Source organism: Rosa chinensis, chromosome 2, assembly GCF_002994745.2.
Source record: "Rosa chinensis cultivar Old Blush chromosome 2, RchiOBHm-V2, whole genome shotgun sequence".
NCBI lineage: Eukaryota > Viridiplantae > Streptophyta > Magnoliopsida > Rosales > Rosaceae > Rosa > Rosa chinensis.
The window spans coordinates 62,648,508-62,717,963 of record NC_037089.1 but is presented as its reverse complement, the minus strand read 5'-3'; the positions used below and the strand labels follow the sequence as shown (position 1 = coordinate 62,717,963).

Sequence of the window (69,456 nt, the reverse complement as noted above, 5' to 3'; positions counted from 1 at the left end):
TCTTAATAGAATCTGATTCAGTTTATTTCTTTCTTGGTAGCAGATGAAGGTGGAATATCATCATCTATCGGATATTTCTGCAGAGAGCAATTAAAAGAATAATTTAGATAGGTTAATAAGATGATTTGAAATCAATGCTCTAGCTTAAGCACCAAATATAGGCCAGTTAATGTACCCCATGAATATGAATGTTTAAGAATAATTACTTTAACATCTGTCAAGTCCACATGAAGCTCCTCTAAGAAACTAATGAATTCCATGAAATTCTCTTCTGTTGGGCAATAATGACCGCTATAGGACCATACAGCCTGAACAGAATGTAAGTAAGAGGTTCTAAAATGTATGGCAAGAAAACTATTGATCTAACGTTGAAACTTGTCTATTGAGAAACACACCTCAAGAAGCCCATTAAGAGCAACCAGTCTTCCGGCTGCAATGGTGGCACCTCCAGCTAGAAAACTAGAGTGCTGGAAAAGGCGTTTCTTCTTCTCCCCTACGTACATGTTCCTTGATGTGCTGAGTACAAAGATCCATTTAGAACCTTCAGGAGTATTCACAAGGTTCCCACTTTGTTTGTACATAAGCTTCCCACTTTCCACAATCACTTCATAAGCATCCCTCTCTTTCTGTAAGAAAATTATATATACAGAAAACACACCATTAACCAAAATCACCCAATAAGCTTCACCTTTGTTTCATACTATATTTGAATACTTACTGGTCCAAGGTATTTAATGCATTGATGATGCAGTTCAGTTCTTGGGCACTTGTCGAGATTCACTTCTTTGCCATCTCCAACATCCAGCCTTCATTTTGGTTGGAGCAACAAAAGATCACAAAAGAAGCCACAACAAAAAACTCAAAAATGAGAAATTGGTTTCTGCAAAAATTCTACCAGTAGAAGAAAGGTTGAAAGCTCCCACTATTAAACCACACATCATAATACAAGTACAGATTCTGTCCATAACGATGGCGTGGATCAATCTGTACAGCAGAAACAGAAGGAGACCAAGTTTATTCATGTAACGATAAAGCTCCCACACTCATTGCGATACAAAGAAAATAATTATATATGCAAGTAATGGAATTTGCTTAGTTCAGTTAAATAGTCAACTAAAAGTGCCAGCAACTTATTACAGGTTCCCAAATGCTGTATTGACATGAAAAAATATAAATGAAAAATCCATGCTAGATACAGTAGTATATATTGTCAACCTGACCCGAGATCATTCAGAAACTTTATTCAACTACGTTAAATGAAGTAATGAGGAAAATATGAGGAAAATATGAAAATATGAAGTAATGTCTTATATATATATAAGATAAATATATACTTACTTGATTAATCAATTTGCATATTGGGGCAATCAAATGGCATTGTAGGACGGTAGACATCATCATCTGGTGAAAAAACAACAGTCGACGGCCTTTGAGACGTGTCACGAGCAAACTGAGACATTGTTTGCATGACATCTTCTTGTGTATCCACTGATATTCCGCATTGTTTAAACATCTCTCCCATTTTTTGGAGTGCCATCTCTACGCATCTTACTTCAAGCAATTGTTCCATCCGTTTTGTTTGGTCAGCCATTTTGCTTTGTAGTTCCTCCATCATGTGTGCTTCTCTCTCTTGTGCCTTTTTCGCTTGCTCTTCCAATTGCTCTCGCAACTGTTTCACTTCTCTTGATACTCCTCGCTCTTCAACATGGATTCCAGGGACTTCATCCCAAGTAACCCCTGCTCCAACACCTCTCACTCTGTTCCCCTTCTCCTTACCAAGAACTTCAGCATACATTTCTTCACGGATTTCTGGAGCAGTGATGTCAACATTCATGCTTAGCCTCTTTTGTTCAGCCTCTTCAAAATCCGCCTACAACAAATGTAATGGATAGACCATAAGGAAATGAGACACGAAATATCTACAAGTATAATAAAACTAAAGATAAATTAGCTTACAATTGCCTTTGCAGATGCTGCATCGATTGGTTCTTGGGACCCTTTCCTTTGATGAGTTAATTTAAATAACTCCCACCTATCTGGCTCTTTACCATGGGAAATTTCCTGTGCAATAGATTGTATATATATATTCAAAATATGGACTAGATATACAAGAAGGTGGGCAGGTAAGAGAGAGAAGAAACAAAGATACAAAGAGTTGAAAACAAATGTTATTGTATCTTGTGTCATAGAAGTTTTAAAATTACTACTTAGATTAATCCCAAAAGAGTAAAGCTAGATATCTCAAAAGTGCAGTAAGTATTGATTTTGATTTCAGTGACAAGATTTAAGTTAAAGTTTTGAATCAGTGGCACAATCCCTAGAGCCTGCAAGTCAAGCTTTAAAGCTTCACACGGTGTATCAACGTTTTCTTCAAGTCTTATTTGGGTGATCAGTACTCTTTTAGCCATTTGCAGGTTGGATTGAGCTCCTCTGCAATAACTATGTGAATTTCATAAAATCATAATCCTCTAACTAATCCTATGGTTTTTTCCCCCTCCAATTTGGTAGATAACAGAGTTTGACATTGGTTTGAGAAGGAAAAACCCAAAACATGAAACAAGCTGCTGTGGCAGCGATCTGACAGTTAGAATATTTCAATTATGAAGTTCATAACTTCACAGATATAATCAATGCAGAGGAGCTCGATCCTTTCAGGCTACCTGATAATATCCTTTCAGATATAATCAATTAGGACATGCTCTAGCAAAAGATCACTTAAACTAAAGATTTTACCAACAGAAACAAAGAAAAAGAAATTATTACTGTCCATATATAGTCTTTGATATAGCTCTGTCCAGTGTTGAATAGACTTAAAGTTGTTCTAACATAACATTTAAGGTATGCACTGAAGTTTCACTTACATATTCATGAGCGACATTTGCATATGTTCGAGTCCCTGTTGATTGGTTCATCTTCTTTTGAGACCGATTTCTTTTGTTGATGCTTGCTATTCTCTGTGTTCCAACATATGAACACCAGTAAGTAATATTAAATCTAGCCTACATGAAGAAGAAGAAATAATTGCTTTTTACCTGATGCTTCTTCTTGTCCATGTTTGCAACAGAAATTTTCCATTGACGCTCATTTACACGATCATCATTAGGCTTTTGAAACCTACGTGGTGTGTTCATGAATGGTTTATACCATTTTTTGCGCAACTCAGACTTCCATTGCTTCCACCGTTCATTTAACTTGCTCTTCACCCTTTTCTTGATTTTACCTTCCAAACTTGCAACCCAAGGATTAGACCAATCAATAGTTTCCTGCACAGATTGTTTACACGCATCAACAATATAATGGAAAGTCACATATAAGACAATGTTAACAAAGGATTGAAACATTCAACATATACCTTAACACGATTCCAAGCCCTTTCAAGATTGTCACTAGCATTGAAATTCCGGTAGTCAGGTGTACTAATTGGAAAAAGTGTAAAGTCTTTTGCCAAAATACCCAAGAATCTTGAGAATCTTGCCACCTTCAATCGTGGACCCTTAGGAAGTCCAAAACGATTCCACAAGAGCTTTTCCCGACCCTCCATTGCCCAATTCTTCTGGTTTGGACCACGGTGCTTCTTTATTCCCCCAGTCGCCTCTGACGAAACATTGATGTCATCTTGCTGATGAAACATGCCACCAACATCTTGTGTCTCGCTGTCGTCGTCTTGTTGAATATTAAAGTCGCCACCAACATCTTGTGTCTCACTATCGTCATATCCATTTTGTTCGTAATCCTCTTCATCCTCATATAGGTGACTCATCTGTCAAAACCACAAAAATCAATAAAAACAATCATACCCATTCTCCAAACGAATAGTAATTAACAGAGATAAGCAAACCTCCTCCAACTGAGACCAGAGAGATGAGAGAGATGGAGAATTGATTGTTAAACCTGATAGGGAATTGACCTCCACTTCTACAGACGTGGTTGTTTTATATGCGTATCATAGCAGAACCACGTCTTATCCATTTGAAAGTTTGAAGGGATTTTAATACACAATTGGAGGCAACACAATCTTTTGTCCCGCTCAATTTCTCTTTTCCATTGTTTCCCTTTTGATTTCAGGCATTTTGCTCCCGCTCTCACTCTATTTTGTCCCGCTCTCTACACCCGTGAAGGTCCCCCAATTGAAAACGTGAAGCTGTGGTGGTTTTCTAATTGACTGCAAACTCTAAACAGCCTCTTTATATAATTCAATTTAGTTGATTTCTGAATAAAATAAAAGGAATATAGTTTCTACCTCATCAGGTTCTTTTTTTCCGCTCTGCTTGAAAAAGCACAAAAGATTCTTCCATAGCCTTCTTCCCCATTAAGGTCACAACCAAGTTCCCCAATGTTGCAAGAGCGTTCTCAGAGATTTCTTTATCGGAGGACAATTTCAAAAGTGTGTCCACTACGCCATTGGAATCTAAATCTCCTGCATTGTCCAACATGGTGGATAGGTTGTGAAGTGCACCCCACTGTTTGGTTTCGACATTGCTCGAATCTGACTCTAGAATGCCAACTAGAAAAGGGACAATTTCAGATGAGGGCAGAGGAAATGGGGTATTTGCAAGTGAAGATAACAACATGAGCAGTTCTGCAAATTGATGCCTTGTTGCCTTGTTGGCTCAACCATGAGAGCCTTGTTCCTGAAATATATCACTAATACGATATATTGATCAAATTTAATGATGAAGAACAATCTATAAACAAATAATTAAACAAATTGAGAATGTAATACCTTCATTCCCCAATACTCTTCCATTGCCTCAAAATCCATAACAATACAGATCATAATCAAATTGAATCCAAACCAGATCATAACAAATAATAGGACCTGATACCGATACAATATTACAAATCTGTAAATCCCCAACCTTTAACAAAACCCAGGTAGGGGTATGAGAAACACGATGTATCATGCACCATATACCCAGTTGTAAAATGCAAACAAAAACAGAGGTTTGTACCTCAATCAATTCGTTGTAGTACTGCGTTCTTCCTCTTTAACTCACAAAAGCTCCAGACCTGCTCATCATGTCCAAGGAAGCTATACACTGTCTCTCTCCGACCGATCTCAAATAGAAGCGATTTTACCGTCTCTCTCCCTCCAGCACCCTTACTGTCTCTGTGTGGAGCAAACACGTAGAGCTCCATCAAAACCACACGGCAGCACTTGATGAAAACAGGTAGAGGGGATAATTACGTAAATAGCAGGCCTGAGCTTCTTTTATTTTTTTTTCTTTTGTATGCTTTGGAATACAAGAACAGGGCCACCATAATCACGTAGATCAAATAATGCATATTAAATGGCCAATGAAATCATTGCACACGAACAATTCAAAAGCTTTAAAAGTCCAAAGCTGATCATGAACCATTTCTGCATGCTTAATAATCAACAGAACCTTATATACATAACTCAATAACCAAAATGGTAAAGACCTGTACCTCTAATCAGTCAATTATTTAAAAAGAGGTTACCAATTACGAAGGTTGCTAGATAACACCCTTTAAACAGTACCAAAGTTGCAACAAAATAATTACCAAAAAAAAAATTTGTTAAAAAAAAAAAACAACTACTTCAATTTCATTCTATAACATCATTCACTAGAACACCGTCCATGTCTGTTCTTGCTATTCCGTCATCGTTAATCCCTACAATCAAATTTTGGGCATCATAAGGCTCCGGTTCTATGTCTGTGCCCATATCAAATAAATCTCTGGGTCGGGTTCGGATCACTGTGTGCCAATTCGGTTCAGTTGGGTCTTGAACATAGAAAAATTGCACTGATTGTGATGCAAGAATGAGAGTGTCCGGTTTAGGAAGTAGATGATCAAAATTTACCAAAATGAAGCCATACTCATCCATTTTGACGGCTCTATTGCGAACTCTATTATCTGCCCAATCACAATCGAATAATAAGACTTTCCGACCATGGTGATAATCTAGCTCAATGATGTCTGTTAGTACACCATAGTAGTCTTTTACACCATCTCTTGGTCTACGATCTCCCGCAGTAGCATAGCTACTCACCCCAGCTTTAACAAACACACCGCAATTTTGAGTATTTGATTGAGCATCAATAGATTTAACAAAAAAGCGAAACCCATTCATGATGTACTTGTTGAATCGCCTTGCCTTTTTATCTGGTCCTATAGCCAAGGCTCGAATGTCTGGGTCGACAAATTCTTTTCGTTGTACTCTTTTCTCAATCTGTATTATTAAAATATGATGCTTCATTTGTATATATGACACAAGTGTTATAGAAATATATGCTTTATATGGGAAAAAAAAATCTTACCAATTCCTGAAAATATATCGAAAATGTATTATTTGCTTGTCTTTCAGCCTCCATCAAAGTTGTGCGTCTATTCTTAGTCCGCTGTGTGTTTGCCACATGGTTGCTAACAATGTCAACAATGATTGGTTAGTGATACATGAATTATGTTTAATCAATGGTAGCACAATAATGAACAATTATTATTAAATAACTTACTCTAGATGTTGCTTAATCTCTGGGCAATTTATCAACACATGTGTATGTGCGCGTTCCCACTCAAGGTCAGTTAGTGTAAACTCGTGTCCTGGTTCTATAGATCGTCCCATCCCGACAAATAATGGTAATCCTTCACGAGGAACAATTCCAGGGTCATCAGCATTACGACCAATTCTTGTTCTTTTTGACTCAACTCCATCTGACAGATACATTGTGCAAAATGATAGACATTCTTCAATTATATAACCCTCTGCGATGCTTGCCTCAGGCCGACTCCTATTGCGTACATACTTTTTTAAGTCATGTAAGTATCTGGCTCAAAAGAAAATAGGAAAAAGAAAAAAGAAAAAAAAAAGGTTAATTCTTGGCTATGATATCATTCATAGATTCACTCCTTATGGTGAAATTAATTGTAGCTCAATCATAAACAAAATATATATGATATATATAGGGTAGCTATAAATATATATATATATATATATATATATTCACAAGCGTTAGTAAAGTAACTATAAAGTAAATTGAATGGCATGTTAACAGTCAAATTGTTTATGTAATTAAATGCTAGTGCCGATACACATATATATCATGTTGTCAATATATCTATATAACTATAACATACGTCGACAACTAAATTTCTTTTTCCATATATAAATCAGAAATTAAAACGTATAAATGTTTCTAAAAAAAAAAAGCTATTTGACGTCAAAAAATTTATTTGACATACCTTTCGATTGGGTACATCCATCGAAATTGCACAGGTCCTGCAATTGCTGCCTCGTCTGCTAAGTGTATTAGAAGGTGTACCATGACATCAAAAAAAGATGGTGGCATTATCATCTCTAATTTGCAAAGTGTTTCAGCAATCCGATTTGACAAAGCGCGAAAATGGTCTACGGTGCCAACTTTGGTACATAATTGTCTGAAAAAAGCACTGAGTTCCAATAATACCTTGGTTATGTCCGGTTTTAGTGAACGACGGATGGCCACTGGAAGTAGATACTGCATAATTATGTGACAATCATGACTTTTAAGACCAACCAATTTTCTTTCATCAACTCTTACACATCTACGAATGTTTGATGAAAATCCATCAGACACCCTAACCGGCTCAAGTACTTTGCACATTAGTGTCTTCTCGTCTTTGGATAAAGTGTATTTCGCCGGGGGTAGCCATGTTCGGTCACCACGTGCCTCAGGATGGAGCGAATGCTTAACACCCATTAAGACCATGTCAAGGCGTGCCTTTAAGCTATCTTTATTTTTTCCATCAATTCCAAGCAAAGTCCCAATGACACTCTCTGTAACATTCTTCTCAACATGCATGACATCGATATTGTGACGCAATAATAAGTCCTTCCAATAAGGTAGTTGAAAAAAAATACTTTGCTTCCTCCACGGTCCTGTGTATTTTGTGTTATCATTATTTTGAACTCGTTTCCTTTTACGACTAGAGCTTGTTTCCTTTCCCTTTCCAAACTGGAACTCCAATGCACTTAACGCCCTCAAACAATCTAAACCTGTCATTGGTTTAGGGGGTTTACGATGCTCAGTTGATCCATTGAAGTTATTATACCAGGTGCGAAAAATATGGTTATCTGGCAGCCACTTTCGATGTCCCATGTAGATTTCTTTCTTACCGTGATGCAACCTAAAAGAATCAGTCTCTTCACCACAAGTTGGGCAAGCTTTAGATTCTTTTGTGCTATATCCAGACAACATGGCATATGCTGGGAAGTCATTTATAGTCCACAATAATGCAGCTCTCATCTGAAAAACCTCTTTTTTGAACGCATCATACGTAGGAACCCATTCTATCCATAGAATTTTCAATTCATCTATCAAAGGTTGCAGGTACACATCTATGTCATTCCCTGGACTTTTAGGGCCTGGAATGAGCAACGATAACATCATGTATGACTTTTTCATGCATAACCAAGGAGGGAGATTGTAAACAGTAACGATAACAGGCCAAGTACTGTGGGACAAGCTCATCATACCGAAAGGATTGAATCCGTCACTGGCTAGACCCAAACGAACATTTCGACCATCAGAGCCAAAATTATTGTCAATTTTGTCTAATTCTTCCCAAGCAAGAGAATCGGCTGGATGACGTAGAACCCCATCTCGTGGTCTCTTTTCAGAATGCCAAACCATAAATTCAGAGGTGTGGCGAGACATGTACAACCTTTGAAGCCTTGGCCCTAATGGAAAGTAACGCAAAACCTTGGCTGGTACCTTCTTTGTAGGGGAGGTATTCTCTTTGTACCGACTTGTACCACATACATGACAAACTGTGTTTGAAGCATATTCCTTCCAATATAACATGCAATCGTTTGGACATGCATCGATTTTCTGGTATGTCAGCCCGAGACTTTTGATGAACTTTTTTGTTAAATAGAAAGAAGCAGGAAGAGTTTCCCCTGGGGGCAAATAAGCCTTTAACAATTCAAGCAACTGTGTGAACGATACATCACTCCAACTGTTCAATGCTTTTATTTGATACAGCTTTATCAAAAAATCAAACATCTTTTTTCCTGCACCAGGGTATAATTCAGCGTCAGCTTTTTCTAAAAGCTGGTAAAATCTTTGTGCATCAGGGGTAGGGCCGTTAGGCAAGGATGGACCTTCAGTAGTCTCTGCTGGTTCTAGTAAATCATCTTCACCTTCGTACATACCAAATACATCGTGCAACATATCTTGCACATCAGAATCTGGTTGATGTGATGACGGTCCCGACAAATTAAAATCTGGTTGATATGATGAAGGCCCTGCCATATTATGATCAACTGCAGCTGGTAAATGCTCACCATGCTCAGTCCAGGGGATGTTAACATATTTTGGATCCATGCCATCCACCCAAAGATGCTGCTCAACAACAGCAGGCAGTCTATTGTAGCCATTATGACACCTTTTACATGGACACTTGATTGTACCTTCAAAAGAAGCATGCTCTAAGGCATAATTAAGGAATGCATGCAATCCAGCATTATATTCATCAGTGTGCTTATCTAAAAATATCCATTCCTTGTCCATATTGTTGATCAAAGATTTGTTATCAAGCTGCATAGAAAAACAAAAGGAATGAGTATTTAGTTTTTGGTGAAAATAAAAATTGATTTCTAAAGTCATAAATGATACTAAAAAAAATCGATGAACAGATGTCAATAATAATTGGAATAAAAATTGATACCTTTTGTTGATCGATGCTATCTCTTTTTCAACTGAAAATTTGTTTGATTAAATTTTGTTTCCTGAACCTCAATTCATAGCACCTCAACATCAATGTGATTGAGTGGTTTGCATTGGATGTGCACAACGTGCACAGTTATTAAACATGGAAGTGCTCCCGTGCACAATTAGTATTGGATTTGGAAAGTTATCAATGCATAATTAACATTGGATATGGAAAAGGGTGCACAATTTGCATTGGATATGGAAACTGAAATTGTAGCTATTGGTTACCATATTGGATACAAAAACAAGGAAACGTGGCTAATAAAAACTAAATATGATTATCCGTATGTTAGAGAAAAATATGGAATCTTATTTGTAAGTCAATTCAATTGAAACTTTTTTTTTTTAACTCATTCTCAATTTGCACCTAATATATTAGAAATAATTGATATGCTGCAAATTAAAATGGATAATTATGTCGGCGAATTAAACCTGGTTAATAATTATACTTGAAATACCACCAATTTTTGCTAAACGTATGACAATTTAATGGATACATATTGCATAATTTATTTTGCAATTATGCCCATTAACTTATAATACTAAAACTCTAATAACATATTAAATCTAAAAACATAAGAAAATAATGAAACATATATTTTTTGCAATACGATTGAATATGGAAGTGCACCAATGCACAATTAGAATTGGATTTGGAAAGTCAATGCGTAACTAACATTGGATACGGTAAAAGGTGTACAATTAGCATTGGATATGGAAATTGAAATTGTAGCTATTAGTTACCATATTGGATACGAAAACAAGGAACGTGGCTAATAAAAATTAAATACGATTATATGTATGTAAGAGAAGAATTTGGGATCTTATTTGTATTTTGACTTTTAACCACTACATTTAAAACTTTTTTTTTTTTGAAAACTTATTCTCAATCTACACCTAATATATTAGAAATAATAGATATACGGCAAACTAAAACTCATAATTATGATGGCAAAGTAATCTGGTTAATAATTATATTTAAACAACCATCAATTTTTATTAAATGTTTGACAATTTAATGGATACAGATATGCATAGTTTATTTTGCAATTATGCCCATTAACTAATTATACAAAAACTCTAATAACATTTTAAATATAAAAACACAAGAAAATAATGACACATATACTTTTTGCAATACGGATTGCAAGGAAAGATGATTAATTTGTAAATTTGAAAAAATTAAATACAATAAATAATTAGATATTATTACTTCACACTCTTAACCGTATCTATATCAGATACTTATCTGAATATTTAATATAATATATTAATTTAGTATTTTATTTAGCAATGAATACGGATTTTTGTCTTTAATAAATGTATTAACTTACTTTTATTGATTATATTTTTTATTTTGTCACTGTTATCTGTACCCATAAAACAAAGAATACTAAAAATATAAAAGGGTGTCATTTGCTTTACTCAAATGATACACTTAGAAAAGTGTATCCAAAATGGGTGGCCGCTAGAGATTTTGCTAGTAGTGGTTTTAAAACTCTTCGTGTTTTAAACTCTGGATTTGAAGTCTTGAAAGGTTTATATACAGGGAGGATTGGTCAGACGGTCAGACCGTTACAGTTAAAAGACTATTGAACAGGTATACTTCTCTCTCCGGAACGAATTCGTAAGTGCTCTCTAGGTGTGAAAGGGAGGATCAGTCAATCATAGTACCTTCACAATACTTTTCAAGAATATGTTCACTCACTTCATTGCTTTTATTGTTCTACTGCAGAGAAAATTGTCATTTTATTTCAAAGAGTACTTGAAAGGATATTGTTAAGGAGATGTCCAAGAAAAGAAGAAACCACATACAAAAGGAGAAGCAAATTATATATGACAAAGTCATACCAAACAAACAAAGATTGTCAATACCACGCTCAATCATCTATTTGATTTATTTTATGTTCAGAAATGCATCTGTTTAATATGTCTTTGTTTCTACTATACGTTTGATTTTGGGTTTTTATCAGAGGTGGGGTCTGAACTATGTCTGACCGGACTGAATGGTACCTGGACTTTTAAAATGATCAATTAGGTACCTGAACTTCCAAAACCACATCATTAAGGTACTTCCGTCTATATTCCGTTAATCCTCCGTTAATTGCAGGGATAAATCAGACATTTCACCCAAATTGACCACTAAAATGACTGTTATAACCTCATCTGACATTTTGTCTATTTCCCTCCTTTCTATCTTAATTTCCCTCCAAAAAAATTGACTCTTCCCCCAACACTATTCATGTAAAACTTTTCATCAAATTTTACCTCCAATTATTGTCTTTCGATAAATAATAATCAACATCTCAACATCAAGTTTTCTTGAATAATTTTTATTGTTCTTCAAAAATTGGCCTAACATAATGAAATACCAAATTATTCAAGTTTTACCTCCAATTATTGTCTTTCGATAATAAAATTAGCCTAACATAATGAAATACCAAAATTAGCCTAACATAATAAAACTTTTCATCAAATTTTACCTCCAATTATTGTCTTTCGATAAATAATAATCAACATCTCAACATCAAGTTTTCTTGAATAATTTTTATTGTTTTATTGTCCAATTGGTCCCAAACCCTAATAAAAATTATTCAAGAAAACTTGATGTTGAGATGTTGATTATTATTTATCGAAAGACAATAATTGGAGGTAAAATTTGATGAAAAGTTTTATTATGTTAGGCTAATTTTGGTATTTCATTATGTTAGGCTAATTTTATTATCGAAAGACAATAATTGGAGGTAAAACTTGAATAATTTGGTATTTCATTATGTTAGGCTAATTTTTGAAGAACAATAAAAATTATTCAAGAAAACTTGATGTTGAGATGTTGATTATTATTTATCGAAAGACAATAATTGGAGGTAAAATTTGATGAAAAGTTTTACATGAATAGTGTTGGGGGAAGAGTCAATTTTTTTGGAGGGAAATTAAGATAGAAAGGAGGGAAATGGACAAAATGTCAGATGAGGTTATAACAGTCATTTTAGTGGTCAATTTGGGTGAAATGTCTGATTTATCCCTGCAATTAACGGAGGATTAACGGAATATAGACGGAAGTACCTTAATGATGTGGTTTTGGAAGTTCAGGTACCTATTTGATCATTTTAAAAGTCCAGGTACCATTCAGTCCGGTCAGACATAGTTCAGATCCCACCTATGATAAAAACCCTTTGATTTTTACTCATGACCTTCTTGACATTTGCCTTGACCTTCGCAGTGTCAAAGGACGTGCCGTAAAATACAAGGGCACCCACAAAGCTGCAAAATTAACCTTCAGGGATGTTATTTTTTCTATGTCCTTTCTCGTAGCATTGGTTGGACTACTCTCATCAGGCATGAGCCAAGAGTCGTAACTAGGATAATCATATAGCTAGGTTAATTTGGTGCAGTTCTGCTTTCTATACCAAGCCTATCAAAGAGATGGAGATCTTCATATTTGACCGGAACTTTAACGTTCCTTGGTGGGAGCATCAGAACTTCTCCCTTAAGAGGATTGAATAAGAAGCATGGACCTCCATACTTGATATCTCTAAAGCAAACCAAGTTATAGAAAACAAATTGTACATCGTAGTTAGATAGGTTCATGTTGCATGAGATGCTTGGCATACTTGTATCTTTTCTTTCAATGAGGTGCCATCATATTCCAACGAGTGGAACCCCTGCATTAAGCATCTGGATTCCGGGTATGATTTAGCAAGAAGCATAAGTTGAGATACTTCGGCCAATCGGCCGCAGCGTTGGTAGCAGAATTATCTGAACGCCATATGTGCTTTGTAACATAGGACTGAGTGTCGACTATGTTCTTCAATATCCTGAAGAGAAATGAGACCATTGCGGATGCAAGTTCGTCGGCAAAACTGTTTTTTAATTTTTATTTTTAGACCATTGCCAATGTAAGTTTGTTACTGTATAAAGGGATAACGGTATTTAATTATTTACTTGGGGCTGTAGAATGATCGGTCTCTCTCTCTCTCTCAGACACACGCCAACCCATTTGCATGTCTTCTTTTACGAACAAACAAAACTTGTACCCCCTTTTATTTTCCTTCATGATAACTGTTCCATTATTCAAAGACACCCACATAAACACTTACAGAAAGAAGGATGTAATATACCAATGATTACTGAAGTTGCTGTTAAGATTTCTCCATTAGTCTATTCAAACATTCTTTCCAATCTGAAACCTTGTCATCTCCATTCACCACCTATATAATATCACACAATACAGTAAACATTGTTTAATTGCGTTACCCTCTTATCAAGAAAATCATAAAAGGGAATATGTAGAGAGGAGTAGAGGACAGAGATAAAATAAATTAAAACAGGTTTTTCACTGGTAAAGACATCATCCTATTTTCTTATATCACCTTTCACTTAGTATTGTTCCATTTTTAGATTTTTCCCTCAATTACTAGTTTTGGAGTATCAACTTGTTGTTAGTAACATCTTTCCACTGCAATGACTCCATATTTGTCGTGTGCTTGCCTAAGTCATAACTATGAACATCCTAACGACAGCTAAAACATTAACAGATGTGGTAACTTCATCCAGAATTTCTTCAAAAAAGAGAAACCCAGATACTACTTTGTTTATTTCTATAAGTGTATGTTTACCTCAAATATGAATCTTTCCTTGGGGACTGCATCAACTGCTTCCACACAAATAAAGGCCGCATCCTCTTTGCTAAGAGTTCCTTTTGCTGCAGTTCCCTGTCATAAACAACGCAAAGTGAGTTTATTACTCGCCTATAGAAATCAGCAATCAGCCAAACAGAACGAGTTCACAGTATCTACTAGCTGTTACCCATTCCAACCTTTCATCCTAATGAACTGTTATATCTCTATTACTATTTATCATGGAAATCTTTTATCATCAATTACCTACCAGGCTAGGAAGAAATCATACAACTTATAATAAGCGAGTTTTTACAAGGGTTTAGGATTTAAAAATTCAGTTTACTGGAATTTCAGAATAAAAGTGAGGAGGGGTTTATGTCAATTATGGGGTCTTTCCAGTACTATGTTTTGTTCGTCTTTTCCTGCTTGGATTTGTGTTTTATCAACTGTCTTTTGTTTTCTGCAGATTCTTGTGCAAGTCTGCTGTATCAGCAGCTACTTGTCTGTGGACTGTTTCTCTTTCATTTGAAAAAAGGGCCATTGCAATACACCTAGAATCTCCAACTCCCAATGTACTTTTGTATCATATGAGCGAACTTTACATATTGATCTATTCAGACATTGTCTATGATTGCTTACAATTGCTAAAAAATCCAGGCCTCCTTCACAAAATGTGAATACCACATATTTTTCTCCCATGTGTATTAGACTATAGGAATATGAAGGAATAATAACAGTGAGCAGACTGATTTGAATATAGCAAAGCGCATGAAGAAATTATGCATAACTGACCCACATATGACATATGTTTAGTTCCATAATGGCTCCATGAAAAGAAGGAGAAAACTTTGGTGCCAACTAACCTTTTCAAAGCTAAAGCCCTGAGTTCCACCTGGAGAATTTTGTAACGAGCCAGCCCTGATGATGGTGTAAGGGATTCCTGAGGCCATCAGTATTGACTCATCTTCTTCGGCTAATTTTCTTGCATTGCTTTTCATGAGAGCTTGAATGCCACCGGCACCTTTGTAAACAGACAACTGCTACCTTATTAATCACAGTAAAAACATTTCCTTTTTTACAGTGGTGATGTTATTTCTAACATTGAGAGAGAGAGGTACCTGAGATAAGAGAATGACATGGTTTACCCCTTTCAAGCTCCCAACAGTAGATAAGAAACCTTCCTGACAAAGAAAAAACATTTAAATGACATTTTCAACGTTTCAGTTTCAAAAGAGGTATCATGTCAAAAAGATCTCGACAACTAAGAAGCCAAATATGGCTTTGCAACAGTATATAGAGATAATATTAGGCTTTTAGAATTTGAAAGGTATGGTGATATAAAGTTGGTGAATTGGGATCTATGAATTATGTACGGAGCATGCTTTAAGTGATGATATAGGAAGACAAAATTAAGTCAGTAAGTTCCAGGTGTAGATATGCATACATTTGGGCATATTACTGTGGAAACTCCTCTCAGCACTCTCCTTAGGAATGGCTTGTCCCTTGAATCTCCAGTCAATGACTATGTAAACAAAATCCAAAACCATGTAATCAGTATTTAAAGTACAATGACAAGAAACATGAACAAAGCAAGCGACATGAACAATAGAATATCCTTTCCATCTCAAAAGGGGTAAATTTACAGGAACTAATTCCCACCTACCTCAACATAAGTTCCAAATGCTTCAAGTGCAGCCCGCTTATCCTTCACCAATGCTTTTACTCTAGCTCTTTTGACAATCAATGACAATATTACCATCTACATTGGCTAGATATGACAGGGCTCAGAATCCATATTCTAAAATCAAGGGTAGTGTAACTGTAAGCACTGATCTTGAAGCATGTATATGATAAGTCCTTGACTAATATAACTCTAGATTTGTTGATTCAAATATATTACACCTAAACACATAAAAATGATTGTGCTCTAATGTTCAGGATCACTATAACATATTAGCTGTTTTCATTGGGCTGTGTACTTATGACAGTTTGAACTTAACTCACCACTTATACCTCTGTTTTCTATATCCCCATGTAGTATCTATGTAGATTCTGATCGATGTACATCAGAAAAATTAACAATGCCAGAAAACGCACCTGCCCCATCTCGCTATCTCCGTCAGTTACCAAAACAGCATCCCTGGTTTCATCTCCTTCTGCATAAGAACATGTCACAATTCTTTCGGAACCGAATGCATCATGAACATAGTTACATAAACATGCACAGATATCTAAACAAGCCATAACACCCACCTGATAATTCGTCCTCATCTTCAGCAACAGACCCATCCTTAGGTAAAAGTTCAGGTGCCCCATACCATTTCCTCAACTTAGGACCCCCTTCACACAATCAAACACAATGACTCAGAACAAAACAGCAAGTATGCACATAAAGCAACCAAATAATACCAATTTGGGTCCAGTAAGAACCTTATATTAGAGTAAGAATGATGAAAAAATAAAGATTTTTACCCTCAATGTAATCAAGAATTTGGTCTGTGAAACTAACTTTCTTCTTGGCAGCACAAACAAAAAGGCCACACCTTTGGGTGCTTAAAGATTGAGAATACAAAGCTCTGCATTGCTCTTGAGAATGGAAATTGAGTGGAGTTAGTAGAGAGAGAGTTGATGATGAACAAGGAAGTACACCCGCCATTGGTTTTTTCTTCCCATTGTCTCTCACATCCAACCGTTTTCTACTTTTCAAGTTGCCGCTAATGCTACAAGGGAGGATAAACGACATGCCGTTACAAGATTAAGTTTTTTTAATTTTTTTTTTATTTCTAAGAACCATCCGACCATGACATAGTCTCCTTTTTATAAGTGAGAGATTGTGAGTTCGACTCACAAAACACTAATTGTGGTATTTAAATTGTTTATCTGATAAAAAAAAAAAACCATAGATATTAAAAGAATACTTTGAATTTTCGAGCAAATTCCTAAGAGGCCGTGACCACTTACCCAATTTTAGTCTAAAAATTGCCCATTTGCTCCACTAACAATTTTTTAACCCCATTTACCCGATCTAACATATATGGACAGTATTGCCCTCATACTCTCTCTCTCTCTATCTCTCTCGACTCCCCTCAGTCACGGTCCAATCCTTCTCCTTCTCCTCTTCTCCCTTCAGGCCACCCTCTCCCACGCCACCACAGCCTACCCTTCCATTCCTGGCACCACCCCCGTCGACGTCTCCTCCAGCGCCACCGCCACCAACTTGATCCCCCCTCGCAGCGAAGTCCACGGAAACGGCCGAATCTTCGACATCAGCCACCGCTATAGCAGAAACCGGCGATAGGGACTCATTCGCCCCTGATCTCCTCCCCAACATGCCGGCGTTTGACTCCGTCGATGGCGTCAGCCAATTCCTCTGGCTCCCCAACAGCATGAAGAATGGCTCCATTGCTAACAACTCTGAGCTGAAGCTCCCCACCCACACAAGGACCCACGTCTTCGATCACTACTTCAACGTCGATACTCTCGACTTGGATGTCCGCCATCAGAGACGATCTCAACCGTCATGGTCCCCCAAGCCAGCCCCAAAATCGGGGCACTGCATCTGGACTCCGATCCCTTTACACAACCTTCTCGACCACTCTTGCATCGGCCTCACACTGCAGAGGGTGCCCATAGCACTTTTTTTCTTTTTTTTGAGTTCCGAGAATGGGGAAGGAAGAAAAAAAAAAGTGAACTTGTACAATTGAACATATAAATTGATCAATTGTGTCTGTACTATATGCATTTCACTTGAGGGCAATAATATGATTATTGGAGGGTAATAATATGATTATTGGAGCAATAATATGTTTATTAGGAGGCAATGATACGATTATCGGGAGACAATAATATGATTATTAGGAGGCAATAATACGATTATTGGAGGCAATAATATGATTATTGGAGGGCAATAATATGGTTATTGGGTATTATTACAGGGCAATAATATGGTTACTGGGTATTATTAGGGGGCAATAAATTCAAAAGCCGGAATTTGGTCACTAGTTCGGTAGCCGGATTCAAGATTCAGGTGAACGGTGGTTGGATTCAGGTCACTGGTCGCCGGAGTCAGTCACCGGAGTTGGCAGCCGGCCACTAATCACCGAAGTCCGGCAAGGTCTTCGATGACTTCTCTCTCTAAGTGAGAAAGAAAGAGAGGGCAAAAAAGTCCCAAAAATCAATAAAAAAGAATTAATTGGGTATTACGGAAATAACCTCTTATAGTGTTTTGGGTAAATGAGGTTAAAAAACTGTTAGTGGAGTAAGTGAGCAATTTTTAAGCTGAAATTGGGTAAATGATCATTTTCTCAATTCCTAATTGGTGTATGCAGAAGAAGATACCTTCAAATGAACATGTCCCCTAACTCATACAATGTACAAGTCAACATTTGCAATGCATTATGCACCTAAAAATTAAACTAATTGATATCTGGTTCATACAATTTATCATACCATCTTACAAAAATCAAGTTATACTAATCTTAAGAATCGCTAATAAATGGCTTGTTGACGTACACCAAAGAGAAAAAAAAAAAAACAAATGTCGATCTTGGAGGTACATGCCGGTTAAAACTCGCAATCCACACAAAAATCCAACTCAGTAATTTTTATAGTTTCAACATACAATCTCACAAAACCAAACTCTAGCTACCAGTCCCAACTCCCAAGCGAGACCTAATACTATAGGGCTAGGGCTGGCCATTTTAGTATTAAGATTCTAATAAGGTCTTGATAGTCATTAGCCACTCACTGCTGTCCTATATATATCACTCTCTAGGTCACCCAAAAACAGCAACAAACCCAACTCTTTTCTCCAGTCTCAGCGGCGCAGGCCAAAACAAGAACAACTATGGCGGCTGAGATGAGCAAAAAGCGAAATGTCCTACCACCGATGAAACACGCACTAAGGTTAATTTCTTTGATTCTTTTGCTTTTCATTTTTGAACAAAAATTTTTGGGATCTGATTCATTTTGTGATACAGTTTGTTGCTGATGGAGTCTTCTCTAGTTGCTGACGAGAGAGGCTAGCATCGGATGGCTGCTCGGTTGAGGTTATGCCGGTGCCGACCTGGATCATCGTTAGGGCCACTCGGACTCGGTAAAGTTTGACCCTTTGTTAAATGTTGAGCTTTTCAGTTTAAAAGGTATTGGATTTAATCCTTATGCCTCTGCTTGAAAAAGGGAAGAAACTTATTTCATGTTTATCTGCCTGTTTAGATTTTGTGAAATAATTAATATAATCTTGTGTTCTTGATCGTTTGGTAAGAACTGTATAATGACCTTATGATTAAATGAACTATAAAAAGAAACAAAGAAATGCTTCCTTACATGGACTATAAGCTCTCTAATAAATATACAGTTAGATTTAGCATTCAGTTACACTTCCCCTTACCTACAATAATGGGCCAAGAGGATCCTCAAGAATGCTGACATTGTATGTTTGGAGTTTTTTAGTTTTTTTTGAACTGATTAATAGTTCTTAAAGTTCGGGAACTCCTACATTTTATAATGTCTTATCCACAACGTTGCCCCTCACTTTCTAAGGAGCTCGTGCACTCTTCACCAGTTGATGTTTTTACATCTCTATGTCTATTCATTTTGAGATATTATGCATCATTTATTACTGTGGAAGTATGCATTAGTTGTTTAATACTCTTTCCCTCTACAACATATTTCTTAGCATTCAGTTATTTTTTCCTGTACCTATAATAATGGGCCAAGGGATTCTCAAGAATGCTGACATTGTATGTTGGAGTTTTATAGTTTTTTTTTAACTGATTAATAGTTCTTAAAGTTCGGGAACTCCTACATTTTCATAGCATTCCTGTCTTATCCCTCCAGCAAAGTTTGCATCACTTTCTAAAAGTATTCCCATTAGTCTGGTAACACCCACATCAATGTAAAATGAACTGCATTGGTTTTCAAATACACTTGCTTGTATCATTATTATCCCTCCAGCAAAGTTTGCCTCACTTTCTAAAAGTATTCCCATTAGTCTGGTAACACCCACATCAATGTAAAATGAACTGCATTGGTTTTCAAATACGCTTGCTTGTATCATTATTAGCATTCAGTAACATTTCCCCATACCCATAATCATGGGCTAAGAGGATTCTCAAGAATGCTGACATTAATTGTTGGAGTTTTTAGTTTTTTTTGAACTAATAAATAGTTCTTAAAGTTCGGGAACTCCTACATTTTCATAATATTCCTATCTTATCTCTCCAACCAAGGTTGCTCTCGCTTTCTGAAAGAATTCCATTAATTTGGTAACACCCATTAACCTGTCAATGTGAAATGAAATGCAGTGGTTGTCTAATGCAGTTGTCTATATCATTTTTATTAGCATTCAGTAACATTTCCCCATACCCATGATCATGGGTTAAGAGGATTCTCAAGAATGCTGACATTGTATGCTGGAGTTTTTTAGTTTTTTATTAACTGATTAATAGTTCTTAAAGTTCGGGGACTCCTACATTTTCTTAATATTCCTGTCTTGTATCTCCAACCAAGTCTGCTCACTTTTCCATTAGTTTGATAACACTCATTAACCGGTCACTGTAAAATGAAATGCATTTGTTGTCTTTTATACTTGTCTATGTATCATTGTTATTAGCATTCAGTAACATTTCCCCATACCCATGATCTTTGTATATGTTTCTTATGCCTTGATAAACTGTTTTTCAGGTTCTTGAGATTAAGGTGAAGATCATACTTGATTGGGATCCAAAGGGTAAGTAAGGCCGTACGACACCTTTTCCTGATATGTTCACCATTCACCAACCGTAGGAGGAAGGGTACATCAGGCCCTCAGTCTTGGCAATGGAAATACCAATAGAAGTGCCTTAAGTGCCGGTTGTGGTCGCCACCCAGATTTCTTTATTCTCAAATCGCAATCTTTAGTTTTCAGTGTTGTTGTGTCAGAGACAGCAATATGTACTGTTAGGATACTGGATTTTTTCTTGTCATTGAAGCATTATTTGATTTTTATTTTTGTAAATGAGTCTCTAATTACTTAAATTACCTTGCACCTTTTGTGTAGTCATTCATACATTTGGAGAGGGTACCATCTCTGTATACTTGGTAATTGGGTATACTTTCTAACAATTGATCCGACATAAAATTTAGGACCAAACCTATAAACTTAAGAAGCATGCGTCACTTGACCAAGTAGAATACTTCGTTTGAAATTGTTTCGCTTTAAAAAAAAATCAGGTTTTGTTTAAAATTTTAGATTTTATTGTGTTTGGTAAATAAATAAAAAGCAAGTTTAATTGAAAGTTATAAGTCACTGACAGCAGATTTTAAAAGCAGTCCAGAGGTTGCTTGTAGAGTGGATCAAAATAGGTTATGTAGTTATTTTATGTACTGACAGCACTTTTAAAAATATTATTTATCAAACATGAAATTATTTTAATTCACAGCTGATTATTCTCACAAAATAGCAGCAATATTTTTTTTTTTAAGTCACAGCAATCTCAAACCAGCCCTAACTTGTGGTGCAATTCCGCTTCTATATTTCAAAGGTTGTCTACATGTAAATGGTATACCCCATCATACTTACTTAGATAAGATGTTTGCTACTGTTGGAACATTGATTTAGTTGGTACAACATTTCTCGGCAATGTCCCCGAAGATCATTTGGTTTCTACAAAAGAGGATGGCGAGAGGATTCCAACCCTGTAGTCGGGGATTAGACGAGTTGTCATTCCTGTTTGGTAATGCATTTTAGATTAATGATGAACAACTAGATAGGGCTCTCCAAAAACTACCCGTGATTGTATGTCTTTTTTTTTTTTAATAGAAATGACAATTTTTATTAGGCCTCGTCAACGGGCCGGGTCAGGCCGGGCTTTATTGTAAATCGAAAGATCAAAGCTCGTCCATATAAAGCGGGCTTTGCGGGCTTTTTCGGGACGGGCCTTGTGGGCTTTATTTATAATAAATATTTAAAGACACTAATTTTTTTTATAAATCTATATTTATATATCATACATTCCAAAGAGCAACTTCTATCAATTCAAAGAAAGTGGGAAAACCGACCGTTGGATGTGATTATTACAATAAATTATGCTTGTGGTTAAAAATTTAGTCAATTTCACCATAGTTTTGAACCCGATCGGATTGGTCAACCGTAGTAATTTGTATGTTTTCTTGGTTGACCGATGGCATAACGACCGTGAAACATGCTTATTTTTTTACATCACTTTTGTAAATATTTCATCGATAGATGTGCGTGGACATAAGATAAAAATTTCAATTTTAATTACACATACATTGGTCTATACCAATTTGGCTCCTAAAATTATATAACTTATATAATGCATTTAAATTGTTGAGGTTCATTCTAAAGCAAACATGAAGTGGAAAATGAATTTGGAGAAACCAACCGCTCGATGGAGAGATTGTAGTGTTTTATGGTGGTTGTAAAATTTTAGCAAATTTGGTTCTCGTTTCGAATTCGATCAACTAGGTCAAACTTAGTTACTCTTATAAACTAATGTTTATATATCATACACTCTAAAGAGCAACCTTTATCAATTCAAAGAAAATGGAAAAACCAACCGTTGGATATGATTATTACAATAAATTATGACTGTGATAAAAAATTTAGCCAATTTCACCATATTTTCGAATCCGATCGAATTGGTCAACCGTCGTCACTTGTGTGTTTTCTTAATTGACCGATGACACAACGACCGCGAAACGTACTTATTTTTTCACATCACGTATGTTAATATTTCATAGATGGATGTGCGTGAACATAAAATAAAAACTTTAATTTTAATTACAAAGACATTAGCCTATACCAATTTGCCTCCTAAAGTTGTATAACTTATACAATATTGCATTTAAATTGTTGAGGTTCATTCTAAAACAAACATGAAGTGAAAAATGAATTTGGAGAAACCAACCGCTCGATGGAGAGATTGTAATGTTTTATGGTGGTTGTAAAAATTCCAGCCAATTTAGTTCTCGTTTCGAATTCGATAAACTAGGTTACTCTTATAAACCTATATTTATATATCATATACTCCAAAGGGTAACCTCTATCAATTCAAATAAAATGGAAAAACCGACCATTGGATGAGATTATTATAATAAATGATAAGTGTGGTAAAAAATTTAGCTAATTTCACCATATTTTCCAATCCGATCGAATCGGTCAACCGTAGTCATGACATGTAAAATATATATGCACATATTATATATAGAAGTATGAGAGCGTCCAATTTCACCATAAGCCAAATTACAACAAATTCATACTCACACAAAGAGACACACACACACACACACACACATATAATGATGATGTGGCACACTGAATATTTCCAAATATATGTGCTAGGCCTTCTAGATTCCTGTCAAAACTGAACTGCCTGCACTTAAATTGCCATAACTCCTTCTAGAAAAGTCGGAATAGCAAACCATAAAATTTTTCAGAAACTAGACACATGGGGCTTTCCGTGAATATAGGGTACAACTCCTAATTCTATCCGAGAAGCTCCCAGTAATTCAGCGAAGTTTGGTTCTAGACATGAACTTGTAAAAGATGTTGCAGATTCCCATCGAAGTAGAACTACCTTCACCTAAATTGCCATAACTCCTTCTAGAAAAGTCGGAATCGCAAACCGTTAAATTTCTCAGAAACTAGAAACATGGGGCTTTCCGTGCATATATGGTACAACTCTTAATTCCATCCAAGCTGTTTTCAGTGATTCAGCGAAGTTAGGTGTTCTGCACAACAGTTTATGTGTTGCAGATTCTCATTCAATCTGAACTTCCTTCACTTAAATTGCCATAACTCCTTCTAGAAAAGTCAGAATTGCAAACCATAAAATTCCTCAAAAACTAGACACATGGGGCTTTCCGTGCATATATGGTACAGCTCCTAATTCCGTTTGAGCAGTTCCCAGTAATTCAGCGAAGTTAGGTATTTTGCACAACAATTTCTGTGTTATTTATATAATATTGCACAACAGTTTCTGTGTTATTTATATAATCTTTTTTGTTTGCGGGCTTTCGACTGGCTGACCCACTACCCACTGGCTGGCTTTTTGACAGGCCGGCGGGCCTCAATCGACCCACTTGATCCGCGGGCTTTTTGATGAGGCCTAATTTTTATCCTCACTTCACTCATCCTAGAATAAATCGTTGGAGGAAAAATCGGGTCGAAGAGGAGGAAAGGATAGGGGGAGAGGAGAGAGAAAACTCAGTAAGTTTCCGAAAATGGAAACTTACCACAATACTTTCCACCTTTTATAGAAACTTACTATGAACAGTAACTTTCGTATACGAACTCCAATATTTACTTACCACATATGCACGCGCTCGGTTTAACGTCCTATACAACTTTCATGAATAACATTTTCTCAAATTTTGACCCAACCAAAAAGTCAACTTTTAGGGCCACTACAAGAACTGAAACGACAGTAAAAGTGAAAATAAAGATCGTTTACCGTCCAAATGACTAGTAAACCGGTGAATTCAGGTTCGGGACGTTATAATGATCATAAAATAAAAACTTCAATTTTAATTACAAAGATATTGACCTATATCAATTTGCCTCCTAAAGTTGTATAACTTATACATTGCATTTAAATTGTTGAGGTTCATCCTAAAACAAACATGAAGTGAAAAATGAATTTGGAGAAACCAACAGCTAAATGGAAAGATTGTAATGTTTTATGGTGGTTGTAAAAATTTCAGCCAATTTAGTTCTCGTTTCGAATTCGAGCAACTAGGTCAAACTTAGTTACTCTTATAAACCTATATTTATATATCATACACTCCAAAGGGTAACTAACCTCTATCAATTCAAATAAAATGGAAAAACCGACCGTTGGATGAGATTATTATAATAAATTTTAAGTGTGGTAAAAAATTTAGCTAATTTCACCATTTTTTCGAATCTGATCGAATCGGTCACCGTAGTCATGACATGTAAAATATATATGCACTTATTTTATATGGAAGTATGAGAACGTCTAATTTCACCATAAGCCAAATTACAACAAATTCACACTCACACAAAGAGACACACACACATTTTTTATCCTCACTTCACTCATCCCATGATGTCAATGAGATTTGAACTTGTAACCTCCACGATATCAGTTATCCAAATAACCAACATGTCACATCTCATTAACCGTATGTCGAATTTTTGTTTTTTGTTTTTGTCACCACTTGTGTGGGCTAGACTAAGACTAGCGTAAAGAAAAGAAAATGGAAAAGAAAATTATCAAAGCACAAAATAGGCTCTCGGACGCCAAGTCCAATTTCTGCACTGGATTTGAAGGAGAGAGTTTGGAGTCCGGAACCGTATGTTAGTCCACACTAAACTAAACACAGCGTACTAAAAAAGCGAGCCAAAAATTACAACACCAATCCGATTGGTTTTGGTTTCCCCTTTCCCATTAAAACCTTCTCCCACAATTTTACCAAACGACTCGTCTCCCCCAACTCACTCCTCTCTCCCTCGCTTTCCTTTGAATCAACTCGGTCGCTACTCACTCAGTCCTATGGTGAGTCCCCCTTCCTCCATAATCTCGCTTCAATTGCGAATTTGTAGTCTTTGGGTACTTATGCATGATAATTTGTTCGGTTTACTTTCTAATTTAGCCTTTAGATAAATGTAGTTTTATGTAATTTCGCTTTTGGGTTTGCTTTCAGTGCTTGGAAATTTTTGAATTGTGGACTGTGTGGGGTGTATATTAGTTTTGAAGGTTTAGTGCGTGGGTTTCAGGTGCATTTTATTGGGTTTTGTTTGAGAAGTATAGAAGTTTACTTTGTTATTTACTTGGTTTGTTTTTGTTTTGTTTTGTTTTATTTCTTTTGGGGTTTCAGTTTGTGTATTTGAGTTGCATGTGGTGGATTTTCCATGGAAGCAGTGTTTGTGGTTGAGGGGAATGATGAAGGGAAGTGTGAGGAGATTGGAGTTGAGAAAAGTAGCTCGTCTTTGTCTTCTCCGAAGCAGATCACCGATCCTGTTGTCTACAAGCTCGTTCGGGTAAGTTTTTAACTAATATGCTGGTGGCAATAGTTCTAAGTGGATAAAATTGAAAGGGGAATTTCTTCTAGTAAAGTGAATTCTAGTTTTATGTGGAAAAGACATGATATTGATAACTAATGGGTGTTCGTTTATACTGATATAGAGTGGGTAGAAGGACTTCTGTCAAGTTTTTAACAGCTATATTGTGTGTCATCACAATTGGAAGCGAGTCAAGCTACCACTCCTTATTGAAAATTAGATAGTGCTGTTAAGAGCGGCTGTGAATTAACTAGCGGGATTGATTGAGTCAGACTTGAGAAAATCATAAAAGAAACACATTGAATGCGGATCATTACAAATATAATTTTCTTCATTGTGAAGCTTTATTTTTTGGAGTTAAATTTATGTTCCTTGGAAGTTGAGAAAGCTGTCCTGTCTTGATCTGTAAACATGATGATATTACTTGGATTAAATATGAGGCTAGCTTAGTTTGGCGGGGTGAAACCCTCTTTGATAAAAGGAGGAAGCTTAAAATGACCTTGCACTTACTAGTATGGATGCTGTTTGTTCATTTTTGATGTTTTCGTTGCCATTTATTTTGTCATCTTTATAATATGGGGCCTTTTATCCGATAGCAGGTTGAAGGTGATGGGAGATTAGTGCCAGCAACAGATGATGAAGTAATGGAGGTTGAGGATTTTCTTGTTGATGAGCAGATCGAATTGCCTGTTGTTATGAGCACGGGAACTGTCGAGTGCATTTCTAATGAATCTTCATCTGGGAAGCCTCAGAAAGAAAGCTCAGAAGGTATACTTTCTGCTGTCACTAATTATTCCAGTTTCCACTGTATTGTTATAGATAGTCTTTGGTATACCATTTATATTCATGTTCTGTTTTCTATGCCTATTTTTCTCCTCACTCTAGTGACTTCGGAGATGTACCAACTGACTTATATTAGAAACTTTGTTAAAATCAAACCTTTTCTGTTTTATATATCATGGCGTTGTTTCTGTAATGGCTTTGTCTGATCAACTGTTCTTGGCCAGGTCTGTCACCTTCAGAGGGTAAAGAAGCTGATGCAAAACTAAGTGCACATCTTGAGGTATTACGTTGGCAATTTGCTTTCTTTAGATATAGATGGATGAGTATTCTTGTTTATGCTGGTAGATTTGTAACGGTTGCAGAAGATAGTGTGTTTCTTTTGAGTATATGATTTTTGGTTCTATCTAATAAATCTACTCAAGTGCTTGGACACGTTCGATGCTATATTTTGAGGACAGTTTATTTATTTCACATGGTTTATGAAGAAGTCTAGTCATCTGACTCAAAACCAATTGGTAATGGATAGAGAAGCTTAAAGCCTTATAAGCTCTTAGACAAATTTTTATGCACAATTCTTGCACTTGCTTATCTGTATGACATTTTTATAATTGTTGCATCTCTTTCCCAACTGGTTTATTTGCTCCTGTAACTTATAGATAATCAGTTTTGATTTTCTTTTTCCATGCATGACCACTAGTATATGCATAGTTTAGGATCCTTCTTGACCTCTAAAATATCTTGTAGTACATCGAGGAGATGTTACAAAGGGCGACAGGAAGAGAGGCTCTGCTTAGCATGTGGATCTCCTGATCATTCTTCTGATTTTATGAATTTAGATATCCAGTATTTTGACCAGCATAGTAAATTGCCTGCTATTGATGAGAATCTGCAATCTGAATTCCTTTGCAGGAAATTGCTCCTTCGTCATCACTGAGCTTAGATGTCAGCCACATTAATGAATCTGAGACAAAAGGGGAGTGCTCAAAACATCCAGATGGACCAATAGAAAGCGTATCATCAGCTTCTGCTGTCTGCACTAGTTCAAAGCGTGATTTTTATGCATCAAACAGGGAGATATGCCTGGACAACCTATCAATTAGAGAACTTCATGAATTATTTAGAGCAACCTTTGGGCGAGAAACTACTGTTAAGGACAAGCTCTGGCTTAAAAGGAGGATCGCGATGGGATTGACTAATTCTTGTGATGTTTCAACCACAACTTTCACTATTATAAATAAGAAATTGGTGAAGAATGGCAAAGACAATAGCTTGCAGAATGCTCATGATATGCACACTGAGGGTTCTGATGTTGGAGCAAAGAATCTTGGGTATGAAGATTCACCAAAAAGCCACAATAGCCAATTAGAAAATCATCAAGTTGTTTCAGCCAAGAGATCGGGAAGCCTTAGTGAAGAAGAATATGGCTGTGAGGATCATACCATGGATCAGAGAGCTGCCAAGAGAGTTCGGAAGCCCACTAAGCGATACATTGAAGAACTTTCTGAAGTGGAATCAAGAGATCATAGCCCAAAAGTGATTAGTTCCGCTAAAACTGCTGGACATGAAGAAACGTCTCCAACATGTTCTGCAAGGCCTCTTAGAAATGTCTCTACAAATGAGAGAACTATTGTCACTAGGTTGGATTCTCTTGGTGGATCTGGGGTTCAGGTTCCTTATGTTTCTCGGGTTCGAAGAAGCCGTCCAAGGAAAAATATTATGGCTCTTATGGTAGGTAAAATCAATATCATACCTAGGCATTGTGATTTTTGCTTTTTATATTGATTATTTAAGTTTGGCTTGGTTGTTTCTTAAGAAGTTATCTCTCTATTTTTTCTTCTGTTTGTCAGCTGACAAGATAAAAAACCAGTTGCCTGATGATACTTTTTTTTTGTCAAGCTATTCTTTTTATCAAAGTTTCTGAGTTTCCTTTGATATCTATAAAATGAATACTTAATAAATAGTAAAACGGGGTACTAGGAAATGATCCATATAGACCATAACTGAAGTGATCTTATTTCAAATGGTAGAATTTCAATCCAAGTGGAATGGGTGTGACAGCTAAACTGGTAAAAGAGACCCTTGCTGTGTGTACTTCTCTTCCAGAGAGTGAGTGTGCAGACAAAGTTTTGAAAGCCAGATCTGCTTCTGAACAGATTAAGCCACTGGTAAGATCTTCGTTGTTTAACTGAATTCAAAGATTATTACTTGTATAATTTGTTTGGCATAAAGCTACTATTGCCTATGCTGTAGGTGATAGTCCCATTGTCTCTAAATTCTCTCCTTCGGTATTAAATTGGTATTCTCTTTCTTCTGAAGGACTAAAGCTTCTGGTAAATAAGTGGGTTCATCTCTATTCCGTAGATAAATAGGCTAGCCTGCAGTTCACCTTCTCTTGTGTTTATGAAGGCAAGATAGGGCATGTATCTTCTGTTTGAGTGTATGTAATGGATAATGGCTTAAGAGGTGTCTTCCGGGAGTAAGGGATCCTTTTTTATTTATTATTTATTTTTTGTTTGGAACTGTTAAGAAAATAGTGGGAGGGATTAGAAGTTGGGACCTCCTATGGCTACTAAATGACTGCCCTGGCCACCAATACTACGGAAGCATTGAGTATATGACAAAATGCAATAGTTTCCTAGAATTATGATATATGGAAAAGAAATACAGTCTGGTCATGTTTCTTATCATATGGTTGGAGAGAATGATTAAGGAGCAGGTAAAAAGGACTTGGTTCGACACTTATGGACATCTTTTTAGGCTTGCAAGCCAAAATAGTTTGGGAATGCTGGATATGTTTCTCATACGCATGTTCTTCAAGTTCTGCACGCTTCACCTCTTGCTGTTGCATGGGGTGATCTTATATTGGAGTTTTCTGATATCACTGCTTTGTATTAATCTTGGGTTGCAATTTATAGTGAGTGATGTATCTCATACCTGTAAATTGATTGCATATTTGGACACTGCTTTAATTACAAACTTGTATCCTGTGTAGTTTGCTGCTGAACCAGAGAAAGACAAGCGGCGCTCTGTAATGAGCACATTCGAGCATGGGAAAAACTTAGGCCTAAAACAGACAGATTCATCTGAGGAGAATTCAGATGATAGTATAGCTGCAGTTCCCACAGTAAAAGGTGGGATGAGAAGGAAACATCATCGAGCTTGGACTCTTGTTGAAGTTATGAAATTAGTCGAGGGTGTCTCTAAGTGTGGCACTGGCAGATGGTCTGAGATCAAAAGGCTTTCATTTGCAACGTTTTCATATCGTACTTCTGTTGATCTCAAGGTATGTATTGGAGTTATGTCAAAAATGGTTAAAATGATAAAATAAAAATAAAAATACTTTAGCCTATTTTAAAATGGTTTCATCTTATCTTGCAGGACAAGTGGAGGAACCTGCTGAAAGCTAGTTTTGCACAAACACCTCCTGATGATGGGGTGAGTATAACTAACGTATTCCTTCCTTCTCCCCATTGGTTGGTTAGGTCAGAAGCGTTTAACTTGGTATCTCCTTTTAATGCATGTTTCTGTGAACTCTTTGGTTAGCCCTAGTTTTGCATTCAAATGTCTTCTCTCAACACACACTGTTCTATAATTTACATTCTTCATCGTTGAGTATATCCATTATTTTCTACTAAAATGACAATACTATTCGGCTATTCCTATTTCTACTCATATATAAGAATTTTGTTTTGCTTATTACAACTTCTGCTACCAAGGGAAGGATTGCTGCTTTATAATGTGTGAAACCTGTTGATAATTTGTGTCTATTGTCCATTATATCATTGCTTTCTTCTTTTGATGTCTATTAATTATGGATTAACTTTGCTTCTTTGGTGGGAAATTATGCAGTCGCGGAAACATGTCGCTGTGCCTATCCCAGCATCAATTTTGTTAAAAGTGAGAGAGCTTGCTGAGATGCACGCACAGGTACCTCCAAATCTAGGGGCGAGCAAGCTGACCGCCAATGTTACTCGAAGTGTGCATCAAACAAGATCAGGCTACTTGTAACACTGTATATAAATTTAGTTATGCGTGTCAAACATGAGGTACTGAGATGTAACCTACTTTAATCTGTTCCATTGCCATATTTGCTTGTTAACACTAAACAGGCTTGATGCTGGTTATGGATTGCAGGCTGTAGGCTTCAACAAGTTCTATACATTTTCTCTGATTATGAGATGTTTCTTTTCTTTATATATGGTATAAGCTTTATTAAAAAAAGAAATATGGTATAAGCTTTAAAAAAAAAAACGGAGGAAAACGACACGGAAGTTTTGGTTTTGCTGAACGCGCCTTACGCGCCCCTCCCAAAACCAAGCCGTTACCTAAAACCTCACACCAATTGACCGCTGTTGACCTTCATCCTTCCCGGCTCCGATTGTCTACCTACCCTTACTGGTGGCGTCGCCGGCCTTTGTATTCTCCGCCCTTCCACCGGGAAGCGGCGGAGCAAGTGACTCTCAAATGCTACAACGAAAACGCACTAAGAAGGGTGGAGATATCTCTTCAGATCTTGAAGCTCTTCGTATGGAGGACCTTGATTCTACTATTAAGGCTACTCCACCTTCCCACTCGGATGCGAGCTATGCTAGCAAGCTCAAAAACCCAGTTGACCGCTACAGTAGGACGATGATGGAGGATTTTGAGCTCACCGATGAGGATTGTATCTACACTCAAGGCAAGCATGGCCAGAATGTCTCCTTCTCAGAGAAGATCCACAACAAACTTGATTATGATTGGCGCTGTGCTGTGGTGGTAAAGCTCATGGGTAAGCCAAACTCTGTTAACACTTTTGATTTCATGCTTAAGGGACTACGAAGGAAGTGGCAAGTCAAAGGGGGCTGGCAGTTGATTGACTTGCCTAATGACTTCTTCATTGTCAAGTTCAATTTGGAGGAAGATATGAATTATGTTCTCTGTGGGGGACCTTGGATCCTGGCTGGGCAGACCTTAATTGTTAGGAAATGGAGACCTGATTTTGACCCTATGACTGAGGTAATTGGAAAAATGGCTTTATGGGTTCGAATATGTGGTCTGCCTGTGAAATATTTTAAGGATTACACTGTGGACAAAATCGGTAGAGTACTTGGTGATGTTGTTAAGATTGATCAGGTCACTATAGGCCAAGCTAGAGGGAAATTTGCCAGAGTCTGTGTTGAAATTGATCTTAATAAGCCTCTTAGGCCTTTTGTGGAAGTGGAATCTGTGGCATATAATGTTATATATGAGGGGATATCTCTGATTTGCTTTGAATGTGGTTGTTATGGACATGCAAAGGATAAGTGCCCCTCTGTTGTGATGGATGCTAATGCTCATTCTCAACCTTCACACACAGTCAACACCACTGATGATCAAACTATGGACTTTACTGGAAAGGATGGTGTGGAGCATGATTTTGGTGGCCCTGTTGACCAGGCAATTGTGCTCAAGGAAGATATGGGTCCTTGGATGCTGATGAGCTATAGGAATAAGAAGAAAAACAATGAGGCCAATGGTTCCAAGAAAAGTGCTAATAAGGGTTCTAGGTTCTCAGTTTTGCAAGATGAGGTTGCTGGTACTGAGGCTGAGCCTGAGACGATTTCTGACAATTCTACCAAGACCTCAACTGCGCCAATTGTGAAACTATGGACTAGCTTCCAAGCGAAGAAGAAGAACCTAAATAAGGCCAATCTTGCCAAATCTGATTTATCTCCGGCTCCTAAAATTGCTGGTATTGGTACTTCTGCATCTAGAAATTTGAAGTCTGATCCTCGAGTACCACTAAAAGATGTTTCTAATGTGGAGAGCAGTAGTGGCTCCAAGTCAGCTATGCAATACCAAAGGAAGTCCAAAGGTACCATCCCTTCTATTGCTAAACACCAACCTACTGTCTTCAAAAAATTATCATTTGAGAATGATGGGAATGTGTTTGGTGATGGTATTTCTGCAATCTTTGGCCATTGTCCTCCTGAGGAGAGGATGTTGGATGATAGGGCTGCTCCATCTTTGACTCAGGCATCTGATTGTTTTGTTGAGAAGACTTTTGCTGATAATAGCAAATTGACTAGTGATGACAACCTGCCTTCCCAAGTTGGGGAAGGTATGGTTGATGCTTAATCTGGGGTTCTCCCTCCTCCCCTCTACCTTTTTTAATGGATAACATCCTTTTTTGGAATGCTCGTGGAGCTGGGAGTGGAAAATTCAGGTCCTCAATTCAGGACTTAGTGAAAATGCATAATGTTGATCTTTTATTTGTGTGTGAGCCTCGTATACAGTTTGATGGGGCAAGGAAATATTTACTTTCCCTTGGTTTTACTGACTATAAAGTGATGGAAGCTAATGGTTTCTCTGGTGGCCTTTGGCTACTTTGGAATAGAAACAAGTATACTATTGACATCATTGATACTACTTTTCAATCCATTTCTGTGAGAGTTGGTTGGAATGGCTTCCAGAGTTGGATGTTAACTGGTATATATGCTAGCCCTTGCAATACTTCTAGAGGTATTTTATGGAGTTACTTAGACAACCTGGCTAATCGTGTTAAGCTTCCTAGTATGATTGTAGGAGACTTTAATGAGCTTTTGTCCTACTCTGACAAGATTGGTGGATCTCAGCACTACAGATTTGGTGGTATGCAAGATTGGGTGAATAGAAATGGCCTAATTGATATGGGCTACCAGGGTGCTGATTATACCTGGAAGAATAATTTTGTTAAAGAAAGGCTTGATAGAGGCTTTTGTTCCTGTGATTGGAGGCTTCTCTTTCCTGATGCTTGTATTTTGCATTTGGCTAGGATGAAATCTGATCACTGCCCTATCATTGTCAAGCTCAACCATTGTAGCAGGGCTACTAGAAGAAATTCTCCCTTTAGGTTTCATGCTATGTGGATGCAGCATGATAGTTATGTGGATATGATCAATGAAACTTGGAACAACTGCCCTGGGGACTTACAGGTTAAGACTACTACTCTTGCCAACTCTCTCAGCATCTGGAATAAAGAAGTTTTTGGTAATATTTTCAAGCAGAAGAGGATTCTTTTGGCTAGAATTTGTGGTATTCAAAGGAGCTTGGGGAGACAAAATATTCCTTTTCTTGTGAACCTTGAGAAAGAGCTGATCCTTCAATATGAGCAAATTAGAGACGCTGAAGCCCTCTTTTGGAGGCAAAAGTCTAGAGATAAGTGGCTTTGCGAGGGGGATAGAAATACTAAATTTTTCATTTAACTACAATGATAAGGAGGAGAAGGAATAAGATTGATGGCCTATTTGATGTTAATGGAGTATGGACTGATAACCCTGCTTCTATGAAGCAAGTTGCTGCTGATTTTTTCAAGAAGTTATTTACTGCTGAAGTTGATCATGACCTGAGATTTCACATTCCCTGGCTGTTCCCTGATATTGATACTCATAATCTTCAACGGATGAATAGGCCTATTTCTGATCATGATGTGCATGATGCTTTGTTTAAGATTGGTAGGCTCAAAGCCCCTGGAGTTGATGGTTTCCCTGCCTTGTTCTACCCAATGCATTGGCCTCTCTGCTCGTCTGAGGTCATCAATGTTGTTAAGACTGCTTTTGTCACTGGTAAAATTCCTACTGGCCTTAATCATACTTTGATTACCCTGGTTCCTAAAACTCAAGCTCCTCAGTACATGAATTTATTTAGACCTATTAGTCTATGCTGTACTGTTTACAAGATAATTTCAAAAATTATTGTTGGAAGAATCCGACCTATGCTTAGGAAATGGATTAGCCCTAATCAGGTAAGCTTTGTCCCTGGTAGACATATATCTGATAACATTATGATTGCTCAGGAAATTCTTCATAAGTGTAAGAACTCTAAAGGGGCTAAAGGGTTTATGGCCTGGAAGATTGATCTTTCTAAAGCTTATGATAAGCTTAGTTGGACTTTCATTGAGCAGGTTCTATATGAGCTTCAAGTTCCTGATTTGCTTGTTAAACTCATTATGAGCTGTGTCTCTACTGCTAACTATCAAGTCATTGTCAATGGGGAGCTTTCTGAATCTTTCAATGGTGGGAGAGGTATAAGGCAGGGAGACCCTCTATCTCCATACCTTTTTGTGCTTTGCATGGAAAAGTTGTCTCACCTGATTAGATCTAATGTTGAAATTCAGCAGTGGAAACCAATCCAATCCTCTCAATCTGGACCTTGTGTGTCTCACCTATTTTTTGCTGATGACCTGATTCTATTTGCGGAAGCTAGCACTAAACAGGCCAAGGTCTTAAAGAAGTGCATGGATATTTTTTGTGGGTTGTCTGGCCAATCTGTCAACTTTGATAAGTCTCTAGTGTATTGCTCTCCCAACATAAAGAGTGCCACTTCTAAGGCCATTAGTAAGATCTGTGGTTCCCCTCTTACTGAGGACCTTGGTGTTTATCTTGGTATGCCTTTGATCCATTCTAGAGTTAATAAAAATACCTATGCAGGGATTGTTGATAAAGTGCAGGCTAGATGAAGGGTAAAGCCTTGAATATGGCTGGTCGTTTGACTCTCATTCAAGCTGTCAATTCCTCAGTTCCTATTTATACAATGCAAACAGCCAAGCTTCCTGTCCAGATTTGTGATAAGTTGGACAAACTCAATCGTGATTTCTTATGGGGTGATACTGAGCAGAAAAGAAAGGTTCATCTCACAAGTTGGGACTTAGTGTGCAGGCCTAAGTGTAAGGGTGGCTTGGGAATCAAGAAGACAAGTGATATGAACAAGGCTATGCTTGCAAAGGCAAGCTGGAGAGTGGCCCAAAATGATCAGGGACTATGGAACAAGATTTATAAAGCTAAGTATCTGCATTCTGATTCTATTGCTCATGAAACTTTCAAAAAGTCTCTCAATTGTTCCAGTACTTGGTCTGGAATTGTGTATGGTGCTAACCTCTTAAGGAAAGGGCTACTTTGGAGAATTGGAAATGGTGCGTCTATCAAATTCTGGTCTGATATGTGGTCTCCCTGTGGTGTCCTAAGCAATTTTGCTTTAAACCATACTCATATTGATATGGCTGCTACTGTGCATGATTTTTGGATTAATAATGAGTGGAACCTGCCTTTATTATATGCAAATCTTCCTGCTGAGATTGTTGATAAAATTATAGTTCTCCCCATTGCTAATAGTTATATGCCTGATCGACTTATCTGGGGTGGCACTTCCTCGGGTGTGTTTTCGGTGAAGTCTGCCTACAAGCTTCTTTGTGATGATCAAGAGTGCCAAAATCGGTTCTGGAATATGATTTGGTCCCTGCCTATCCCTCCTAAGCTCAAGATTTTTCTTTGGTCCTTTGCTTCAAGCAAGTTGTTAACTAATGAGCAGCGCGTTAAGAGAAGGCTTACAAATTGTGCTTTCTGTCAGTTATGTACCAATTCTGAGGAAACTATGCTGCACCTGTTTCGGGACTGCCCTAAAGCTAAACAGGTATGGGGTGCTTTTGCTATACCTATAAACATGTTAACCACTTTCACTTTAAATTGGAAGGATTGGATTTTGGCCAATCTGCTGCAAAAGGGTTATTACATGAGGAATTTGAGCTGGAACATATTTTTCATCTTTTGCTGCTGGTTCCTGTGGAAATGGAGATGTAAAGCCATTTTTGATCCTAATTTTCACTATCCTTACAATCCCTCTGAAGTTGTGTTTAGTTATGCTGAGGAATGGACCAGGGCCACTGCTAAGGCCAACAAAGTGCAGAATAAGGTAGTTGATATGCTCTCTTGGACTAAGCCTGCTTTTGGTTTTTATAAACTCAATGTCGATGGCTCAAGAACGAGTAATGGTGCTATTGGAGCTGGGGGCCTCATAAGGGATGATGCTGGCTGTTGGTGTGGTGGCTTTATGGTTAGCATTGGTTCTGGTGATGTTCTCCAAGCCGAGGCTTGGGGTCTTTTTCATGGTCTTCAGTTAGCTTTGAGCCTTAACATCTCAAAATTGGAGGTGGAATCTGATTCTGCTGTGCTGGTGAGCCTCATGAATAGTGATGATATTGATTTGCATCCGCTGGGAACCTTGTTTTTCAATTGCAAGAAGATCTTGAATGAGTTTGAGTCTGCTCAGTTCAAGCACATCCATCGTGAACGCAACATGGTTGCTGATCTGCTGGCTAAGAATAGCACGCGTCATGCTAAAGGAATATGCATCCTACATGATCCTCCAGCTTTGATCACTGAAGCTCTTTTAGATGACATTATTGGAGCTCCTAAAGTTAGGAGTTTCAATGCCAGCGATGCTGGCTAGTTTCTTTTTGTTTTGTTTTTTCTGGGCTGTTGCCCCTTTTGGAACAAAAAAAAAAAAAAAACGGAGGAACCTTTTAGCCAACAACAAACCCTCGGCCTATCAAAATTAGTCTGAGTTATTGGATTGCAGGAGCAGGAGGGTAAGAATAGAAACGTGTTTCCTGCTCTGATGAGCCACCATGATCTTTTAGGATAAGAATCAAACATTCTTCAAGTTTTAAACATGCTTTCTAAAACAGCAAACGGCTAAATTAATATATTGTAGTTGCTCTAATTGACTATGCTTAATAGGCTATGACCATGCTCATGTTACTGAAAGACGGTCTTTTCAGAAGTCTAATATGATCGTTTAAAAAGTCTAACAAAGAATTTGATATATAAAAATTACTGCCATGCAGTGACAGTGCAATAATTTTCAATAGTATACAACAATAATACAAGGGTTTAAATTTTTACGAAATTATCTATGAAAAATTTGACCTTATCGATATATATATATGACTGATTTCAAAAATATCTTTGAAAGTGGCTTTTATAGAAATTTCAATCGTTTCCGTTTCAAAGTTTTGGTATGAAAAAAGAAAAAAATTGAATCAACAGTTTTGAGAGAAAGAAAGGCCCAACAACATAAAACCCCCTCCGAGTTCAGCCCAAATTTTCTCCTTCTTCTCAGCCCTAACTCCATCACTCCCTTTGCTTTCTCTCCCTCTCTCGAAGAAGCTGAGAAACAGTTCCAGAGAGATCGTCTCCGTCTCAAGGCTCAACCTCAGTCTCAGGTGAGTCTTCAACCAAACCAATTCCAACTTCCTCCAATTACTACAATTAGCATTTACTCCCTTTCACTTTCTCACAACAATTAAGCTTAATCCTCTATCTCCTGCTCCCTAATTCACTCCTCGTTTGGTTTCTGCAACATCGCACCTCAATCAACCACTCTCTCAGCCTCCAATTTCTATTGAAATCTCAATCGCCATTATTTTCTCTAACTCTTCTTGTGTTGCTTTTCAGTTGTAGCAGCTGAAGCAATCCGGCGGCAATGGGGATCATTGAACGGATCAAAGAAATCGAGGCCGAAATGGCTCGGACTCAGAAAAACAAAGCCACAGGTTCTCCCCCCCACTTCTCAGAATTGTTCCTCATTTTTTTTGATATTTTTGCAGTGATATCTGATAAGCTCTTCAATTTGGTTATGTTTTGATTTTTAATTACCTACCGTGCTGAACATGCAGAGTACCATCTTGGTCAGCTCAAGGCGAAGATTGCGAAGCTAAGGACTCAGCTGTTGGAGCCTCCAAAAGTATGTTCCTCTATGCTTATATATATGTTGGTGTGATGTCGGGGTTGTGTAATTTATATTTTATGAGAGTAGTTGGATATGAATTTGGAAGTTTCGTGTGTGAGTGTTGTGATGGCTTCAAACAAGTTGCGTGTGGTTAAGGTGTATAGTTTTGTGCTTTTGTTTACGAGTTGGATTTGTGATTCAGGGTTCTAGTGGAGGTGGAGAGGGTTTCGAAGTTACAAAGTTTGGACACGGTCGCGTTGCCCTAATTGGGTTTCCAAGGTTTGCTATTTTTGTATAACTTCAACATGTATTGTGAAGAAATTAGAATGTGACATTGCTACTTCAAAAACAGTATCCGTAATTGTTGCCTTTTTTTTTTTTTTGTAGTGTTGGTAAGTCGACACTTTTGACAATGTTGACGGGGACGCACTCTGAAGCTGCTTCTTATGAGTTCACAACACTTACCTGCATTCCTGGGATTATACACTATAATGATACAAAAATTCAGTTGCTTGATCTTCCTGGAATTATTGAAGGTGCTTCTGAAGGCAAAGGTCGTGGGAGGCAGGTGAGAACTCCTTAATCTTATTGTTCAGTTGTGATAACTTGTCATTATTCGTCTGTCTTACAAATGATACAGTTAGATGTCTCAAGATACATTCGCTTATTCTAAGTGGTGCTAGATATCATGAAACAGCCATAGTTTGACACAACTGTCTCTTGCAGGTTATTGCTGTTGCAAAGTCATCAGATATCGTGTTAATGGTTCTTGATGCCTCAAAAGTAAGTACCTTTCCTGCAGCAACAGTGCTGTGGAACCTATTGCTAGTTTAGTAGCTAATGATATTATATGGTGATTTCCTGTTTTTTAAAAGATCTGTGTTAATTTTCTGAACCTAGAACTCCTGTTCTTTAAATGTTTCAGAGTGAAGGTCATCGGCAAATTTTGACAAAGGAGCTGGAAGCTGTGGGTTTGCGTTTAAACAAGAGGCCACCACAAGTAAGTTTTGTGTTTTCAAGAGATTATCATTTTCTAAAATTGGGTTAGGATTCAGTATCTGTCAATTACTTAGCTGTTTCGCTTCTTGATTTGCTTTGTCAATCCACTGGGAGCTTAGTTTTATTATTTATCTTGTTTTCTGGGCAGATATATTTCAAAAAGAAAAAAACTGGAGGCATTTCTTTTAACAGCACTCTCCCTTTAACTCATGTGGACGAGAAGCTTTGTTATCAAATTCTGCACGAATACAAAATTCACAATGCTGAGGTATGTGTTTTCTTACCTTGTTTCAATCAAGCATCAAGACTGTCCTTTATCACGAGTCACGACTAATAATTCTCTTAGTGGCCATACACTATTAGTTTACATAATCTCTTTATCCCACTTGGGTAATAGTCTTTGATAGGTCAATACTTTATTTCTATCTTATTCCTTGGCCATCCCACGGGGAAGAATGCTCATGTGAATATAAATTCATTGCAGTTGCTGTTTCGTGAGGATGCCACAGTGGATGATCTTATCGATGTAATTGAGGGTAACAGAAAATACATGAAGTGTGTATATGTATACAACAAGATAGATGTTATTGGTATTGATGATGTGGACAAATTAGCCCGGCAACCTAATTCTATTGTCATTAGCTGCAATCTGAAGGCAAGTTCTTAAATCTTTGTTTCGGGAAATTCAAATGATACTGCAACCTTGTTGCTATAGTTGAGCAATCTGTTGCAGTTCCACAACTTTGTTATTGTCATACGTATTAGCTTGTGAATTTCTCATATGAAATGGTTTCGGGAACATTGACTTTGTTATTCCTGTTGTTTAACAGCTGAACTTAGACAGACTACTCGCGAAGATGTGGGAGGAGATGGGACTTGTTAGAGTTTATACAAAGCCACAGGGCCAGCAACCTGATTTTGGTGATCCTGTAGTTCTTTCTGCTGTATGTTGTGAATCTTATATCCGATGTCTTTTTTTCTATTTATTCTTCTTAGGTGTTTTATGACTTCATTTGTTTCTTTCTCATATTAATCTTATGTGCAGGATAGAGGTGGCTGCACAGTTGAGGACTTTTGTAACCATATCCACAGGAGTCTGCTGAAGGAGGTAAAATATGTGCTAGTGTGGGGTACAAGTGCACGGCACTACCCTCAGCATTGTGGCGTCAGTCACCTTCTTAATGATGAAGACGTGGTTCAGATTGTAAAGAAAAAGGTATTTATTCCCCCGTTTACCCGCCCAATTGAAGTAAAACTTGCAATACAAGGTCACCGTACTGGGGTTCTACAATTTCTACCATCTTTGTGTTTTTTTTTTTTCTTTTTGAGATAGTCACCTGTATTTTTTTTCCTCTTCTTTCTTTCGGTTATTTTTTGAGATAGTCACCTGTAGTTTTTTGTCCTCTTCTTTCTTTCGGTTAAACGTCCCTTTGGTTCTGATAAAAGGAAATGAGCTTGTCAGTCTAAATTGGTTTCAATTCTCGATGCTTGTAGATATTGGGTTTTTTTTTTTTTTGGGTGGGGGGGGGGGGGGCGGGGGGTGGGGAGGGAGCGTTTTTCTCTTGCAACAGAATGGTTCATTTCCCCATTTCATGAAGGTCTAACATTTGGAATTTGCATTCTCCAGGAGAAAGAAGGGGAAGGGAGGGGTCGGTTTAAGTCACATTCGACAGCCCCTGCTCGTATAGCTGACAGAGAGAAGAAGGCTCCCCTGAAACAATAATATCACTGACTGTAATACCGTGCAGACCCGAGTTTCTTACATGAAGAGGCACAGAAGATGCCTATGAAGCGTATCATATCATTTGCTGAATTGACAAATCGGTGTAAAATGAAGAGTTGGCCTTAGAACCTAGTGCTCATCAACATGCGTAGGCTTTTGGATGTGTTGTATGTTTGGCGATCAATTAAGTACTGAGAATTTTGAAAATAATCTGCATCATCTCTGTTGCTAGAGATGTATTTTTTTGATCCGCTCTTGGATATATATTCTTAAAAATCCGTCTTCATTAATCTAGTTCCTCTTGAGGCCATTCTGAGTCATATGGTTTGAAACTGAAAGACGGGGGCGTATTGCACTGACATTTGGACGCTCTGTTATTGCACAACTATGTTGTGTTGGACAGAATTTTTTATTTTTTATTTTTTCTATTTTTGAAGAGAAATGAGAATGCTTTTTCATTGATCATTGAATAATATGTTATAAGAAGCCAATCACGGATTGGAAATAAGCCACAAAATAGTAACCTTACCCTTCAACTCCTATAGCCCAAGTACACAGAGCAATTGAGTAGTGTGAGCTGAAACACAGCCATACCAAAACAAAAAAAATCATCTATCTCACACTCAGCTAACCTGTGCTAAAACAAAAGTAGCGAAACCAGCGACAACCAAAGTAACTCTGCCTCCGACGTACCAGCACCGGAGGAAATAAACCATCTGGTAAACATAAAATAATAAAGTAAAAACAGTATGGGCCTAAGAGTAAACCCAAGCCCAAAACACATAATTCTACCAAACATTAGTAGGGACGTTGTATTCACATGCTAAATGAATTTTCCGCTCAATGTTACTCAATTGTCATTGGATTTAAATTACATGGTGGAGTTTATTTCTTTTGCACACTATTTTTCTATTGTTGGATTCAAATTCAATGACAGTTGAGCGCAACCAAGTAATTGATTGAGTAAGTGAACATGTCTCTACACTAAATATATATAGTTCAGATCCTATCCAGAGCGATGCCTCGCTCTGAAATTTTAGAGCGAGGTTAGGGTTTCAGGTTGACAGATTTAGTCCGTCCATTAGTTTAAGTGAGTTAGATTCCTTAACGATCATGAATTTGGCTGAAAATTTACAGAGATGATCTATACACTAGTACCTCAAAACTGAATGGTCGAGATGTGGATATACAACCGAAAAGTGACCTAAAACTCGAACTTCACACATTAATTTCAAAGTGGAGTTTAGCTCTAGATAGGATCTGTATATATATGTACACATATATATATATATATATATATATATATATATTATTTCAAGATACAATTTGTTTGCTGAAGAGCAAGCTAGTACTTTAATACACAAGTTTCGATCTCAAGTTGCATCCAAGTTCGGATTAATTAAAACTTTTATATGATCCCAATTATAATTATTAATTTTGTAACGTCAATGGATAGTCTTGGCTGCTTTCTTTACGTGTTGATAAGCCTGTTCATCAACAACCCAGTTAGCTAATTCCTTCTTTAGCAGTGGTACAGAACACACTTCATATGCAGGTGGCCTTATTTGTGTTTGGGGACTTCGTAATTGAGGCAGGCAATAATCACTACCTTCCTACCTGATCAAGTTTATTAGACTTTAATTCTAGATTCTTTGACAAACAACCTTACTTCTGTATGTGTTGTTGAAGCGGCTGGAAATTAGGGGTAAGCAAGGCAAATAACCTAGCTCCTTCATCATAGAAACATGAAAGTTACACACAGAGGGGTCCAAAGCCGAGCACATTTGAGGCAGGATGAAATAAACAACCGAAAATGAACGTATATGCTTTTAAAAGTTAGGTTGAAAATCCTGAGGCCACCAAACATGCATTTTATAAAAAACATGCATTCATATTTGAGTAATGCTATCTGAACCACCTTTTGGGAAATCACTTAGAGCCCACCTTAGGTGGTAGCTTATGTGGTGTATCCATATCATTAAAGCATAATTTCTTATTTTTATATTTTTATGTTTTCTTAATTACAAAAATTCCTTTTTTTTTTCTTTTCTTTTTTACTTTCTTGATGAATTGAAATTGGCACTACCTCACTGGCCTATAGATCCTATATCTATAGGCCAAATCATACGTAACTCTCTCTTTCTCTTGTCAAAACCAAATTAAGTGGAACATTGAAGCATAGTTTAATAGAGTAGATTTCATAGTCAGGACATGGAAGCATCCCCCACACATTTTATTCGTGATTTCATTAAAAAAGAAAAAAAAAACTAACTAACCATAATTAGAATGGGCAAAGGCTCTATTAACAATGCTTGTGAGGAAACTAAAATCAGACTGAGAATGTGTTGATCAAATCCTAATTCAAATCCACTTCCCCCTAAATCCTAATTTCGAACAAGCTATGCTATTTGTGTTTCATACTCAGGAAGGAAAAAAAAAAAAAACTATACCACATTTAGGCAGAGGGTTTGTTGACGATATTTGTGAGGAAACCGAGATCAAATTGAGAAGGCGTTGATCAATTGACGAAGAGGTGAGAGGGTTGAGGAGGGGTGAGAGGAGGAGAAAAGAAAACAACGTCTGATAGAGAAGACATTGCCCAGATAATATCACAAAGAAAAAAAATAGGGTTTAACAGATAAAATCAAGAAAGTAAAAAAGGAAAAAAAGATAAAAGAATTTTTGTAATTAAGAAAAGGGCTAAATACAAATTACTACCCTGTGGTTTAGGTCCAAAATTAATTCAGTCTCTGAACTTCAAATTTCATCAAAAATATCTCTGCACTTTCAATTTTGATCTAATAGGTCCAATTTGTTAGTTTTTCGACAATTGAGTTATTTAACTTGTTAATGTGGCTCATATATGGCCTATCTTTTATGATTTGGTGTCGAGGTGGTCTGCATAGTCAATTTAGAAGTGAGTCATACTATATTAAAAATAAATAGTTTTTCAACAAATAATTCAACTATAACTTGAACGCATAACAGAATATTAATGAATTGGACATATTAGATCAAAATTGAAAGTGCATGAGTGTTTTTGATGAAATTAGAAGTCCATGGACTGAATTGATTTTGGACCTAAACCACAGGGTACTAACTAATATTTAGCCCTTAAGAAAACATAGAAATATAAAAATTAGAAATTATGCTTTAATGATATGAATACGCCACATAAGCTACCACCTAAGGTGGACTCTAGGTGGTTCCCCAAAAAGTGATTCACCTAACATTACTCTTCATATTTCCTCTATAAGTCACTGCTATCTTGAGTTCTTAGCTAGGTTTTTGTTCACGTCTCTGTAAACTTGTAAATGTCTCGCAAAAAACGATCAACAAACAAAATCTATCTCGGCATTCCCCGGAGGAAAATCTTGGTAGCTAGTCATCCACAATTACGAGTTAGCTAGCTAGCTACATGCATGCAGGAGCAACTCAGCAACTCACCTACTCCCTTGGTAGGTAGTCATCCACAATTACGAGTTAGCTAGCTAGCTACATGCAGGAGCAACTCACCTACTCCCTCCACCGTGCCTGTATAATATTCGCAGCAGGGCCAGGGGCTTTCAGCTCATCTACTCTCTGCCATGCGTTGTTGTGTGTGTGTGTTTTTTTTTTGTTTTGTCCGGTACTCTTCAATTGAATGGCTGTTGAGAAAGAGAAATATTGGTGATAGATGATTATATAACCCACTTCCGGTGGTTGCACTAATTTGGAGGAGACCACTACCGACATACCATATTCCAACTTTGTCGATCAAAGCAAACATAGACCCCTAAATACCCTTCTACTTTTTTAATAATATTTTATCTCACATCTATTTTCACTTCCTAAGCTATCCTCAAGTCAAAATTTTTTTTTTTGGTCTTTCTCTTTTCTCTCTCTTTCTCCTGCAAACCACGTCAGAATTCTATCAAAGATTTTCCGTCCTCATTTCCATCGCCAGGTAACTCAGCTGTCAATTGCGTCCCAGAATTATCCAAAAAACTGAATTCCCTTCACAGTTCTGACATTTTATCTTGAGGCTTTTCTTCTCAAACTGATTTAGTTTAACATCTTCAAGAACCTCTACGTTTTTCGGAGATGACTTGTGATTATCATCTGTTCAATGGCAAAGCAAACAAGCTAATCACTCACTTCTATCAAAATCAAATAATCAAACACCGAACTAAAATAATCCAAAACTAGAAGATGGAGATGAAAACAAGAACTTGTGATTGATGTGCACAGTTATCAGCTTCTTCCCTCTTGAACACAACCTTGCCATTATCGACCGCGAAAACAGAGAAACTTTTGGGCATTTTCCAGGCACAGTACTTGGCAACAGAAACGGATGATCGAATTCAATGGTGGGTTTTGGAAGTCCCAACAGTTAGAGTATCAGCATGAAATGCCTTTGCTTCCCTTACTAGAACTTTTCTGATTGGATTGCCCCTACACACCTTCGGCTTCAGATCAACCTGCCCACAATTCACATGCTCTCAAATCTTAATCTACAACACCCTAAATTGAAACTAATTGACCACTCACATACTTGTCTCAGCATCCAACTGACCAATTCACAATATACAAAGAAACAAAATTGATGTCATTGACCTGCTTCAAGCTACAGAAACCTTCATAGGCAGAGAGCACAAAATCAAATGTCTTGACCAGCGAGAGCAAACACACAGTCTCCTCTGCAAAAACCCAAAACCCAAAACTCAAACAAAAACCCAAAACTTTCCCATCCATCACAAAAACAATGAGGAAAATTGAGAGTGAGAGCAGACCGGCGATGGAAGTCTCCTTCCATATCATCTGAAGACATAGAAATTTGCAACCCAGAATACATAAAGAAGGGTTCTGTCGGAGATGATATGGAATGCTAGACTTCTCCTCCAAAAATCATAAAGGTTGGGAACCAGAAAAGTTCTGGTGTATCGATCGGAAGGTGAATTTGATTTTAGAGAGAGAGAGAGAGAGAGAGAGAGAGAGAGAGGAAAATGACAACAACAAAAAATTCTGACTTGAGGATATTTTTGGAAGTGAAGAGAGTTGTGAGATAAAATATTATTAAAAAAGAAAAAGGGTGTGTGGTTTGCAATTTTGTGTGTGCAAATTTCACTATCCAAATTGAAGTTGTTGAAATGCAGATTATTATACAAATTGAAGTTGTTGAAAAGCAGATTATTATACACACACACTATATATATATAGGCATAACATGTTTTTAGAAAACCAAACTGTGTTTGATCCCAATGGTGAGTCTTAGCTACATTGTTTACGTGTTGGTTAGCCTATTCAACCCAATTAGCTTCCTTCTCTACGGTCATCATCATGATCATCCTGATCAGTACTCCAGTAGTACTAGTATAGAACACAATCATAATAAGGTGGCGTTGTTTGTGTTTGGGGACTCGCCATTTGAGGCTGGAAACAACCAATACCTTCCTAATATTACCGTAGAAGATGATGCAGCGATAGCCTGGCCATATGGAGAAACATACTTCCACCATTCCACTGGAAGATATTGCGATGGACGTATTGTCCCAGATTTTATCGGTGAGCTAGTGCATGAGTCGTTAGTTTCAGATTATTGAGTCATCCAATTATGATAATCAAAACAAATTATTTTAACATATGTCGAATTTACATAATGCTCCATTAAAGTTGGCTCGAATGGTGAATGAGGTGGGAACTTGAATTAGAGTTAGAATTACACTAAATAAGGAGTTTGATCCCCTCCATTACATGCTAAAAATAAAAACATTATTACATTTCAAGTTTAGGGAGGTCATCTCTAAATTCTCCCTCTCTATACGTGTGTGCGCGCGAAGAGCTAATATAAAACTAAAACTAAAGATTAGTGGCACCTGGCTAAAGGTGAAGTTATAAATAATTACATATATTTAAAGATTTTTACAATTTTTCACTATTATGCAATGTAGTTAAACGATTTCAACTGTTAATTCTTTATATTCCTATGTAATAATTATTTATATAAAAAATCAGCCAAATACATAATCATTTGGTCATTGAAAATGTGTTTACAAATGTAGTCTGTCATATAAATTTAAAATGAATATAGTGCTAATCAAATGGTTAAAAGTTTTTCAATATGTATATGTAACTAGAAAATGAGTAGTACAAATTATTAAGCCACATGCTAAAAATAAAAAAAATGAAGGTCCTCATTTTTTTTTTTACATGAAGGTCCTCAAATTTCGAGCTGAGGAGTCTCTCTCTCTCATACGGGGGCAGTCGGGCAGATATCTGATCACCTAAATTATAGGGAATATAAATCTTATCCATTAAATTTAATACCTTTTTTTTTTTTGGAGAAAGAATTTAATAACTATTAATGATTGAGATTTTTTTAGCAATAAAATGGTTCATTGAATAAATGAAAACAACCAAAGGTTGGAATAGTACACCAATACATAACATAGGTCTACGCCTACATTGGCACACAAACTACACCAAGATAACATTAGAGCACAAGGTCTAAAACTAACAAAACAACTTTGCCTTCAAAGAAAAATATATAATGCAAATATATAATGCATGTTATCTGATTTGGTACGCTACTGAACATGCATTATATATTTTTCTTGTTCTCTCTCTTCTTCTTTAAATCCTTCGGTCCTTCCTAATTAAAAGTCCTTGCTAACTACTCCGTGAATATCCAATCATCTCTTTCATTGTCTTCATTTATTATAATCACATGTAATAAACAAGAAAAGAAGAAGAGACACCGGGTATCCAAATCAAATTGACACCCAAGCAACGCAACTAAAAAAATCACATATGCATTAAATATATATATATATATATATATATATATATTCAGGTGTAACCTTTCTTTAATTTTGTTTTTTTTTTTTTTTAGAAACACAGTACAAAAACGATCCATCCCTAACGGATTGACAGAAAAATCATTCCGTAGAAACTACTACAAAGCCACTCCTAACTAAAAGAGTAAATAAACTAGTAATCTCCTAGCACACCCATCTTTTAAGATTAAACCCCAAACAAAGAAAAATAGAGTCCCAAAGAAGACTAAAATACTCCAATAGAGACGACGAGGTCTCTATTTTCTTTGCGAGCTCTCCTACTCAATGCAAGAAAAAAATAGGCCCATCATTCATAAAAGAAGGAAGGCCCAAAACTAAATTAGAAGACAAAACAACTGCTCGGGTCCTAAACAAAACCCTAGCAACCCAATACCAGGCCCGACCAAAACACCTACGGCAACCCTAGATGAGAAAGCATTCAAGCCGCCGCCGCCGCCATGCACCACTCGCCAGAGAACATCATCTGCGCTACCACCCCCATTGATAGCACCCTCTTGGAGGCTGCCATCCATGCCAACAACTAGCCAGGACAGAGATGGATCCAATTCCAGCAGAAGAGATCGGGCCTCACCACCATTCTCGAAACCCAAATCCAACCCGACATCCACCTGCCGCCGAAGAAGAATTGGGATCACCACTGGTCCCTATGTCCTTCATTACAATCGACCGATCACGGCCGTGCCAAAGAGCACCACCACCATGCTTAGAAACACAGACACCGATGCCCGCCCTCGTAGCCTTCATCCAACCGACAACCCGGTCCCAAGCCTAGATCGATTCCATAATAGTCACCAGAGCACCATTGTTGCGAGCACAAACCACACCCGCAACCAAGAGAACAAGGCCGCAACCTACACAAAGCAAGCGCCATCGAGCGAGCCCCGCGACACCGAGGTACAGCCAAGACGAAGATAAAGAGACCCCCTTGGTTGAGAATGCAAGGCACCCACTAGCCAGACCTAGTGATACTTAAAATCAATAAAAAATTCTCGCATAAGTCAGACAAAGTCTATGAAAAACCCGTTCAAACTAAATCCTGGGATGAATTACAATGCTCAAGCCTCAAAGACTTCAGCTGATAAATCATTTTTTTTCTTTTCTCTTAATAGGAAAACAATTAATCCTCTTAATTGTCTTTAATAAATATATTCAAAAAATTAATTTAAAGAATAAAAAAAAAAAAAAGATAATTATTCATTCTTCAGAACTCATCTCAACCGTTAATAGTTATTAGATTTAATGGACAAGATTTATAGTATAATCTTAACTATAATTTAAGTGGCCATGGATCCTCCTTCTTTCTATATAGAAGAAAGGAAAAAACTTATTAAGATTTAAGGCGTTGTCTATGGTACTATGAATCTGTGATACATTCATATACAATTTTTTTATAATTAAATAAGGGATTATGTGATATTAGTTTCCTAGAGTCAGATAATGTAGAGAGCATGTCCTACCCTCAATTCTAAAGGAGAAGGGTCCACCACCTTCATTTACATTTAATTGTATCAAAATATCAACAATGACGACAAAATTGCATTAATTTTAGGGAGAATTCTACAAATGGACACTCAACTATGACTCATTCGACACTTTGGTCATTGAAGTTTCAAATATATCACTTTGGTCACTCAACTATTATACTGAGAATCACCCAAAAGTATTTTTTATATTTTATTTAATGAAAAAAAAATTAATAAAGTGACTAAAGTGATTGACAGTGTAATAGTTGAGTGACCAAAGTGATATATTTGAAACTTCAGTGACCAAAGTGTCGAATGAGTCATAGTTGAGTGATTATTTGTAGAATTTTCCCTTAATTCTATACTATTTCCTTGTAACTGAAGTAAAGTTACAACATTCACAACAAATTTGGTAACAAACTTATAACAAGGTTCTAGATGGAGTAATTGATCTAGGTTCTAGAAATATGACAATATGTTACGTTTCATATTTACGTTTCAATTTAGCCACCATATTGATCTCACTTCATTAAACTCTTATAGTGTTGCTATGAACAAAGCTGCTGTTTCACGTTCTTGTTTGGCAACAATGTGTGTTCTTCTATTCTTCTAAATCAGGATGTATACACAATTACAACCAATATTGATATGCTTAATTTGTGGCAGCTAAGTTTGGAAAACTGCCAATGCTTCCACCATATCTGCAACCTGGTCCACATGATTTTACTGATGGATCCAACTTTGCTTCAGGAGGAGCCGGAGTTCTTGAAACAACTAACCCAGGATCGTCAGTGAGTGTTTATTATAGATCAATAGATGGACTCTGTAGCATAGTAATGTTGATTGGGGGAATTTCTAGAACTTTGATCATCATCTCAGTTTTATCAAGAACTTTGATTATAATATGGAGCTTGACTCTTCAATCTGTACCGTTGATGCATGGAGGGGTTTAGGTTGCTGACCATAGGTGACGATGGTATAATGTGTAGTTTTCTTTTTTTGATTTTCAGTTTTTACTTCTATTTCTTTAATCTATTATTTGAGGGTAAAAAGTGGAGTATAGATGATCAAAATTGAATGTAGGGTGAAATAAGTAATTGGCCACACTCTACTTGACTTAATATTGACCATGCAATTTGGATGTAATTTTTTTTTTGTCAGATAAGTCTTCCGACGCAGTTAAGCTATTTAAAAAATGTGGCAAAGTTGCTGGAGCTGAAGTTAGGTGATTTAGAAGCCAAACGTGTGCTGAGGACCGCTGTTTACTTGTTCAGCATCGGAGGGGTGGATGATATGGTCTTCTACTCTACATATCCAAATGCCACCGAGTCCCTGCGATCCGAATTCATAGCAAATGTGATTGGTAACTTGACCGTTGTGCTCAAAGTACGTAAATAACTTTCTAATTATGGTTCCTTTTGCACTGTTGTCATTAATGATTTCTACGTGTACTTAATAAAATTATTATGTTTAGGAAATATACAACTTAGGAGGAAGGAAGATTGCATTTCAGAATGTAGGATCTCTTGGGTGCCAACCTATAAATAGACAATCATACGGTGCCATTGAAGGGTATGTTGAAGGACTTTTGACTTTGGCGAGGCTACACAATAGAGCTCTAGCTAATGTCCTCGAAGAACTAGAGCTAGAGCTATCGGGATTCAAATATTCAATATTTAACTACTATGATGCGCTTTTGGAACTATACCATAACCCTGCAAAACATGGTACGTCGATTGCATTGCTATATATATATATATGCATATATATATATATATATATATATATATATATATATAATATACAGTCCGTCTCAAGTGCGGACGTCCGTACCGAGCGGACGGTATGGATTTCATGTTTTCGACCACTTTCCGGCTACATTTTTATATCTTAACTGTTCAGTTTTTAGGTCCTAGTGTATAAATCACCTCTGCAAAATTTCAGTCAATTTGGTGATCGTTAAGGCATCAAAAACTGCAATTTACCATTATAAATACGAACGGTTTCCGTTCGACAGATTCGGTCCGTTCGTGTAAAATGCAGTTTTGGATGCCTTAACGATCACCAAATTGGCTGAAATTTTGTAGAGGTGATCTATACACTAGGACCTAAAAACTGAACGGTTAAGATGTAAAAATGTGGCCAGAAAGTGGTCGAAAACAGGAAATTCGTACCGAAAATTAGATAAGGACGTCCGCACCTGAGAAAATTCATATATATATATATATATATATATATATATATATATATATATATATATATCTGTGTGTGCATGCGCGCGCGCGAGATCCTAATTGTTGCCAAATATTGTAAATATGTTGCATTGTTAATATTTTGGTTTATGCTGTAATTGCGATCAGGGTTCACAAATGGGTCGGATGCATGTTGTGGTATAGGACCATACCGAGGAGATGATTGCGGCGGAGATAATGGAACCGAACCATATGAATTGTGCCCAAACCCAGGTGACTATGTGTGGTGGGATGGTGGCCATTCGACTGAAAGAGCAAACCTTAAATTGGCAGAGCTAATATGGAGTGGCACGCTAAATACTACCGGGCCTTACAATGTCAAACAGTTTTTTCAGCAAGTTTGAGATCAATTAATCCTCCATTTCTTTTCTCAAAGGAAAAAATCATTCATTTCAAAGTCATCTTATGATTATTAATGAAATAAAAGCTACTATTGTAGTGGTTCAACTTCAAACAAAACTATATTAATTCCGTTTTAGATTGAGATCCTCTCACTTCATTGGTTAAAAATAAACACTGATGGTTCATTTCGTGGACCGGAGCTAGCGGGTTTTGGGGGGATTGTTCGAGACTGTGAAGGTGGTTTCATTTATGCTTTCGCCTCTAGAGTGAGAGTTTCTAGTGCCTTAGATGCTGAAGTGCTTGCATTCCTTGAGGCTATTAAGGTTGCCAAGCTAAGGGAGTGGCAATACCTTTGGATAGAGTCAGATTCTTTGGCGGTGGTAAGGTATTTTGCTAATCCTGCTCTAGTTCCCTGGAGGCTACGTATCAAGTGGTTGAATGGCATGGCAGCTGTGCGACATTTGTGAAAGAAGCTTAAAAAACAGAGAGAGAAAGCTAAAACAGAATATGATTCACGTGAAAAATGAGCCCAAGCTACTTCATTACAAGCTGGTAGAGGGTATATATAGTACCAGCTGAGATCAGCTATGATAAGCACGTGTAAGCCAGCTGTATGGCAACACAACTAATCATGCTAATTAACAGACATAAACCCTAATTAGTAACTAAGCTGTACTAACTAATTATAACAGAACAAACTAATTATAATCAACAGAGTTTGTGTAATGACAGGTGTAAATTGTGTGACTGAAAATATCTTCCTTCTTAACACCCCTCCTCAGCTTCATGCTTGGATACAAGCATTAAGCTGTCACATAAAATCCGATGTTGTGGGGAGCACAGTCCTTTGGTAAAGATATCAGCCAGTTGCTCTTTTGAAGTGACAAATTGAAGCTTAATAGTTCCAGCCTTGACTTGAACCCTGGTATAATGAACATCCACTTCGATATGCTTGAGTTTTGAGTGATACACTGGGTTTGTAGCCAATGCCAAGGCAGAGATGTTGTCACAATGTAGAATAGGGACTTCTTGAAGCTCAATATGCAAATCTGTAATCAGTTGAAGTAGCCATTGGATCTCTGAAGTTGTATCAGCCATGCTACGATACTCAGCTTCAGTAGAAGATCGTGACATTGCGGCTTGCTTTTTGCTACACCAAGAGATTGGTGCTGAGTTGAGCAAGATTACAAAACCAGTTGTAGACTTCCTATCATTTGGATCACCAGCCCAGTCTGCATCATAGTAGGCTTGCAATTTTACAAGGTTGGTCTTACTGGCATTGGAGTCTCTCCTAAAAAGTATACCATGATCAATGCTGCCTTTTACATAGCTAAGTATTCGTTTTGCAGCTATAAAATGATCTTCAGTTGGACAATGCATGAATTGACATACAGAGTTGACACTGTAGGCAATGTCAGGCCTAGTAAATGTTAGATACTGTAAACAGCCAACCATACTTCTGAAGTGAGTGGCATCATGATGATCAAGAGGTTTTCCATGGTTTTTAAGAAGCTTCAGACCTGAGAGACATGGTGTGAGGTGAGTGTGACAGTTATCAAGACCTGCTTTATGTATCAAGTCAGTTGCATACTTGTGCTGAGAGACAAATAGTCCACCATTCTTTAAGTATTGAACCTCCAGGCCAAGAAAGAAATGCAAATGACCAAGATCTTTCATATCGAATTCCAACTGAAGAGCTGCTTTGACTTCAGCAATGAGTGCTTCACTATTCCCAGTGAGTATAATATCATCTACATAAAGAAGAAGATATACCTTTGAGCTGCCTGTAATCTTCACAAAGAGACTAGGATCAGCACATGAAGAAGAGAAGCCAATTGAAGGAAGATAACTGGTAAATCTTTCATTCCAGGCCCTAGGTGCCTGTTTTAAGCCATAAATGGATTTGTTCAGTTTTCAGACAAGAGAGGATGCACAGGGATTTTCAAAGCCACCTGGTTGAGTCATGTATACTTCTTCATTCAGTGTTCCATGTAAAAAGGCATTCTTCACATCCATTTGATGGAGTTGCCAGCCAAAATGAGCAGCATAAGCAAGAATGAGTCGAACTGTAGTATGCCTGACTACAAGAGAGAAGGTTTCTTCATAATCGATGCCATATTCTTGACTAAAGCCTCTGGCAACAAGCCTTGCCTTGTGCCTAGCAATAGAACCATATGCATTTCTTTTGACTTTGAACAACCATTTGCAGGAGACAAGATTTTTCCCAGGAGGGAGAGGAACAAGATCCCAAGTATGCTGCTTTATCAAAGCATCATATTCCTCTTGCATAGCCTGTTTCCAGACAGGAACTTGTAAAGCATCCTTGTAAGTACATGGTTCAAGATCAACAGGATCAGTACTAGTGGATGATAAGATGGACAGAAAACATTTTTTCTTGAACACACCTCGTTTACTTCTTGTTAGCATTGGATGTGTATTGTTCATTGTAGTGAGACCAGTTACAGGGTGAAGAACATTGGCATCAGATACTTGGCAAAGAGTTCTTGCAGAAGAACAATCAAGTACAACTGATACGGAACCATTGCCAGCCTGTGAGCTAACATTTAACTGACCATCATCTTCTTCAAAATGAATTTCTGTATTTGCAGAAGGACTAAAAACTGGATAAAGCTCAGAAGTAGAGTCATTAGTGTGAATGATAGGCTCATTATCCACAAAATTACATAATTGATTGTCTTCAGTGCCTCCTGAACTTGAATCACTGCTAGTTGTATCATTTGATGGGATAGAGTGATCAGATGCATTATCAGCATTATGTGATGTATGAAGAGATGACTGACCTAATATATGTGTGTGACGTGTTGGCAGTGAGTATTGAATAGCTGACTGAGAAGAAAATGGACTAATAACTGCAGACTGTGGAGATGAAGACACAGGTGACCCATGTGAACTGATCTTGCTAGGTATAGCACTATAAGGAAATCAAGTCTCTTCAAAGAACACATGTCTGGAGATAATATATCTCTTAGTAGTTGGACTGTAGCATATATAGCCCTTGTAACCAGCTGCAAATCCCAGAAATATGCACCTCATTGTCTTTGCTTGGAGCTTGTTTGATTTATAGGGAGCTAATAAAGGAAAACATGCACAACCAAAAACCCTTAGTAATTCTAGAGCTGGTTTAGACTTATACAACATCTCAAAAGGAGAAGACATATTTAAAACTGCAGTAGGCATTCTATTTATCAAATAAGTGGAAATTGCACAAGCATGATACCAGAACTGTGCTGGTAGAGAGGCAGTTTGAAGCAAAGTTACTGCAGTTTCCCTAACATGTCTATTTTTCCTCTCTGAGACACCATTTTGTTCTGGAGTATAGGGACAAGAAACTTGATGAATGATGCCACTGTTAGCAAGAAAATCCCTGAATAGAATACTCATATATTCTCCTCCTCCATCACTTCTGAGACATATTATTTTTGCAGAAAATTGTGTAGAAACAAGGGCACACAGAGATTTAAAGTAATTGAACACTTCATTTTTATTTCTCATGGGAAACATCCATGTGAATCTGGTACAATCTTCAATGAACAACACAAAATACCTGAATCCATCAATTGACACATAGGGAGAAGGACCCCATACATCAGAGTGTACAAGCTCAAAGGGAGCAGAGGATCTAGATTGTGAGCTAGAGAAAGGTAGCTTCTGAAACTTACCTAGAAGACATGGCTCACACACAGTGGACTCAGAATCTGCTGTACTAGACAGATTACACTTATTTAGCATAGATCTAACAACCTCATTTGAAGGGTGACCAAACCTCTGATGCCACAAGGAGTGTTTTACAATCTTTCCAACATAAGCAGTATGCTTGACAGGTAAGCAATCTGAGGAAGATGTAGATGGCTTGACCTTGTTTATCATAGATGTTGAAGATGCAGACAGTTGAAGTGGCAGATCAAAAGGTATTGGATACAACCCTTGTTTACTCAGTCCCTTGTAAAGAATTTTGCCCAACACTTTGTCCTGAATCACACACATAAACTCATCAAACCACATTAGGCAATTATTTTGCTTACAAAATTGATAAATGGATAGCAAGTGTGCAGCAAGCTCAGGAATTAGCAGAACATTGTTCAATTTGAGTGGACCCAACATAGTATTACCAGAATGAGATATTTTGAGCTGAGAACCATTACCAATCTGCACTGAATCAGGAGTATTGTAGGGCACAATGTTGTTGAGTACTTGAGCATTACTGGTCATATGGTTGGTAGCACCAGTATCAGCCAACCAAAATTGAGGAGCATTAGTGGTTGCAGCAAGCATGGCAGTGACTTCCTCGTCTCCATTTTGTTGCTGCTGATTTGGAAAACCAATTATATAATAGCATCGGTCTGCAGTATGATTCATTTTGCCACAGAATTGGCAGCCACCAGTATTGTTGAAAGGCTGGCCATTGTTGAAGCCAGGATAATTAGATAGTGTTCTGCAAGTCCTAGCACCATGTCCATTCTTTCCACAAAGCTGACATGAGATTGAAACACCATTGCTTCTGCCACCATTATTGTTGAAGACTTGATTAGCATTGTTGTTGAAACTAAATCCTCCATTTCCATTGTTAAAATTGCCACCATTATTGCCTCTATTGTTGTAGCTTGAGTTGTGATTGTTATTAAAAATAGGACCTCCATTTCTTGCACCAAAGTTGTTAATCCTCCCACCTGGACCATTATTGAATCTTGCATTGCTTCTTCCAGCATAAAAACCAGTTATTGGAAACATTGGAGCAGCAGCAGTGTATGCATTCATTGCAGGGAATCCATATGGAATGGCAGGTATGGATGAGTATGTGGCTTGAGCAGACATAGGCAAGGTGTTGAAGCCAGGAGGAGAGATAAGAGCTTGAAACATAGGAGCTTGAATCATGGTCTGTAGTTGAGAGTGGGGCTGCTGCTGAACAATGGTGGTGGAAGGTGTAGATAAGTTTTGATGAGGAATGTTAGCCTACAAGATGGATGTGACAAAAGAGCTATCATTGGAGGTGGATGGATTGTTCTTGGCAACCATGGCAGTGAGTGGCAAAGAGCTTTGAGAATCATTCTCAATATCAACCTCTGCAGCTTTAAGTAGTGTTTTAAGTGTGGCCAAGAAAGCACTGCAATATTGAGCTCGGATCACAGTTTTGATAGCTGCAAACTCAGCTGGCAAGCCTCTAAGAACAGTCACAACAACATCTTCATCATCAATAGACACTCCAACAGTTTCAAGAGCATCCCTTGCAACTTTAACTTTGTCCAAATAGGATTCAATATCATCATGGCCCTTTCTCAGATTCTGAAGATTGGATTTGAGCTGCAGTATGTTTTGCTTGTTAGAAGCAGCAAATTTCTCTCTCAGATTTTCCCAAAGTAGCTTGGCAGATTTGCTACCCAAAGCACATGTCATGGAAACAGGGCTCAAAGTTTGACCAATCATGTTAATTATGCTTTGATCTTGAGTCTTCCAAGTAATGTATTCAACTGAAACAGTACTGGTCACACCATCTGTGGCTAGGACAAATTGTGGAGGACAAGCATAGGTTCCATCCACAAAGCCAAACAAGTTCTGGCCTCTAAGAAAAGATTCCATTCGAAAGAGCCAAGTAGGATAATTGGTTTCATCAAGCAGTATATTGGGCAGGTATATAGTAGTATGCAAGTGAGAGTGAACTGAGCAAGAAGAGCTTGCATCAGCTGAGCATGAAGTAGCCATGGTACAGATGTAGATTTGCTTCACAAGAACACACTAGATGATGATCTACAATATCACACTGAATCTGTACTTAATATCCTTTCAGTAACAAGACAATCACAGAATAGTTATCATAGAGTCACTTAGTATCAGGTTTCATTCTACTTTGTTGAACACAAGAAACATAATTTCCTCTCACGAACTAAGCATCAACACTACAAGCTTCAGAGTAGTCACCATAGACTCACTTAGTATCCACAGATCTCAGATTTAGGGTTTCAATCTTAACTTTTTGAGCACAAATCTTAATTCTTGAACACACAAAACTTCAATTTCTTCACACGAGCAAGAATCAACACTATAGGCTTCACAGAAATACTGATTGTTCTTCTTCTCAACATTAGGCAAAAAAAAAAAAAAAAAATTTGGCACAGAAATCTTCAAAATCTTCACAGACAGTATGAAATTCTTGTATATATAGTAAACGAATACTTGTAATCACTGAACTGAAGCATCGAAACTATGAATCAAGCACACTTTTTCACAAAACTTTGACTAGATCAAGATCAAATCCGTGAGATGTATAACCTTTATCTGAAAACTGGAAACGATTTATATGATAGAGATTCTTCTTACAAAGATGAGATTAGCGCAGCACGAAGAGAAGTAGGAGCACCGAGTTGAGGATCTCAATCCCAATCGAACCTGGCTTTGATACCATGAAAGAAGCTTAAAGAAACAGAGAGAGAAAGCTAAAACAGAATATGATTCACGTGAAAAATGAGCCCAAGCTACTTCATTACAAGCTGGTAGAGGGTATATATAGTACCAGCTGAGATCAGCTATGATAAGCACGTGTAAGCCAGCTGTATGGCAACACAACTAATCATGCTAATTAACAGACATAAACCCTAATTAGTAACTAAGCTGTACTAACTAATTATAACAGAACAAACTAATTATAATCAACAGAGTTTGTGTAATGACAGGTGTAAATTGTGTGACTGAAAATATCTTCCTTCTTAACATTTGAACATAAAGGTTATACATATCTTTCGTGAAGGAAAAGTTTCGACAGACGTGTTGGAAAACTTTTGCGCCGCACATGAGGGGAGTCATGGTTGGCATTCTCTCCCCCAGTTCTTGGTCCCTTCTTTTGGACGGGACTTGATAGGCGCATTTTAATGTGATATTTTAAATGTTAATTCCTCACATTTTGCTTAGTTATTCCTTAACGAATCGATTTTTAACTTAATTTCTATTTTTAGGTACATTGGAGTAGATGAAGAAGAAATGAGTGTTACGTCCATAATTACCTAGAAATGATGGAGAAGAATGGAAATGCACTAAAAAGTCAACCTTGAATATTTTCTTACTCCGGCTAGGAGAATCAGAGCCAAGCAAAGAAGAAGGAGCGGCCGCCTGACCAAATGAACTTCAAATGAGCTGAAACCTTCCAGATCCATTCTAGACACCCAAAGGATCATTTCTTATGCAGAGTGCCAGAGAAAAATATGAGTGGAAGGCCTTCAAACAATCAGCCCAATTTTCTACAGAAGCAAAACCGGAAAACTGGACCTGTAAGAGGTCCAGCAGCATTTCCGGCCCAACCACATGGCAATAAATTCTGAAAATTTGTCAGGATGATCTACACTCATAGAGGAACATTTGATATGAAGAAATCGGAGGCCCAAAATGAAGTTTTGATGGAGAAATAATTGAAGGAATAAAGGGGCAGAAATTCACCTCCAAATCTGCTAACAACCTTTGTCAATCTTGAGGAGGAAAATCAAAGTTGCAAGCAAGTGGAAAATCTTGAGGAGGAAAATCAAAGTTGCAAGCAAGTGGAAAATCTTGAGGAGGAAAATCAAAGTTGCAAGCAAGTGGAAAATCTTGAGGAGGAAAATCAATTCAAGTTGAACAAGTGATAAACAAGTGGGAAGATTTTTTTTACAAATTTGTTTAACATATCTAGCCCTTCATTTATGTTCATCTCCACCCTCCATTCATCATTTTTTGGGCTATAAATACACTTCTCCTCTCACTCTCAAAATACCAATTCCTTCATCCATCTCATCTTTTTTGTCTCTCCATTTCCTTTCCATTTTTCTTTTCCATTCTCTAGTTCTTAGTTTTGCATTTTCAAGTAAAGAGAAGAAGAAGAAGCCGTGAGGACATAGCCTCCATCGTCCACCTTGAAGACTTGCTTCCAAGATTCAAGATTCCAACGTTCAAGCTCTCTATCTCCATCTCCCCTCACGGTGTAATTCATTCTTTTTCCTTGTAATGATCTTTTGTTTTCCTTGTTTGAATTCATATGAACTTGTTTCTAGTTAACAATAATGTTTAGGGTAAAGTTTAAACCCAACTTCTATGATTGAATAAAGAATTTCGATTCTTATGTTGTGATTCCAAAGTTGCTTATGTGTGATTGTTCGATTGAATTTGCTTTATAGATATCTTTTGTATTTTAATCTTATGTGGTTCGAAACACTTAGGGTTTTGATATGAATGGTGCTAGGTTTAAGAACATGAAATCGACTTTTCGTTTTGTGTAAACTTGAATCAAAGTAGTAAAGGTTTTGGACAAAAATCGAATTCAATTGAAGAGGATTGCAATTAGGTGAACTTATTCATACTAAGTTGTACACTTGAGTTGATAGCCTTTCTATGTGTTTCATGCGTTGAACATGTCATGATTGACTAGCTTTCTAGGGTTTGATTGCATGTTTAATAAGATTAATCTAGGTGCTTTCGCTTAGGTTAATTAGCATTGAAAAGTAAAATATGGAAAATAGTTTGCTTTCGAATGTTTCACATGATCAACTCCTTTCACATGACTTGGAAGAACAATGTAGGGTTAATTCGAATTCAATGATAAACTTGGGTTTAATCTTTGTTTCTTATGTTTCATTCTTGTACATGTGTTTTTATATTTTCTTTATTTTAATTTTCAATTCTTTAATTCTTAAAACCCCCCCCCCCTTATTTTTGTTCACTTGTATATATTTATTCTTTATTTTATTTCTGTAAATAATACTTTTCTTTATTTGTTACACAATTACAGGTGTACCCTCAATCCCCGGATAGAACGATCCCTACTTACTTATATTACTAACGACATTTCAGGGTTAAATTATGCGCTTGCTTTGAGCGCATCAATTTTTGGCGCCGTTGCTGGGGATTGAAAAATCACTTGTTAAATTGTGTCATTTATTGTATATATTTGTTGTTTAAAAATTGTTTGAAACTTAGTTTAAATTAACTAGGATGTTATTTATATTATTGAACACGAATTTTAATTGTAGGTTGTTAATTGAGAGGAATAGGTGAAGTCTCTTTTGTTAATATTGGCCTAAACCCCTTATTGGTACCTAGCTCAGGTTGCTTAAGGTTGAGGGCGACCTTTATTAACACTTGTTGAACTGTCTTCACACTTATGAACTTTCTCATCTTAGTAAGTATAGCCTATGTGGAATGGTGTCTAGGAAGGGGACAACGTTCATGACGGGTTTTTTAATCCAGAAGTACTTGCAAATGGGCCTAAACCACTATGTGGGAGTAGCTCATGCCAAAATGGATTTTTCCTCTCGTGTTCGCCCTCCCCCACCTGGCCATTTCAGTAAGGTTGCCCAAACGATTTGAAAGGGAGTTTGTGTCTAGGCGACTATACTTGGGCCGCACGTCCACTTGATTTACCGCTTGGAATTTGATTCGATATCAATAATGTTTATAATAAAAGAAATACTTGTGAATACTCTATACGTGTAAATTATTTTGTTGTTTCACACTTTAAACTTGTAAAATTACTTTTCACGTTTTATACTCACTTGTGTACTTAACTTGTGTCTTATGTACAATATACATGTTAATTATACTTGTAGTTTGTAATTAATAGTTATACTTGTTTTTATTTTGTATTTCTTTGTTAATTATAGTTACTAACTTTATTTAATGTAGGTACCGTCTGGCTGCAAGACGTAAAATACAAGCGCTACTTGGGAGGCAACCAAATTCAGAATATAATCAGATTTGCTTTCTCTTTCCCTATTTCTTTTTATTTTTCAATTTTTCTCTTTAGTTTTTATTTTAGGATTTGTTTTCGTAAATGTCTTCTATCTATGCTTACTTATTTCATTGCATGCTTTTAATTGATTACATTGAAGATAATGCAATATTTAAGTGTGGGGAAGAGATTTATATATTTGTCTTTTATTTTTTGAGTCCTATATATATATATATATATAAAATTAATAAAAAAAAAACTGCATTCATTCAGTCTTATTAAATTAAGCTATTAACAAAAAAAAAAAAATAATAATAACAATACTCTATTCTAAGCCATGTCTGCATCTCTGTAGGAGTTGAGGCTGAGTTCAAGGGAAATGCGAGAGCCACCGCCATAACCGCTACTTCCCTCGGAAGTAGTCTTCATGTTGCCAAAGATGTCCTCACCATGCATGGGGAATAGTGGAAGGGTTTCAATCTCCTGCTGATATTCTCCTCGTTGTTCCATGATCGATCCATCAACACCATAGCCGACACGTAACCCAAAATTTAGATCAATGGATCTGTCAGTACTAGTAGAACCAGTGGAACCAAAGTTCAGGTCAATGGACCTACCATCATCAGTAGAACTAGTGGATCCAAAATTGAGATCGAGAGATCCACCAACCCGAACGTTCCGAAATTCCCTCAACTTCTGCCTCTCACGAGCCTTGAGGTTCTGGAACCAAAAGAAGACGTTCTTGTTCTTGATCTACCCATACGGTTTCAGATGGAGACAGATCCCTTGAATCTGCTCTGGAGTTGGGTTCTTAAGCGCCCTGTCGTAGTAAAGCTCCTGGAGGATTCTTAGTTGATCTGGTGTGGGAGTCCACCGGTTATTGGTCGGCCTGATAGGCGTGTTGGCACTACTCCCGGCTGCTTGGATGCTTCCTCCCTCCTCGGTTGGTTGCTGGGCTTGTAATTCTATTTGTTGCTGGGTTCGTAACTCCATTAGTTGCAGAGTTCGTGGTTCCATGTTGATGAAGAAAGGATTTGAGTTTCGAAAGAAAGGCTGAAGGGTTGAGAGAGAAAGGCTAGAACTCGGAAGAATTTTCTTTTGGAGTGAACAGTCGCTCCCTCAGAATGCACCTATTTATAGAACGAGTGAGCAGATCTCCACCGTTGGATGGACGATCTCTGAGATTAAATCTACGCGTTGGATTAAAGTCACTCAAAAACACGGAAAAGCTGTTGACGCGTGGAGGACACGTGGGGGAATCAAATGAATCTCGAGGATCCGTGACAGACAAGCTACAGCCGAAAGCAGGTTTAATTGCCGTGAATCAAGGAAAAGAAAGGACGCGTGGGGGAATCATCGAATCTCGAGGATCCATGACAGACAAGTTATAGCCGAAAGCATGCCATAAATCCAGGAAAAGAAAGGAATATTTACACGTGGGGGAGCTTCTTGGGCCGTGAACTGTCATAACTCTTCTCCTTCCCGGAGAACCTTTGTTAAAACCGTGTGCCTGTTGAGATTTCTACCCTATTTTGTGCTTTACATATACATCCTTTTTTGTCTCCTCCAGATTTTACTAAGGTTTGTCTAAGCGTGCAGTTTCAAATTCCTTCTACTTCCTCATGGCTCGAACCAAGGTTACCCCTCGCAAGGGCGTCAATCAATGCCGTATCCTCTCTTTGGAGGAAGAAGGTCGTCAAGCGGCCACTAGAGCTGGGCTTACTCGTCCTTGGGACCATCGTCCTATCCGTGAGCGTACCCGCAGTCCCCCTCCTCTGCCTCGTCGCTCTCCCAGACTGCATCCCGGAGAGTCTTCTTCCTCACCAGCTGCTCGTGCTCCTCGCCCTATGGCCACCCTGGAAAGCTTGTCGGATTCGATTGATGATTTGCGCTCCTCTCTCCGCGATGGTATTATGGTGACAGATTGGAGAGTCAATTGCATGATCGATTACATCTCTGAGATGAACTGCTCTTTGATCCGCTGTCACACTGCAATAAACAAGCTTGCTCAGGAAGTCAATAACTTGCAGAGTTATCCTCCTGGGTTTCCTCGCAAGGACACTACTGCATCACACCATGAGAACTCTCCTCCGGAGGCTGAAACCAGCAAAAGGGCTGCCACTCGCCCGCATACCGTTCCTCCAAAGGAGTAAATGGAGGTACAAGTCTAGGCTGAAAGACTTTAAACATTAACCGCTGCATGGGAGGCAACCCATTTCAACCGTATCTGTGGAGGAGCCATCAAACGCAGATTTGCTTTCTTGAACTCTTCCTTCTATTTTATTTTCATGAATTTTAAGTTGTTTTAGGTTTCGTTGTGTTAACTTTCTCTTCTATGCTTGATTTATGCTTTGCATGCTTTATATTTGTTATACATTGAGGACAATGCATGAATTAAGTATGGGGGACGGATTATTGCTTTATTGTGTTTTTAGTAGTTAGTAAAAAAAAAAAAATGTTTATAACAAAAGAAAATGTTGTGATACACTAAGGTATATTGGATTAAACATAGTCTTGAAAGAGGGTAGCTGTTTCAGTCCCATTGCACATCGAGACTCCCTGTTCCCGTACCTAAGTGTTGAAATTAAATTAAATTGTAAAAAAAAAAAAATGTTGGTTTTAGAGTGTTTGAGTCTTAGGATGCTCCTAACGTCTAGGATGAACATGTCTCCGAATTCATGGCTGAAGGTTTTCACAATCAAAATAGGACTTAATTGAATTCTGTGGTTAATCGACATTGTGATGCTTGTATGAAGATTTGAGATAGAATTGTAACTTGGTTCATTAAGCATGCTAGGATTAAGTCTGATTCATTTGACCCAAGTGAGCTGTTGAGCTAAAATACTTTCTTTTTGAGTGCTTACTGATAATTTCAGAATTTCATGGCTGTATTTGCAAAACCTCATCTTTCTTTGAAAATCCAATGATCATGTGCCATAGATTTTAATGGACTAGAGAGTACTAGAACTCGGCTGTTGTGACTGTCAAAACTTGTATGCCATAATATGCACTGATCCTGGATAGGATAGAAGGCATTAGGGTAACCACCATAGTCAAACAAGCATGTGTCCCCAATTGTGCCCGTCGTGGGACTCCTTAGAATGAACCCCTTTGAGCCTACGTTGAAAACCTTTGTTTCATCACCCTCACTACCCTACCATGAGCTTAGTACAGGATATCTCTACCCTTGTCTTAAGGACTTAGTAGAGCATGACATAGTATGTAGGGGTGACGATGAAAGACAAGTGTGGGGTGGGGAAAATCCAAGAAGAAAAAAAAAAGAAAAAATTTTGCCTTGAAAAAAAAAAAGAAAGAAAGAAAGAAAGAAAAGCGGCAAAAGAGAAGAAAAATTGAAAAGAAAACTCTTGGGAAATTGTTGAAGTGTGGTTTTGGACTTTCAAATTTGTAGAAGGCTCAAAGTTGAAAATTATGCCTTTGTCCATCCCCATGTTGGTTAGAGTGAAGGTTTGGCCCAAAACAATGATATTTGGTCTACAAAAATGATGACATAAGGTGGTCCATATATGCTCTGCTAGGTCCTTAGGATTTTTGTATCCTTAATCTTCATTTCAAAAACCCTAGCTTAGCCACATTACAACCCGTTTCAAGTCCTTACTTGATCCTTGAGATGGGCAGCCTTTGGCTAGTGGAGTCAGTTGCGCAGTCGAGCTTATGGTTTAGGTCCATTTGTGCACTTAGTCATTTCATGAGGTCTTTAAAAATTCTTCACAAAATGCTTTTATTGATGAAATATGCAAGCTGTTTGTTGCCTTACAATTTGTTCTCTTGCATATACTTGAGTGTGAAGCTTTTAAGCATAGCCATTTCTGAGAGAAAAATCGAGAGTATGCCCTGTGAGTTTGGATTGGACTTGTTCGAAACATGCTATCATTCACTGTATAACTTAAGTTCTCCATATCTTACTTAGTCATATGAGTGTCACACGTTTATTAACTTTGGAATTATCTATGTGATTTTGATTAAGTGTTTAACGTGAAAGCCATGAGTTTAGAGTCTCTGAGACAACAGTTAGGGGCAGTAGAGTCATTTACTTACTTTTTGTTGAGTCTTTATTTTGTTTTGTGTTTTGATTTTGCTAAGGGACTAGCAAAAGCTAAGTGTGGGGGAATTTGATAGGCGCATTTTAATGTGATATTTTAAATGTTAATTCCTCACATTTTGCTTAGTTATTCCTTAACGAATCGATTTTTAACTTAATTTCTATTTTTAGGTACATTGGAGTAGATGAAGAAGAAATGAGTGTTACGTCCATAATTACCTAGAAATGATGGAGAAGAATGGAAATGCACTAAAAAGTCAACCTTGAATATTTTCTTACTTCGGCTAGGAGAATCAGAGCCAAGCAAAGAAGAAGGAGCGGCCACTTGACCAAATGAACTTGAAATGAGCTGAAACCTTCCAGATCCATTCTAGACACCCAAAGGATCATTTCTTATGAAGAGTGCCAGAGAAAAATATGAGTGGAAGACCTTCAAACAATCAGCCCAATTTTCTATAGAAGCAAAACCGGAAAACTGGACCTGTAAGAGGTCCAGCAGCATTTCCGGCCCAACCACATGGCAATAAATTCTGAAAATTTGACAGGATGATCTACACTCATAGAGAAACATTTGATATGAAGAAATCGGAGGCCCAAAATGAAGTTTTCATGGAGAAATAATTGAAGGAAGAAAGGGGCAGAAATTCACCTCCAAATCTGCTAACAACCTTTGTCAAACTTGAGGAGGAAAATCAAAGTTGCAAGCAAGTGGAAAATCTTGAGGAGGAAAATCAAAGTTGCAAGCAAGTGGAAAATCTTGAGGAGGAAAATCAATTCAAGTTGAACAAGTGATAAACAAGTGGGAAGATTTTTTTTACAAATTTGTCTAACATATCTAGCCCTTCATTTATGTTCATCTCCACCCTCCATTCATCATTTTTTGGGCTATAAATACACTTCTCCTCTCACTCTCAAAATACCAATTCCTTCATCCATCTCATCTTCTTTGTCTCTCCATTTCCTTTCCATTTTTCTTTTCCATTCTCTAGTTCTGAGTTTTGCATTTTCAAGTAAAGAGAAGAAGAAGAAGCCGTGAGGACATAGCCTCCATCGTCCACCTTGAAGACTTGCTTCCAAGATTCAAGATTCCAACGTTCAAGCTCTCCATCTCCATCTCCCCTCACGGTGTAATTCATTCTTTTTCCTTGTAATGATATTTTGTTTTCCTTGTTTGAATTCATATGAACTTGTTTCTAGTTAACAATAATGTTTAGGGTAAAGTTTAAACCCAACTTCTATGATTGAATAAAGAATTTCGATTCTTATGTTGTGATTCCAAAGTTGCTTATGTGTGATTGTTCGATTGAATTTGCTTTATAGATATCTTTTGTATTTTAATCTTATGTGGTTCGAAACACTTAGGGTTTTGATATGAATGGTGCTAGGTTTAAGAACATGATATCGACTTTTCGTTTTGTGTAAACTTGAATCAAAGTAGTAAAGGTTTTGGACAAAAATCGAATTCAATTGAAGAGGATTGCAATTAGGTGAACTTATTCATACTAAGTTGTACACTTGAGTTGATAGCCTTTCTATGTGTTTCATGCGTTGAACATGTCATGATTGACTAGCTTTCTAGGGTTTGATTGCATGTTTAATAGGATTAATCTAGGTGCTTTCGCTTAGGTTAATTAGCATTGAAAAGTAAAATATGGGAAATAGTTTGCTTTCGAATGTTTCACATGATCAACTCCTTTCACATGACTTGGAAGAACAATGTAGGGTTAATTCGAATTCAATGATAAACTTGGGTTTAATCTTTGTTTCTTATGTTTCATTCTTGTACATGTGTTTTTATATTTTCTTTATTTTAATTTTCAATTCTTTAATTCTTAAAACCTCCCCCCCTTATTTTTGTTCACTTGTATATATTTATTCTTTATTTTATTTCTGTAAATAATACTTTTCTTTATTTGTTACACAATTACAGGTGTACCCTCAATCCCCGGATAGAACGATCCCTACTTACTTATATTACTAACGACATTTCAGGGTTAAATTATGCGCTTGCTTTGAGCGTATCAGGACTTCACCTCTCAAGGGGATTATAGATTCAGATGATTATTATGCATGGGCTTTGCTTGGGTATGTCTGCATGGGAAGGGGTTGGTTCTTTTGTAGTGGAATTTTCTGGAATGTTCTATTTGTTTAAGGCTCTTGTTCATTTCTGGGTACAGCTTTGGCTTGGTCTTCTGTCCCATATGTACTTTTCTATTTTTTTCAATAATATCTCGGGGAAGGAAGAGGAGTTAGTTCTCTCCCCGCTTCATTAAAAAAAAAAAAAATTTGTGTTGTGTTGTAAATTTCTTAAAATCCCAGCCAAATCCCATATAGTTTGGGACTATGCCACATCATCTGGAATAAAATTTTTTCTTTTCCTTCATAACTGATGACAAGTTATGCCGTTAACGGTCTCCACTCTCTGGTTCATAGTAAAACTCGTAGGCTGCGTTTGGCAACCATGATAGGATTGGATTAAGATGCATGATTAGATTAGATTAGTATAAGATAGGATTTGTTATCCTCCTTGCACTTGTTTGGCATTAGAGGATTAGAGCCAGAATGGATAAAGATGCAAAAAGTTAGAAGAAAGATGAATAGAGGTCTTCTTCTCCGATCGCTCCGGCGAGAACTGGTACTCAACTTTTCCTCCCCACTGGGCTTCGATGTCTTTGATTTCTTGCTTTTCAACCCGAAACACCACACCACCATCACCAGCTACATTAACACGGCCAATCCCAGGCCGATCTGGTTGGGCCCGATGACCGTCGACAGCTTCTTGCGCGACGTCTACAACAGCAGTGCCTCCGCCGAGGCCAAAGACGGTGGAGGAGGTCTGGTAGGAAATTGTGTCTGGCGAGAGAGAAAATGAGTGTAAATGAAGTGCCTTCGACTGGCGCAGTGGAAGAGAACGAGGGAGGAGGGATGTACAGCTCGCACCACCGCCGCCAGAGAAGGAGAGATTGAGCGGAAGGATGTTTGGGTTTGATTGATTGAAGAGGAGGATACAAGGCTGGTGTTCATATTTTGATTGAAGAAGGATCGTGGTAATTTGGCGAGGATCCAAGGATGCCCATTGTTATAATCTTGTATGATTGTGCATATCCCACCTCTCCAACAGGAGAGTTATATCCTTCCTTGACAAGATTTAATTTCCAATCCTAGAGTAAACTGAACCACCAAACACTAGCTTGGATTTTTTTTAGTCCTATCCAGTTATTAATCCAGGCAAACAAACGCGGCCATATTGTGTTTCTGTACATACATAGTGTCAGTCCAGGAAAAAAAAAATTCAAAGGTTTTAATGACACCGTTTAAAGAATTAAACTTTCGATCTCGATGATTATTTAAATATTCGGCAATATTTATCTAAATTTTTCACAAGTATGAAATCTGTAATTTTTGGACTCAACAATAAAGTAAG

The 69,456-nt window shown here is 37.4% G+C and overlaps 8 protein-coding genes and 1 long non-coding RNA gene across 17 annotated transcripts in view; 5 read left to right on the top strand and 4 right to left on the bottom strand.

Moving 5' to 3' along the window:
- The window catches only part of LOC112184724, a 5,371-nt gene extending 287 nt beyond the window's left edge, over nt 1-5,084 (bottom strand). The window contains exons 1-13 of one of the 7 annotated variants that reach the window (XM_040515483.1): nt 4,953-5,079; nt 4,724-4,819; nt 4,241-4,644; nt 3,353-3,760; nt 3,033-3,263; nt 2,862-2,954; nt 1,957-2,061; nt 1,339-1,870; nt 896-984; nt 719-806; nt 396-626; nt 207-308; nt 1-77 (exon numbers count right to left, since the gene is read on the bottom strand). The exon at nt 1-77 is cut by the window's left edge and continues 283 nt beyond it. In XM_040515483.1, the coding sequence (XP_040371417.1) occupies nt 1,343-1,870; nt 1,957-2,061; nt 2,862-2,954; nt 3,033-3,263; nt 3,353-3,760 (1,365 nt within the window). In that variant the 5' untranslated portion in view covers nt 4,241-4,644; nt 4,724-4,819; nt 4,953-5,079 and the 3' untranslated portion in view covers nt 1-77; nt 207-308; nt 396-626; ... (1 more) ...; nt 896-984; nt 1,339-1,342. Of the gene's footprint in view, nt 627-718; nt 807-895; nt 985-1,338; nt 1,871-1,956; nt 2,062-2,861; nt 2,955-3,032; nt 3,264-3,352; nt 3,761-3,891; nt 4,215-4,240; nt 4,645-4,723; nt 4,820-4,952 lie in introns of those variants that run through there. The other 6 variants (XM_040515482.1, XM_040515484.1, XM_040515487.1 and 3 more) reach the window with 6 other exon arrangements.
- Nucleotides 18-1,047, bottom strand: LOC112189425 (IQ domain-containing protein IQM1-like). Its single transcript, XM_040513527.1, has 6 exons — nt 1,042-1,047; nt 896-984; nt 719-806; nt 396-626; nt 207-308; nt 18-77 (listed from the first exon to the last, which is right to left on the bottom strand). The coding sequence occupies exons 1-6, from the start codon at nt 1,045-1,047 to the stop codon at nt 18-20; spliced, it is 576 nt and encodes a 191-aa protein (XP_040369461.1).
- Nucleotides 5,085-5,569: 485 nt separating the features above from the next.
- Nucleotides 5,570-9,515, bottom strand: LOC112184723. Its single transcript, XM_024322959.1, has 6 exons — nt 7,587-9,515; nt 7,431-7,481; nt 7,207-7,261; nt 6,480-6,678; nt 6,285-6,387; nt 5,570-6,196 (listed from the first exon to the last, which is right to left on the bottom strand). Exons 1-6 carry the CDS (start codon nt 9,513-9,515, stop codon nt 5,570-5,572), a joined length of 2,964 nt encoding a protein of 987 aa, XP_024178727.1.
- A 4,213-nt stretch (nt 9,516-13,728) lies between these two features.
- LOC112189189 lies at nt 13,729-17,020 on the bottom strand. Of its 2 annotated transcripts, XM_024328461.2 has the most exons (9): nt 16,811-17,020; nt 16,592-16,678; nt 16,436-16,494; nt 16,002-16,097; nt 15,783-15,860; nt 15,457-15,519; nt 15,202-15,375; nt 14,336-14,431; nt 13,729-13,927 (listed from the first exon to the last, which is right to left on the bottom strand). In XM_024328461.2, the coding sequence occupies exons 1-9, from the start codon at nt 16,992-16,994 to the stop codon at nt 13,859-13,861; spliced, it is 906 nt and encodes a 301-aa protein (XP_024184229.1). In that variant the 5' UTR covers nt 16,995-17,020; the 3' UTR covers nt 13,729-13,858. The 2 variants fall into 2 exon arrangements, with proteins under 2 accessions (XP_024184229.1, XP_024184230.1); XM_024328462.2 differs by lacking the exon at nt 16,002-16,097.
- Nucleotides 17,021-19,087: 2,067 nt separating this feature from the next.
- LOC112188522 lies at nt 19,088-21,384 on the top strand. The gene is made up of 3 exons (XR_002931464.2): nt 19,088-19,243; nt 19,318-19,433; nt 21,023-21,384. It is a non-coding gene; the product is annotated as an uncharacterized LOC112188522 (long non-coding RNA).
- Nucleotides 21,385-25,702: 4,318 nt separating this feature from the next.
- LOC112188397 lies at nt 25,703-31,345 on the top strand. Of its 2 annotated transcripts, none has more exons than XM_024327505.2 (9): nt 25,703-25,863; nt 26,186-26,348; nt 26,969-27,137; nt 27,377-27,432; nt 28,062-28,880; nt 29,180-29,317; nt 30,145-30,435; nt 30,531-30,587; nt 31,002-31,345. In XM_024327505.2, the coding sequence occupies exons 2-9, from the start codon at nt 26,220-26,222 to the stop codon at nt 31,158-31,160; spliced, it is 1,818 nt and encodes a 605-aa protein (XP_024183273.1). In that variant the 5' UTR covers nt 25,703-25,863; nt 26,186-26,219; the 3' UTR covers nt 31,161-31,345. The 2 variants fall into 2 exon arrangements, with proteins under 2 accessions (XP_024183273.1, XP_024183272.1); XM_024327504.2 differs by having other exon boundaries at nt 26,966-27,137.
- Nucleotides 31,346-33,283: 1,938 nt separating this feature from the next.
- Nucleotides 33,284-34,354, top strand: LOC112184722. The gene has a single exon (XM_024322958.1). The coding sequence runs from the start codon at nt 33,284-33,286 to the stop codon at nt 34,352-34,354; it is 1,071 nt and encodes a 356-aa protein (XP_024178726.1).
- Nucleotides 34,355-37,991: 3,637 nt separating this feature from the next.
- Nucleotides 37,992-41,686, top strand: LOC112187855 (developmentally-regulated G-protein 2). The gene is made up of 12 exons (XM_024326808.2): nt 37,992-38,148; nt 38,381-38,478; nt 38,602-38,669; nt 38,857-38,933; nt 39,042-39,222; nt 39,381-39,437; nt 39,580-39,654; nt 39,802-39,921; nt 40,138-40,308; nt 40,484-40,597; nt 40,699-40,869; nt 41,281-41,686. The coding sequence occupies exons 2-12, from the start codon at nt 38,409-38,411 to the stop codon at nt 41,374-41,376; spliced, it is 1,200 nt and encodes a 399-aa protein (XP_024182576.1). The 5' UTR covers nt 37,992-38,148; nt 38,381-38,408; the 3' UTR covers nt 41,377-41,686.
- Nucleotides 41,687-46,613: 4,927 nt separating this feature from the next.
- On the top strand, nt 46,614-52,421 carry LOC112188080 (GDSL esterase/lipase 1). The gene is made up of 5 exons (XM_024327104.2): nt 46,614-46,920; nt 50,342-50,466; nt 50,837-51,061; nt 51,150-51,402; nt 52,036-52,421. The coding sequence occupies exons 1-5, from the start codon at nt 46,617-46,619 to the stop codon at nt 52,269-52,271; spliced, it is 1,143 nt and encodes a 380-aa protein (XP_024182872.1). The 5' UTR covers nt 46,614-46,616; the 3' UTR covers nt 52,272-52,421.
- The last annotated feature ends 17,035 nt before the right edge of the window (nt 52,422-69,456 follow it).

Coding starts and splice junctions, on each gene's coding strand:
- LOC112188397 (XM_024327504.2), top strand. CDS start 26,220: ATGGAAGCAGTGTTTGTGGTTGAGGGGAATGATGAAGGGAAGTGTGAG. Junction 26,349..26,965: donor TTGTCTACAAGCTCGTTCGG/GTAAGTTTTTAA, acceptor TTTATCCGATAG/CAGGTTGAAGGTGATGGGAG. Junction 28,881..29,179: donor AAAATATTATGGCTCTTATG/GTAGGTAAAATC, acceptor TTCAAATGGTAG/AATTTCAATCCAAGTGGAAT.
- LOC112188080 (XM_024327104.2), top strand. CDS start 46,617: ATGGTGAGTCTTAGCTACATTGTTTACGTGTTGGTTAGCCTATTCAAC. Junction 46,921..50,341: donor TATTGTCCCAGATTTTATCG/GTGAGCTAGTGC, acceptor AATTTGTGGCAG/CTAAGTTTGGAAAACTGCCA. Junction 50,467..50,836: donor CAACTAACCCAGGATCGTCA/GTGAGTGTTTAT, acceptor TTTTTTTGTCAG/ATAAGTCTTCCGACGCAGTT.
- LOC112189425 (XM_040513527.1), bottom strand. Junction 627..718: donor GCATTAAATACCTTGGACCA/GTAAGTATTCAA, acceptor ATTTTCTTACAG/AAAGAGAGGGATGCTTATGA. Junction 78..206: donor TGGACTTGACAGATGTTAAA/GTAATTATTCTT, acceptor TGCTCTCTGCAG/AAATATCCGATAGATGATGA.
- LOC112187855 (XM_024326808.2), top strand. CDS start 38,409: ATGGGGATCATTGAACGGATCAAAGAAATCGAGGCCGAAATGGCTCGG. Junction 39,438..39,579: donor TGGTTCTTGATGCCTCAAAA/GTAAGTACCTTT, acceptor TAAATGTTTCAG/AGTGAAGGTCATCGGCAAAT. Junction 40,598..40,698: donor ATCCTGTAGTTCTTTCTGCT/GTATGTTGTGAA, acceptor TCTTATGTGCAG/GATAGAGGTGGCTGCACAGT.
- LOC112189189 (XM_024328461.2), bottom strand. CDS start 16,994: ATGGCGGGTGTACTTCCTTGTTCATCATCAACTCTCTCTCTACTAACT. Junction 16,098..16,435: donor GAGATAGCGAGATGGGGCAG/GTGCGTTTTCTG, acceptor TAGCCAATGTAG/ATGGTAATATTGTCATTGAT. Junction 15,861..16,001: donor CATTTGGAACTTATGTTGAG/GTAGGTGGGAAT, acceptor TTGTTTACATAG/TCATTGACTGGAGATTCAAG.
- LOC112184723 (XM_024322959.1), bottom strand. CDS start 9,515: ATGGACAAGGAATGGATATTTTTAGATAAGCACACTGATGAATATAAT. Junction 7,482..7,586: donor TGTGCAAAGTACTTGAGCCG/GTTAGGGTGTCT, acceptor ATAATTATGCAG/TATCTACTTCCAGTGGCCAT. Junction 6,197..6,284: donor CGATATATTTTCAGGAATTG/GTAAGATTTTTT, acceptor TTAATAATACAG/ATTGAGAAAAGAGTACAACG.
- LOC112184722 (XM_024322958.1), top strand. CDS start 33,284: ATGGATAACATCCTTTTTTGGAATGCTCGTGGAGCTGGGAGTGGAAAA.